Source organism: Nerophis lumbriciformis, linkage group LG12 (assembly GCF_033978685.3).
Source record: "Nerophis lumbriciformis linkage group LG12, RoL_Nlum_v2.1, whole genome shotgun sequence".
Lineage (NCBI taxonomy): Eukaryota > Metazoa > Chordata > Actinopteri > Syngnathiformes > Syngnathidae > Nerophis > Nerophis lumbriciformis.
In genome coordinates this window covers 5,000,218-5,072,306 of record NC_084559.2, presented here as the reverse complement: position 1 = coordinate 5,072,306, position 72,089 = coordinate 5,000,218, and the positions used below count along the sequence as shown (strand labels likewise).

General features: G+C 38.7%; 1 protein-coding gene across 1 annotated transcript; it reads left to right on the top strand.

Moving 5' to 3' along the window:
* The first annotated feature begins 26,379 nt into the window (after window positions 1–26,379).
* On the top strand, window positions 26,380–34,234 carry LOC133623037 (zinc finger protein 703-like). Its single transcript, XM_061985953.2, has 2 exons — window positions 26,380–26,949; window positions 32,433–34,234. The coding sequence occupies exons 1-2, from the start codon at window positions 26,692–26,694 to the stop codon at window positions 33,888–33,890; spliced, it is 1,716 nt and encodes a 571-aa protein (XP_061841937.1). The 5' UTR covers window positions 26,380–26,691; the 3' UTR covers window positions 33,891–34,234.
* The last annotated feature ends 37,855 nt before the right edge of the window (window positions 34,235–72,089 follow it).

The window sequence follows — 72,089 nt, the reverse complement described above, 5'->3', positions numbered from 1 at the left end:
CTGTTATACAGCATTATTCACATGTGAATAACATAAATACAGTCTATTATACAGCATTATTCACATGTGAATAACATAAATACAGTCTATTATACAGCATTATTCACATGTGAATAACATAAATACAGTCTGTGGAGGTTGCCCTCTAGTGGGCAACATTCTCACCAAATAACCACCATTACATGTTATGTAGACCACGAGGAAGTGTTTAAATAAATACAATTTATTTATAAAATATGACTCCTTTAATGCGCCCTATAATCTGGTGTGCCTTATATATGAAAAAATGTAAAATAGACCATTCATCGGCAGTGCGCCTTATATAGTAATTTTCTTTGTTACCAATAACACTGCAGAGGTTTCTCTCCCGTGGGTCCTCCGGACTACCAAGCATCGACATGACAGCCCGGTTTCAGGGTTTCACACCGTTTTTATTTTTGCAACAAAGTACGGCCTGTGCTTTTCAGCAATTTGTCTTTTTTCGTGACTGTCTCTCTCTCGCTCTCGCTCCAGCTCCACCACCTCGCTCCTACCCCGGCTGCTGCCTTTTAACAGAGCGACAGGTGATTAGATACCCAGGCCCACCTGGGCCATCTACGCACCTGTCGCTGATCTCAAAGCCGGTCCTGGCACACCCCGCTTTGCTGCAGGTCCGCGGGCCACGTCCCCCCTCCACAAACACAAACCTATTTTGTGGATATTTTGTTCAGATAGTTTAACATATATCGACCTACATGGGTTTGCCCCTGCTGCATCCTCCAAATATTCTGTAAACTGGTACAATTTTGGACACCTTTTTGCATTTCATTCTCCTTTCCTCCCTCAGGTCCCACATATCAAGCGCCACTTGAATAAATAAAACATGAAGAGCAGCTGTAATTATGAGCACCAGGCTGCAGGTAACACAACATGTGTGTGTACGCGTGTCTCGCAGTTTTCCAGAGGATTCATCTCTCCAGCTGAGGCGGTAGCTAAGGTCAGCAAGGGATGTATTTCATAAGTGTCAGCTTGGCTTGTAGCCTCCATTAAAATACATGGTCATACAACAAACAGCTGTATGTGACTAATAATGTGTGTTTGTGTCACAGGGGAGCGCTTTGATATATTACCTCGCCTTCATATCGCCGTTTGAGCCACTGAATTACTGTCATGCGCTTTGTCATCACAAGGACCCAGCTGAGAAAAACCTGTTGGCCGCTCTATGTGGAACGGATTATCAATGACAGCCAATTCATAAAACATTTTTGTATGGAATGTTGATTTATGAAAATAAAGCCGAAGTTCATTTAACACATGTCATGTTTTTTCACAAAAAACCTTAATGTGTTTTTCATTCATCCTGCAGGGCCGTTTTATGTATTGCCTTCGTCAGGTTCACTATGTGCAAGAGTTTCCCGTTTTTCAGGCGTTCATGCACCTGCAGAAGATAACAAGCATTTTTTTATTTTTTTTTTACTTAATTAATCCAACAAAATAATACACAACAATACAATTATGCACAGTAAGAGACAAGCTGTTATGGTTTAACAGAGGGAGATGATGGCAACAGACACCAGAGGGTGGCAATGTTCAATGATTTATTATATATATATATATATATATATATATATATATGTATATATATATATATATATATATATATATATATATATATATATATATATATATATATATATATATATATATATATATATATATATCAGTGACGTGCAGTCACTAGAGGCAGGTGAGGCGAAGCCTCACCTGCCATCATGGAAAGAAAAAAAATTTAAAAAGAAAAAAAAATTTATTAAATTGTCAAATGTATCCAGTGATTATACTATACAGTTATTTTCCATTTAACTTCACCAGTTTTAGATTATTTTTATTCAAAATCGCTGAATTTTCACATTTGCCGTTCAAATACTGAGAAGAGACGGTGCGGTGAACAGCAGCCAGTCGAGGCACGTCACTCAGTGCCTCAACATGGACGGACTCGGCTAACTGCTGGCCTGCTGTGCAGTGAGACCGTATTGCTATATTAACTATATTACACATTTCCATAGTTTAGTTAGCTGAGGTATATAATGTACAGTGTATTTTGTCAACAACTGTATGTGTGTAAAGTATTTCTTGTGCCGAGCGATCATAAAACGGCTGCAAAAGACGCACTGGCTGAGGCTCCAGTAATCCCGCCTCCTGCACCCCCGCCGTAGAATTGTTATATCAACTAAAGCCCACACTTAAACTTTCCACGTGCAAGATTTAATCTATTTAAAAAAGTTATTTCATAAGAAACCAAAAAGTGCAAAAACAATAATGTTGGTGTTGGAGGAGTTGTGAATGAATGCAGGGACACAACATTAGGTACACCTGTAGACTGCAGGTGTATCTAATTCACAACTCCTCCAACACGAACATTACTGTTTTTGCACTTTTTGGCTTCTTATTAAATAACTTGTGTAACCTATTTTTATGGGCTTTCCTCTTTGTGATGTTAAGTTCCTGTTATGCGCTGTTATACAGTATATGCCTTGAGCTTTTATTTTGAAGGCGCTAAGAGCGGAAGTGATGACACGTTGGAGTGGAGCGGAAGTTTTTGAAAGAAGGTAAATAAAGTGGTCCTCGTGTAAACTGGAGCCTCCATGTTTGTTTTTTTGTAGTTTCATACAGTATAGGCGACATTTTAAACCCTCGGTTACACTTTTTTAAATAGATTCAATCTTGCACGTGGAAAGTTGAAGTGAGGGCTTTAGTTGATATAACACTCCCATCAGGGGGTTCATTAATCCAGCACAACAGCGGCACATTTATAAGTAAAGGTAAGACCATAATAACGTTTTTTTATTAAATGTGCTTTTTTGTGTGCTACAGTTTGTATGTGTAAAGTTAAAGTTAAGTTAAAGTACCAATGATTGTCACACACACACTAGGTGTGGTGAAATTTGTCCTCTGCATTTGACCCATCCCCTTGTTCACCCCCTGGGAGGTGAGGGGAGCAGTGGGCAGCAGCGGCGCCGCGCCCGGGAATCATTTTTGGTGATTCAACCCCCAATTCCAACCCTTGATGCTGAGTGCCAAGCAGGGAAGAATGCTGGTATGAGCTTTTAAACATAACCCGTTAACTGCTGCCAATCAAATGGTGAATAAGATACTCTTTAGGGTTCATATGTTTGTAAATCTGACTGTGATGAAGTCAGTGCCTCACCAGCCATCAACCTCACCGCACATCACTGATATATATATATATAAACAAAACTATATATAAACTAAGGAAATGGAGTGTGAACTAGATCCAAAAGTGTATGTGGTGTGTGTGTTACCAAATGTTGTCGAGAGCGAATGAACACGGAAGTCCGTGGGGCAGGCAGATGATCCAGGGCAGGAGAGAAGAGGCAAGATCCGTTTCCAAGCGGGAGGTCGAGATTCCAAAAGGGCAGTCCGGGAACCAAGGGAACAAAAAGGTGACGAGACGCACAGCTCGCCAACACAGGAACAAGGGCGGACGTGTACGCCAACAGAAGACTATATTCCGGCGCCGCATGGCAGCTTGTGCAGGCTTATGAAGGCAGCTTGATCATCACAGGCAGGTGCGCTGATTGCCGGTGAATGATTGCAGCTGGCGGCTGGATGTGCGCGGTCGTGGGCGTGTCTAGATCTACTATGGACTGGACTATCACTATTATGTTAGATCCACTAGGGGAGACCTCTCCAAGGTTTTTTCATAGTCATTCTCATTGACATCCCACTGGGTTGTGAGTTTTTCCTTGCCCTTATGTGGGATCTGAACCGAGGATGATTGATTGATTGATTGATTGATTGATTGATTGATTGATTGATTGCTTTGCTCAGCTCTCATCGTCATCATCATAGTCCCAGGTCCTGTTTGTCAGGAAGTGTGCAGATTCTATCCCCTCCAATATGGCTTGTTGTTCATCTGACTGCAAATGATGACGTCATACACACCTGACGCAACAACGACAACAACAAGCATGACCTGACGTGCTTCGTGGTTCTTTCAACCAGACAGATTGTAAACGCTTCTGTGACAGTCTCTCACTGTCGTCCGGGTTCCATGGACCACCAAGAACAGACATGACTGGAGCAGTTTCGTGACTTTGTTTTTATTTTGCAATAAACACTCAGTGCAAGCTCCTCTTCTCTCAAACCGCTCGTTCTTCCGGTTGCTTTTTGGCCGCCCTCGTCTTCGTCTGCGTCTCGCTCTTCCTCTCGTTGGCTCGTCATATACCCACGGCTCTCCAGCTCCTTCTGCCCCGTCGTTCTCGGCTGCCGCTCTTTTATTCAGTGAGAGGCGATTATACAATTGTGCCCAGCCGGGCGATCCACGCACCTGACGTTCATTACGGCGTTGATCCCAGCGCGCCCCGCCTCGCCGCTGGCCCGCCGACCACGGAGTCAGCCCCGGCGTGCCCCGCCTCGCTGTTGGTCTGCTGGCCACGCCTCCCCACAGCTTCTATCAAAACAACCCCTCTGCCATCAGGCAAATGAAAAAAAAAACCATCTTTTGAAGTCTTCTTCACAACAATCGCAGCTTGTTGGGAAAATCTGATTCGAGGCCAACCCCCGTCTGGCAGAAATCACCACATCTCCCCTCCTCCTCGTCCTCGCTCTGTTCTCCAGATAACTTCTGCATGTGGCAGGACAATGGCAGCTTTTGTTCACGGCGTATGAGCAATGTGAGTGCCAGTGTGTTTCAGGTGCACACAACATGGGGGGAAGGATCCGGAAGAATCAAAGTTCCATTCTTTGAACGTGGAGGGGAAGCGATTATCCTGGTGTGATTATATTGCAGACAGATAGATGACAAGGGAAGGCAGGCTAGATAAGAGTGTCGGCTTGTGAGAAGTGACAAGCTGACAAGAAAGACAATCTCCTTACCAAAGAGGCCAGATAAGGTTGTCAGGTGTAACTCTGACTCTGACATATATTTTACACTTCTAGAATGTTCCATTCCACCGAACTGCTGCCATTAGCTTGTTGTCACGAGCGAAAATGTGTTTCTAATTAGGTATTGGCTCATCTCAGGCAACTTTATTTGATTTTTTTTACAAGTTTCCTAAGGCAAAAATGACTCATTTGAGTAACAGGACTGGTTCCAGAGCGCGGCGCACGCTGCTGCTCACTGCTCCCCTCACCTCCCAGGGGGTGAACATGGGGATGGGTCAAATGCAGAGGCCAAATTTTACCACACCCAGTGTTTGGTTGAGCTTACCGACCTCGAAGCAATTTTATTTGGTACATGGTGTGATGATAAGTGTGAGACCAGTAGATAGCAGTCAAACATAAGAGATAAGTGTAGGCTGCACCGCTTGATGTGCATCAACATAGGAGTATTATTATGGTGTAAGTACTAGGTAAGACGTATTATCTGGTGTTTTGTTTCGCAACGTTATACAAAAGCAATTTTTCTTACCTTCTGGTACCTGCTGATCTGTATTTGGGATCTGCATAAATCCTGAAAAATTGCGCGCCTCCGCCTTTGTAGTCCGTGCCGACACTGTTGTCGATAAGCTTCTTCTTTTTCTCTATCTTCTTGTTATGGGACATTCATCTTCTGCTGTTGCCATTTCTAATATAAATATATATATATATATATATATATATATATATATATATATATATATATATATATATATATATATATATATATATATATATATATGTATGTGTGGGAAAAAAAAATCACAAGACTATTTCATCTCTACAGGCCTGTTTCATGAGGGGGGGTTCCCTCACTCATCAGGAGAATCTCCTGATGAGTGAGGGATATATATATATATATATATATATATATATATATATATATATTTTTTTTTTTTTTTTAATATATATATATATATATATATATATATATACATATATATATATATATATATATATATATATATATATAGTCGAGACTCCTGTGGTTTATCCGTTATACAGTGCTCAATACCGTTTCCCAAAGGAAGCCTGCGAAACAGGCTTGTAGGGATGATATAGCTTCTTGTGTTTTTTCCTGACCTAACATATATATATATATATATATATATATATATATATATATATATATATATATACATATATATATATATATATATATATATATATATATATATATGTATATTTATATATATATGTATATTTATATATGTATATGTATATATATATATATATATATATATATGTATATGTATATATATATATATATATTTATATATATATATATTTATGTATATATATATATATATATTTATATATATATATATATATATATATATATATATGTATATATATATATATATATATATATATATATATATATATATATATATATATATATATATATATATATATAATCTGATTGACAAACACTTTCCCAAAGACAACACCCTAAGAAAAGTATTCAACAAGAACAACATTAAATTGAGCTACAGCTGCATGAACAATATACGACAAATCATCTCAAACCACAACAAAACAATTGCAAATGAGCCGTCGACCCCCAGACAGAGCGACTCCAAAACCAACAAAGGATGTAACTGTCGAAAGAAACCTGATTGCCCTCTCAACGGGAGGTGCTTACAAACATCAGTTGTCTACCAATCTAAAGTAATACGCAAGGACATTAACACATCCGACACATATGTAGGATTAACCGAGGGAGAATTCAAAACCAGATGGAACAATCACAAGGCTTCTTTCAGGAACAAAAACCTGCGAAATACCACAGAACTCAGCAAACACATTTGGGACCTCAAAGACAATAATGTTGAATATTCAATAACATGGCAAATTCTTGCATCCAGCACACCTTACAATAGTGGTAATAAAAGATGCAACCTATGCTTGAAAGAGAAACTGTTTATTATTTACCGTCCAGACCTGTCATCCCTCAACAAGCGCAGCGAAATTGTAACAACATGCCGCCACAGACGGAAACACCTCCTAGGTAACACATGAGCCAATCACCACGCCCCTAAGCCAGCCTGTACCCACCCACTCTGTGCCCTATATAAACCATGGTATGCGAATGCTCTCATTAAAATCTCCTGATGATTGAGGGTACCCCCCCTCATGAAACAGGCCTGTAGAGATGAAATAGTCTTGTGATTTTTTTCCCACACATACATATATTGCGCTCTACTACGGTATCGAGCACTATTTTTTGGATAACCTTATTAAGACATATATATATACATATATATATATATATATATATATATATATATATTATATATATATATATATATATATATATATATATATATATATATATATATATATATATATATATACATATATATATATATATATATATATATATATATATATATATATATATACATATATATATTTATATTTATATATATGTGAATATATATATATATATATATATATATATATATATATATATATATATATATATATATGTATATATATATGTCAAGGTTTCTGTGGTTTATCCGTTATATAGTGCTCAATACCTGCGAAACAGGCTTGTAGGGATGATATAGCCTATTGTGTTTTTTCCTGACCTAACATATATATATATATATATATATATATATATATATATATATATATATATATATATATATACAGTATTTATATATATATATATATACAGTATTTATATATATATATATATACATATATACAGGTAAAAGCCAGTAAATTAGAATATTTTGAAAAACTTGATTTATTTCAGTAATTGCATTCAAAAGGTGTAACTTGTACATTATATTTATTCATTGCACACAGACTGATGCATTCAAATGTTTATTTCATTTAATTTTGATGATTTGAAGTGGCAACAAATGAAAATCCAAAATTCCGTGTGTCACAAAATTAGAATATTACTTAAGGCTAATACAAAAAAGGGATTTTTAGAAATGTTGGCCAACTGAAAAGTATAAAAATGAAAAATATGAGCATGTACAATACTCAATACTTGGTTGGAGCTCCTTTTGCCTCAATTACTGCGTTAATGCGGCGTGGCATGGAGTCGATGAGTTTCTGGCACTGCTCAGGTGTTATGAGAGCTCAGGTTGCTCTGATAGTGGCCTTCAACTCTTCTGCGTTTTTGGGTCTGGCATTCTGCATCTTCCTTTTCACAATACCCCACAGATTTTCTATGGGGCTAAGGTCAGGGGAGTTGGCGGGCCAATTTAGAACAGAAATACCATTGTCCGTAAACCAGGCACGGGTAGATTTTGCGCTGTGTGCAGGCGCCAAGTCCTGTTGGAACTTGAAATCTCCATCTCCATAGAGCAGGTCAGCAGCAGGAAGCATGAAGTGCTCTAAAACTTGCTGGTAGACGGCTGCGTTGACCCTGGATCTCAGGAAACAGAGTGGACCGACACCAGCAGATGACATGGCACCCCAAACCATCACTGATGGTGGAAACTTTACACTAGACTTCAGGCAACGTGGATCCTGTGCCTCTCCTGTCTTCCTCCAGACTCTGGGACCTCGATTTCCAAAGGAAATGCAAACCAAACCAACCCAAACCTGGGCTCTCATAACACCTGAGCAGTGCCAGAAACTCATCGACTCCATGCCACGCCGCATTAACGCAGTAATTGAGGCAAAAGGATCTCCAACCAAGTATTGAGTATTGTACATGCTCATATTTTTCATTTTCATACTTTTCAGTTGGCCAACATTTCTAAAAATCCCTTTTTTGTATTAGCCTTAAGTAATATTCTAATTTTGTGACACACGGAATTTTGGATTTTCATTTGTTGCCACTTCAAATCATCAAAATTAGATGAAATAAACATTTGAATGCATCAGTCTGTGTGCAATGAATAAATATAATGTACAAGTTACACCTTTTGAATGCAATTACTGAAATAAATCAAGTTTTTCAAAATATTCTAATTTACTGGCTTTTACCTGTATATATATATATATAGCAGTCACATGTTTCAACTTTTTTCCCCACAGAATTGTTTTAATTGCATCTTTGTTGGCCTGCCATGAGGCGGCAACTTGCCCAGGGTGTATACAGCTGGGGTAGGCTCCAGCTCCCCCCGCAACCCTTCGGCGTAATGACCCGTATATCCAAAAAGGTAACATTTCAGTGGCCTGCACAAGCTGGGACTTCATGTTCTGTACAAGAGTCAGTCTGTGCAAGCACAGAAAAACAGAAGAGGAAGTGTGAATGCTTTAAGAACACTTTGTGGATATTGTTAGGAAATCCTTCTTTCGACTATCTTCTCCGGAATGTTGCCTGTAAGGCTCCTTTTAAGTGTTTGGGTCTAAATGCCATGTCTGCTACACCCCATGAAACTGTCTTAATCCACTTTTTCCCCTTGGTTTTATTGCTGCCGGGGAAACACGAGGTCCACAACAGGCCCCTGCCTCAAGCCTCTATTCCCATTCCACACACCCCATAAGTCAGTCACAGATAATTAAATAGGAGTTATTTACACTCCTTTTCCCTTCTCGGCCTCCCTGGCACTTTTATCATTTTTGCTTTGTACAGCGCTGCATTCAGACGGACTCCGACAGCGTCTGGCGGACACCATTGAATGCCTGTAAAAGCGTAATAGCTTGAAAAGAAAAAGGAACAAAAATTGGACTATTATGAGATTGTGTCACTGAACGATCACACAGACGATCTACACACAACACTACGCACGGTGTTTCCGTGTCATCAAACACAACGCAAAGACACAGTTTTTCCCCGAGGCGGGCTTTCAGGATTGGGCTGCATAATGTCCGTCAGTACGTTTACATGCACTGAGAAGAGACCACAAGTGATTGCAATAAATAATATTGAATGAAAAGCAATACAATATCCACAGTTGATATATTCTGTATTATCAGAACCACATAATATATTAGTGTCCATACTCTGTTTATTGTTATCTACAGCCATGGTCAAAAGTTGACATACACTCGTAAAAAACATAATGTCATGGCTGTCTTGAGTAGGAATGATGTTCGAAACCGGTTCTCCCGGTTGTTCGATAAGAAAAGAACCGTTCGATAAGAAAAAGAACCGATTCCATGGACTCGAATCCCTTTTTGAGAACCGGTTCCCGTTATCAAGGCCGTTATAGTAAAGAAAAAGAGTTGGTTCTTTATTCGAATCCCTGGGAACGAATCCCGTCCCACAAGAAATGCCCTGTGGGACATCACAGGAAATGACGTAGCTCAGTCACTAGACTGAGCTACGTCGTTTCCTGTAAAGTCACACAAGCAGCAAAAATAATGGACCGGAAAAAACGCCTCAAGGCATGGCTATTCACCTATAGTGATCACAGAGACAGGTTGTTTTTGTGTTACTGTATATATTTGTTTTTCTGAAAAATCCCACTTAATATACTTTGGGTAACAACAGTCAATATTTATTTTTTTATTTTTTTAGGGGGGTAATAGTAAATATTTATTTTTTTATTTTATTATATGTTTTTCTTATAAAATAAAAGTGAGCTTTTGTTAAACCAAATATTGTGTTTTTTTCCATATACAACAAACTATCTGGACTCGATAATTGAATCGATAAAGAATCGGTTCAATCCGAGGATTTGATAATGGGCTCGAATGCGATAATTTCTTATCAAACATCATCCCTCGTCTTGAGTTTCCAATAATTTCTACAACTCTTATTTTTTTGTGATAGAGTGATTGGAGCACATACTTGTTGGTCACAAAAAAACATATTATGTTAGATCCACTATGGACTAGTCTCTCACACTATTATGTTAGATCCACTATGGACTACACTCTCACACTATTATGTTAGATCCACTATGGACTGGACTCTCACTATTATGTTAGATCCACTATGGACTGGACTCTCACAATATTATGTTAGATCCACTATGGACTAGACTCTCACACTATTATGTTAGATCCACTATGGCCTAGACTCTCACACTATTATGTTAGATCCACTATGGACTGAACTCTCACTATTATGTTAGATCCACTATGGACTGGACTCTCACTATTATGTTAGATCCACTATGGACTGGACTCTCATTATTATGTTAGATCCACTATGAACTGGACTCTCACACTATTATGTTAGATCCACTATGGACTGGACTCTCACACTATTATGTTAGATCCACTATGGACTGAACTCTCACTATTATGTTAGATCCACTATGGACTGGACTCTCACTATTATGTTAGTTCCACTATGGACGGAACTCTCACTATTATGTTAGATCCACTATGGACTAGACTCTCACACTATTATGTTAGATCCACTATGGACTGGACTCTCACACTATTATGTTAGATCCACTATGGACTGGACTCTCACACTATTATGTTAGATCCACTATGGACTAGACTCTCACAATATTATGTTAGATCCACTATGGACTAGACTCTCACACTATTATGTTAGATCCACTATGGACTGGACTCTCACAATATTATGTTAGATCCACTATGGACTGGACTCTCACTATTATGTTGGATCCACTATGGACTGGACTCTCACTATTATGTTAGATCCACTATGGACTGGACTCTCACACTTTTATGTTAGATCCACTATGGACTAGACTCTCACACTATTATGTTAGATCCACTATGGACTGGACTCTCACACTATTATGTTAGATCCACTATGGACTGGACTTTCACACTATTATGTTAGATCCACTATGGACTAGACTCTCACACTATTATGTTAGATCCACTATGGACTGGACTCTCACTATTTGTTAGATCCACTATGGACTTGACTCTCACTATTATGTTAGATCCACTATGGAATGGACTCTCACTATTATGTTAGATCCACTATGGACTGGACTCTCACACTATTATGTTAGATCCACTATGGACTACACTCTCACACTATTATGTTAGATCCACTATGGACTGGACTCTCACTACTATGTTAGATCCACTATGGACTGGACTCTCACACTATTATGTTAGATCCACTATGGACGGGATTCTCACTATTATGTTAGATCCACTATGGACTGGACTCTCACACTATTATGTTAGATCCACTATGGACTGGACTCTCACACTATTATGTTAGATCCACTATGGACTGGACTCTCACAATATTATGTTAGATCCACTATGGACTGGACTCTCACTATTATGTTAGATCCACTATGAACTGGACTCTCACTATTATGTTAGATCCACTATGGACTGGACTCTCACACTATTATGTTAGATCCACTATGGACTGAACTCTCACTATTATGTTAGATCCACTATGGACTGGACTCTCACTATTATGTTAGATCCACTACGGACTGGACTCTCACTATTATGTTAGATCCACTATGGACTGGACTCTCACTATTATGTTAGATCCACTATGGACTGGACTCTCACAATATTATGTTAGATCCACTATGGACTGGACTCTCACTATTATGTTAGATCCACTATGGACTGGACTCTCACGCTATTATGTTAGATCCACTACGGACTGGACTCTCACACTATTATGTTAGATCCACTATGGACTGGACTCTCACACTATTATGTTAGATCCACTATGGACTGGACTCCCATTATTATATTAGATCCACTATGGACTGGACTTTCACTATTATGTTAGATCCACTATGGACTGGACTCTCACAATATTATGTTAGATCCACTATGGACTGGACTCTCACTTTTACGTTAGATCCACTATGGACTGGACTCTCACTATTATGTTAGATCCACTGTGGACTGGACTCCCACTATTATGTTACATCCACTATGGACTGGACTCTCACACTATTATGTTAGATCCACTATGGACTGGACTCTCACAATATTATGTTAGATCCACTATGGACTGGACTCTCACTTTTACGTTAGATCCACTATGGACTGGACTCTCACTATTATGTTAGATCCACTATGGACTGGACTCTCACACTATTATGTTAGATCCACTATGGACTGGACTCTCACTATTATGTTAGATCCACTATGGACTGGACTCTCACTATTATGTTAGATCCACTATGGACTGGACTCTCACTATTATGTTAGATCCACTATGGACTGGACTCTCACTATTATGTTGGATCCACTATGGACTGGACTGTCACACTATTATGCTCGATCCACTCAACGTCTATTGCACTGGTCGACCCATCTGCGGACCCCTCCAAGGTTTCTCATTGTAATCCCATTCGGTTTAGTTTTTTCTTGCCCTGATGTGGGATTTGAGCCTTGGATGTCGTTGTGGATTGTGCAGCCCTTTGAGACACTTGTGATTTAAGGCTATATAAGTAAACTTTGATTGATCGATTGATTGATTGACCAATGCTGGAATGAGTCTGCAGAGAAGTACTAGAACTTGTACTAGGACTATGGCTGTAATCCCATTAATATGTGCGTGAGTGGAGTCAGGCAAACAGCAGCCTTTCAACACCAGGATGAATTAGGGCCCACCACAGAGCTATGGCGTCCATTACAAGCCTCAGCGGCTCTATAAATCTCAGGATCACAGGGACACGGAGGGTCCGGCCCTCCTCGCTCCCCCATGAGCCTTAATCAGTCTCATCCTGGGGGTTTTGTCGCTCGCTGCCCCGACAAAAACACATTGCTTTGATACGGCCTAAGAAAGGCATGGAAATGCCCCGAGGGACGGCGAGGACCCGAGCATGCTGAGAGTCCCCTTTAACGGAAAAGCTGTCCCCTTGAAAAGATCCACAACAGGAAGCAGTCATCCGTCATCAACACGCCAAAACAGCTGTTAGCAGCCCACATGAAAGAAGTCGCTCCCTGTTGTTTGAGCCCTCCCCTTGTTTCATTCTCCCACTCTCTTTGTCTGCCGTTTCCACCGTCCCCTCCTCTTTGCTCCACTTTTAAACGCCCCCCCCAGACCCCTCACCCCCAGCCCCACCCGCACCGCGGCCACTCACCCTTTTAACAAGGCGGTGCCCACGTGAGTAGGGGAAAGCTCCGACGGTCTCTCCTTGTAAAAACGCTTTGTTTGAAATTCTCGACAAGCTTTCAGCGTAAATCTCAGCTCGACAAAGCGGCTCGGCGGTTTACGTGCGTCACCTGTCTCGGCCATGGGGCGGCGACGGCCTAAATCCGGCGTGCGTGTTCTGCGCTCCCTTTTCCTTGGATCTCCGCAGGGCCGGCGAGGCGCGAGTGGCAACGTGCGGGTGATGAATGAACGCTAAGCCGGATGATGACAGGTCAAACAGTGACGCCGCTGAGCGACACGCCGCCTCTCCTCTCAGCTGCGGATCAACCGTCACTCAGCCTCTGTAATAACGTATTCACTTTCTGAAGAGCAGACTGTCAGACGTCAAACAAGTTTATCAACACTCAAAAGCGGAGTGATGATTTGTAATGGAAGGAGATGTTCCAACAAGAATACGACTCTGGTAACTAACTCCTTGTTTGTGCTCTACAGTGACTGAAGCGAGGCCATTGAGTTCACTGAACAAACATACCAACATACCACAGCATTGAACAGTCTATGTTTTACAGTCAAACACTGTCATTTTTATTTATTCCGGCAGACAGACATATATAGCAACACTTGGTCACTCTTTGTAATTTGACAGACATGCAACGGCACCCACCGAAAAGGGATACAAGAAAAAAAGCAAGAATGCTTAAATGGGAACATTATCACCGGACCTATGTAAGCGTCAATATATACCTTGTAGAGATGCGCGGATAGGCAATTATTTCATCCGCAACCGCATCACAAAAGTCGTCAACCATCCGCATCCACCCGAACCAACATTTTATCAAAACCACACCCACCCGCACCCGCCTGTTGTTATATATCTAATATAGACGATGCAAGCATATTAGTGAGGTTAGAAAGCTTTTGCCTGTTAAAGAAAGGAGACTGATCCAATGCAGCAGAGACATTCAATGCGTGCCACGCATTAATATATCTTGGCCACGCATTAGTGGCTAAGATATATTAACGCGTGATAATATTATTTATCATGATTATAATATTATTGTAATTTCCATTAAGAAAGTGTTGACTATTGTTGCCAATGCCCTCAGATCAGGAGTGTGTTCCTCACACTTTGTGTGCGCAGGTGCAGCAAGCAGAACGAGGCTTTTAAGAAGTTAAAAAAATGTTTTAGAAAGACTAGGCCTATATTTTCTTTAGGTAAAAAAAATGTTCTGAATTTATTTCAATGAATATTAACTTGTTAACGTTATAATGCTCAAATAGGGACGAGGGCGGGGTGCACAGTGAAGCAGTGAACAATTTCGCGACAAAGATGAACCTTTATTGATTGATCTGATATCAGACAATCTCCATTGTCAACGACAGGCAGGAAAATAAAGATAAACACATAGCCTATGTTGTAGGCATAGGCTCATACGTTTTTAAGTTGAAATAAAAAAATAAATAAAAAATGTGCCTCATAAGCCATTAGGCTGTCAATCACGCGCACAAACTTAAATTATACAATAACATATGTATGTCATCTCTATTTAAACAAAAATAAATTAAATAAATAATAATAACAAATTACCTGCAACTTATTGGCCAAGACAAATAGCTGAAGGGGGGAAATCAAACCCATCAGACTGCACTTTATCATCAAACTTGAATTATAATGAAAATAGACGGTCGCGACAAACAAAGCAGGCTAAATAGCCTTACATTGTCGCCAATCGGAGATGCGCTTCACTTGAAAGCGAGGCCAAATAATTAACACACAGTAGTATATCTCGAATAGAAAAAAACACAATAAACAGCGCAATTGCCTTAATTCCTTTGCATTGTAGTGCGCCCAAACAACACGTAACCATCAAAATTATTCAGCTGACCGAACTCAATATAGGTTAGACATGGGCTTATTTGGTATAGCCTATAGGTAACGTAGACTAATTCGTTTAACATATCCAACCGTATGTCTACTTACTTTTTTTTTTGTTAGCACTATGCAGGAATAAAATGGCATCTACAGTGCCAGGATTCATGCGAGAGCGCCTGGCCTCTAAAATGCGCCCTGCTGCGCTGAAGGAGCGCTCACTTGCGCCACTGTTGCTGGGACGCGGTGCCTGATTAATAATTGACTGTTTCAAAGAGTGCTGCTCGTTTTTCGTATGTGGGTAACAACATTTAACTATGTATATATATTTCCGAATAGGTTCAACCGCCAACCGCCCACATCTATTTAAAATCTATTTTTACCCGCCCGACCCGCGGTTTATCCGCGGACTCCGCGGTTGTGTCCGCAAACCGCGCATCTCTAATACCTTGATGTTGCAGAAAAAAGACCATATTTTTTTTAACCGATTTCCGAACTCTAAATGGGTGAATTTTGGCGAATTAAACACCTTTCTATTATTCGCTCTCGGGGCGATGACGTCACGTTGTGACATCACATTGGGAAGCAATCCGCCATTTTCTCAAACACCAAGTCAAATCAGCTCTGTTATTTTCCGTTTTTTCGACTGTTTCCCGTACCTTGACTCAGGCACTTTGAAGCTTTTTTTAGGGATATTGCGTAATGGGTAAAATTTTGAAAAAAACTTCGAAAAATAAAATAAGCCACTGGGAACTGATTTTTAATGGTTTTAACCCTTCTGAAATTGTGATAATGTTCCCCTTTAACCATGTCCTGCCCCTAATTTACAATCAACTTATATGTTGGTTATATAGTCCAAGATATAATGGATACATGACAATCTTTCGTCTTCTGAAGCCTTGTCTGGTGTGTTATGTCCCTTATTCCACAGGGAGTTATTTTGCACCTGTGTCCCACAGTTGAGATAGTCCAAATAACTAGTCATATTTTTGATAGTTTACCAACAATACATTTTTTTCCACAAGGTTGAACACTCTTAGGCTAGAAGACAGTTTAATTGTCCCACAGTTTCACCTGAGTTCATGTGGACCATCTCTGAGTGAAAACAGACCCTTAGTGAGGCCGTAAACATAACTTGAAGGCTACTGTATTGGATTATATCATGTAGTTTAAGAAAATGACTCATTATGAACAGATCATTGGTATGAGCTCTAGTTGGGGCATAATGTATAATTCTAACTGCCTTTTTCTGGAGCTTAAATAGCGGTTCAATCGTGTCCCTGTCGGTGTGCCCCCAAACTTTGGCACAATACTGTATAAAAGAGCTAAGTAAATCGTTCTAAGTGAATTTTGATTTAGTAATTTCTGCATTTCCCACAAAATGGAGACATCCTTAGGCAATTTAGACTGTACACATGTGGTTTCCAAGTCAGTAGACCGTCTATCTTAACCCCCAAGACCTTGTGTTCATTTGCTCTGTTTATAGACGTCCCGCTAACTTCTATGTGTATGTTTTTTTCCCAGTCCCCTTCTCCCGAAGAGGATATAGTTTATTTTTGAGAGATTTAGTGATAGTTTATTTATTAAAGGGGAACATTATCACAATTTCAGAAGGGTTAAAACCATTAAAAATCAGTTCCCAGTGGCTTATTTTATTTTTCGAAGTTTTTTTCAAAATTTTACCCATCACGCAATATCCCTGAAAAAAGCTTCAAAGTGCCTGATTTTAACCATCGTTATATACACCCGTCCATTTTCCTGTGACGTCACATAGTGATGCCAACACAAACAAACATGGCGCATAGAGCAGCAAGCTCTAGCGACATTAGCTCGGATTCAGACTCGGATTTTAGCGGCTTAAGCGATTCAACAGTTTACGCATGTATTAAAACGGATGGTTGTAGTGTGGAGGCAGGTAGCGAAAACGAAATTGAAGAAAAAACTGAACCTATTGAGCCATATCGGTTTGAACCGTATGCAAGCGAAACCGACGAAAACGACACGACAGCCAGCGACACGGGAGAAAGCGAGGACGAATTCGGCGATCGCCTTCTAACCAACGATTGGTATGTGTTTGTTTGGCATTAAAGGAAACTAACAACTATGAACTAGGTTTACAGCATATGAAATACATTTGGCAACAACATGCACTTTGAGAGTGCAGACAGCCCAATTTTCATCAATTAATATATTCTGTAGACATACCCTCATCCGCGCTCTTTTCCTGAAAGCTGATCTGTTCAGTTTTGGAGTTGATGTCAGCAGTCCAGGGAAGCTAGGGTCGATATTCTTCTCTTGATCATCTTCGGTGGCATAAGGGACGGTGTGAGCCAAGACATCCAGGGGGTTTAGCTCGCTCGTCTGCGGGAACAAACTGCCGCCATTGCTTGCCGTGCTACCGAGGTCCTTTGTCCCTGAATTGCTCACACACTCCGGCAGATTCAATGGGGGTCTGGCGGCAGATTTCTTTGACTTTATCGTTGGAAATGCATCTGCTTTGAGTGTCGCAGGATATCCACACATTCTTGCCATCTCTGTCGTAGCATAGCTTTCGTCGGTAAAGTGTGCGGAACAAACGTCCAATTTCTTGCCACTTTCGCATCTTTGGGCCACTGGTGCAACTTGAATCCGTCCCTGTTCGTGTTGTTACACCCTCCGACAACACACCGACGAGGCATGATGTCTCCAAGGTACGGAAAACAGTCGAAAAAACGGAAAATAACAGAGCTGATTTGACTCGGTGTTTGAGAAAATGGCGGATTGCTTCCCGATGTGACGTCACGTTGTGACGTCATCGCTCCGAGAGCGAATAATAGAAAGGCGTTTAATTCGCCAAAATTCACCCATTTTGTCATGTCTGTGTAATCATGTTTTGTTTTAGTCATGTTTTGTTTTGTTTAGTTATTGGACATTTTAGTTTCTGGCTTTTCACTCCCTTGTCTTGTCTCATGCTTACCCATTAGTTTCACCTGTTCCACGTTTGGACTCATTATGCACTCTTGTTTGTCACCATAACAACCCATTAGTTTTCACCTGTCATGTCACGCACCTGTTTTGAGTCACGCACCTGTTGTTAATCATGTCTGTGTTATTTAAGCTTTTCATTTTCTGTTGTTCGTCCTGGTGTCATATCTTTTCTAACCCTGCTATCCTCTCGTATCAAGCCCTGTTCACGGTCTCATGCCACAGTAAGTGTTTTTTTATTTCATGTTCACAGTTTCTGCCTTTGTGCAAGTTTTGTTTTCATTTGCCAAGTTTTTTTTTACCTCCGCCGTTGTGCGCGCTTTTCGTTTGTTCCTTTTTGATAGTAATAAATAAATCATGTACCCACCTTCAAGCCATGTCCGATCCCAATTCACTTGCATCTTGGGAAAACAAAAACTCCATAGTCCAAGTCTTGACACATTTAGAGTTCGGAAATCGGTTAAAAAAATATATGTTTTTTTTACTGCAACATCAAGGTATATATTGATGCTTACATAGGTCTGGTGATAATGTTCCCCTTTAAAAAGCACAAATTAATTTTTGACAATACACTGGCACTGACAGTTCATTACAACTTGGGTTGTACGGTATACCAGTACTAATGTAGTACTGCGATACTAATGAATCATTTACTAAAAAAGTACCGGTTCAGCGCATTAGAGGGGTCATATTATTATTAATTTTTTTCTAAATATAAAAGACTTCCTTGTGGTCTACATAACATGTAATGGTGGTTCTTTGGTCAAAATGTTGCATAGATGATGTTTTACAGATCATCTGCAAGTCGTTTTCTGACAGTCGCTTCAGGATGCGCCGTTTTGTGGGCGGTCTTATTTACGGGGCTCACCTTCGACAGCGTCTTCTCCCTGTCATCTTTGTTGTAGCGGTGTAGCGTGCAAGGACGGGAGTGGAAGAAGTGTCAAAAGATGGCGCTAACTGTTTTAATGACATTCAGACTTTACTTCAATCAATAACGGAGCAGCATCTCCTCATCCGGAAACAACAACAACACCGGAAATGTGTCCCGTGAAAAACCGTCCGACCGGCACTCTCTCATAACTAAAGTTCATTGGGTGAATAATGTAAACTCACTACACCGGTATGTTTTAGCGCTTTCATAGCGAGTTTATATATAAATTTATATAAAAGTAAGAACTTTATATTACTTTGTATTAGAAATGGCAACAGTGGAGGATGAATGTGCCATAACAAGAAGGTAGAGAAAAACAAGAAGCTTATCGACTATGGCATCACCACGGACTACAAAGGCGGAAGGCCGCAATTTTTCAGGATTTATGCAGATCCCAAATACAGATCAGCAGGTACCAGAAGGTAAGAAAAGTTGCTCTTGCATAATAATGCGAAACAAAACGCCAGATATTATGTCTTACCCATACTTGCCAACCCTGCCGGATTTTCCGGGAGACTCCCGAAATTCAGCGCCTCTCCCGAAAACCTCCCGGGACAAATTTTCTCCCGAAAATCTCTCGAAATTCAGGTGGAGCTGGAGGCCACGCCCCCTCCAGCTCCATGCGGACCTGAGTCCGCTTTCCCACAATATAAAGAACGTCTACAGTAAAACAGTCCGTCTGCCGTAAACAGCAATGTTGTGACACTCTTAAACAGGACAATACTGCCATCTAGTGCATTTGATGAAAGCACTTTTGTGCGTGCCACACAGCAATGCATAATCATAGAGGGTGTTCAGCATGGTTAGAAAGATAGTGACAGAGAATAGAACAAGGATGGACAATTCAACCCTTAACTCAACAATGAGTAGATGAGTGTTATGTGTGTGTATATGTGTAAATAAATGAACACTGAAATTCAAGTATTTCTTTTATTTATATATATATATATATATATATATATATATATATATATATATATATATATATATATATATATATATATATATATATATATATATATAGCTAGAATTCACTGAATGTCAATTATTTCTGTTATATGTATATATATATATATATATATATATATATATATATATATATATATATATATATATATATATATATATATATATATATATATCCATCCATCCATCCATCCATCCATTTACTACCGCTTATTCCCTTCGGGAATTGTATATATATATATACATATATATATATATATATATATATATATATATATATATATATGAAATACTTGACTTGGTGAATTCTAGCTGTAAATATACTCCTCCCCTCTTAACCACGCCCCCAACCACGCCCCCGCCTCAACCACGCCCCCCGCACCCACCCCCCACCCGAAATTGGAGGTCTCAAGGTTGGCAAGTATGGTCTTACCTTATACACACACCATAATAATACTCCTATGTTAAAACACGGTACAATCCATCAAGCGGTGCGGCTTCATAGTTTACCAAAGTCGTACTAAAACATTTTGATGGATTTTTGAGCGCCGTGTGTAATGTTCTATATTTTCAATGGAACATATAAAATGTTGGTGTTGTTTACTTGAGTCATATTGCCATCATAGTGCAGTCTACACGTATCTCTTATGTTTGACTGCCATCTACTGGTCACACTTATCACTACGCTATGTACCAAATAAAATTGCTTCAAAACCAGAATTATTCCATACATGACTTTAAACCATAACCAACCATGCATCACTATAGCTCTTGTCTCAAAGTAGGTGTACTATCACCACCTGTCACATCACACCGTGACTTATTTGGAGTTTTTTGCAGTTTTCCTGTGTGTCGTGTTTTAGTTCTTGTCTTGCGCTCCTATTTAAGTGGTGTTTCCTGTTTTGTTGGTGTTTTCCTGTAGTGAATTATATTTATATAGTGCTTTTCTATCATTTCAATTATATACATGCGTACATACATACATTGATCGATTGCTCCACAGTAAGTCTTTGCTGTCGTCCAGCATACTGTTTTTGTTTACTCTGTAGCGAGTTATGTTTTAGTTTGATTGATTAGTTTAGTTTGATTGTCATGTCATGTTCAGATGTACATTGTGGACGCCGTCTTAGCTCCACAGTAAGTCTTTGCTGTCGTCCAGCATTCTGTTTTTGTTTACTTTGTAGCGAGTTAGGTTTTAGTTTGATTGATTAGTTTAGTACGATTGTCATGTCATGTTAGGATGTACTTTGTGGACGCCGTCTTGGCTCCACAGTAAGTCTTTGCGTCGTCCAGCATTCTGCTTTTGTTTACTTTGCAGCGAGTTAGGTTTAATTTTGATTGATTAGTTTAGTTTGATTGTCATGTCATGTTCGGATGTACATTGTGGACCCCGTCTCGGCTACACAGTAAGTCTTTGCTGTCGTCCAGCATTCTGTTTTTGTTTACTCCGTAGAGAGTTAGGTTTTAGTTTAATTGATTAGTTTAGTTTGTTTGTCATGTCATGTTCGCATGTACTTTGTGGACGCCGTCTTGGCTCCACAGTAAGTCTTTGCTGTCGTCCAACATTCTGTTTGTATTTACTTTGTAGCGAGTTAGGTTTTAGTTTGATTGATTAGTTTAGTTTGATCGACATGTCATGTTCGGATGTACTTTGTGGACGCCGTCTTGGCTCCACAGTAAGTCTTTGCTGTCGTCCAACATTCTCTTTGTGTTTACTTTGTAGCAAGTTAGGTTTTAGTTTGATTGATTAGTTTAGTTTGATCGACATGTCATGTTCGGATGTACTTTGTGGACGCCGTCTTGGCTCCACAGTAAGTCTTTGCTGTTGTCCAGCATTCTGTTTTTGTTGACTTTGTAGCGAGTTAGGTTTTAGTTTCGTTCTGCAAAGCCATCCCTAAGCTTCAATGCCTTTTCTTAGGGGCACTCACCTTGTGTGCTTACGGACTGTATCCCTGCAGACTGTATATTGATCTATATTGATATATCAATCAATCAATCAATGTTTATTTATATAGCCCTAAATCACAAGTGTCTCAAAGGGCTGCAAATATATGTATATGCGTATATATAATATAAGAGCCACAAATATTAATAACAGAAAGAAACAACCCTTTTGTGTGAATGAGTGTAAATGAGTGTAGATGGGGGAGGGAGGTTTTTTGGGTTGGTGTACTAATTGTAAGGGAGGGAACTCAATCAATAAAGTACTATCTTGTGTTTTTTATGTTGATTTAATAAATTAGAAAAAATAAAAAAAATTGTTTTTCTTGTGCGGCCCGGTACCAATCGATCAATAAAGTACTATCTTGTGTTTTTTATGTTGATTTAATAAATTAGAAAAAATAAAAAATGTATTCTTGTGCGGCCCGGTACCAATTGATCAATAAAGTACTATCTTGTGTTTTTTATGTTGATTTAATAAATCAGAAAAAATAAAAAATAAAAAAAATGTTTTTCTTGTGCGGCCCGGTACCAATCGATCAATAAAGTACTATCTTGTGTTTTTTATGTTGATTTTATAAATTAGAAAAAATTAAAAATTAAAAAATTGTTTTTCTTGTGCGGCCCGGTACCAATCGATCAATAAAGTACTATCTTGTGCTTTATATGTTGATTTAACAAATTAGAAAAAATAAAAAATAAAAAATAAAGATTTTTTTGTGCGGCCCGGTACCAATCGATCAATAAAGTACTATCTTGTGTTTTTTATGTTGATTTAATAAATTAGAAAAAATAAAAAATAAAAAATAAAAAATGTGTTCTTGTGCGGCCCGGTACCAATCGATCAGTAAAGTACTATCTTGTGTTTTTATGTTGATTTAATAAATCAGAAAAAATAAAAAATAAAACAATTGTTTTTCTTGTGCGGCCCGGTACCAATCGATCAATAAAGTACTATCTTGTGTTTTTTATGTTGATTTAATAAATTAGAAATAATAAAAAAGAAATAAAAATGTATTCTTGTGCGGCCCGGTACCAATCGATCAATAAAGTACTATCTTGTGTTTTTTATGTTGATTTAATAAATTATAAAAAAAATTAAAATTAAAAAATTGTTTTTCTTGTGCGGCCCGGTACCAATCGATCAATAAAGTACTATCTTGTGTTTTTTATGTTGATTTAATAAATTAGAAAAAATTAAAAATTAAAAAAAATGTATTCTTGTGCGGCCCGGTACCAATCGATCAATAAAGTACTATCTTGTGTTTTTTATGTTGATTTAATAAATTAGAAAAAATTAAAAATGAAAAAAAATTTATTCTTGTGCGGCCCGGTACCAATCGATCAATAAAGTACTATCTTGTGTTTTTTATGTTGATTTAATTAATCAGAAAAAAGAAAAAATAAAACAATTGTTTTTCTTCTCCGGCCCGGTACCAATCGATCAATAAAGTACTATCTTGTGTTTTTTATGTTGATTTAATGAATTAGAAAAAAAATGAAAATAAATAAAAATGTATTCTTGTGCGGCCCGGTACCAATCGATCAATAAAGTACTATCTTGTGTTTTTTATGTTGATTTAATAAATTAGAAAAAATTAAAAATTAAAAAATTGTTTTTCTTGTGCGGCCCGGTACCAATCGATCAATAAAGTACTATCTTGTGTTTTTTATGTTGATTTAATAAATTAGAAATAATAAAAAATAAATAAAAATGTATTCTTGTGCGGCCCGGTACCAATCGATCATTAAAGTACTATTTTGTGTTTTTTATGTTGATTTAATAAATTAGAAAAAATAAAAAAAATTGTTTTTCTTGTGCGGCCCGGTACCAATCGATCAATAAAGTACTATCTTGTGTTTTTTTATGTTGATTTAATAAATTAGAAAAAAAAAAAAAAAAAATGTTTTTCTTGTGCGGCCCGGTACCAATCGATCAATAAAGTACTATCTTGTGTTTTTTATGTTGATTTAATAAATTGGGAAAAAAAAAAAAAAATGTATTCTTGTGCGGCCCGGTACCAATCGATCAATAAAGTACTATCTTGTGTTTTTTATGTTGATTTAATAAATTGGAAAAAAAAATAAAAAATGTATTCTTGTGCGGCCCGGTACCAATCGATCAATAAAGTACTATCTTGTGTTTTTTATGTTGATTTAATAAATCAGAAAAAAAAAAAAAAAAAAAAATTGTTTTTCTTGTGCGGCCCGGTACCAATCGATCAATAAAGTACTATCTTGTGTTTTTTATGTTGATTTAATAAATTAGAAAAAAATAAAAATAAATAAAAATTTATTCTTGTGCGGCCCGGTACCAATCGATCAATAAAGTACTATCTTGTGTTTTTTATGTTGATTTAATAAATTAGAAAAAATTAAAAATTAAAAAATTGTTTTTCTTGTGCGGCCCGGTACCAATCGATCAATAAAGTACTATCTTGTGTTTTTTATGTTGATTTAATAAATTAGAAATAACAAAAAATAAATAAAAATGTATTCTTGTGCGGCCCGGTACCAATCGATCAATAAAGTACTATCTTGTGTTTTTTATGTTGATTTAATAAATTAGAAAAAAAAATAAAAAATGTATTCTTGTGCGGCCCGGTACCAATCGATCAATAAAGTACTATCTTGTGTTTTTTATGTTGATTTAATAAATTGGAAAAAATAAAAATAAATAAAAATGTTTTTCTTGTGCGGCCCGGTACCAATCGATCAATAAAGTACTATCTTGTGTTTTTTATGTTGATTTAATAAATTAGAAAAAATTAAAAATTTAAAAAAATTTATTCTTGTGCGGCCCGGTACCAATCGATCAATAAAGTACTATCTTGTGTTTTTTATGTTGATTTAATAAATTAGAAATAATAAAAAATAAATAAAAATGTATTCTTGTGCGGCCCGGTACCAATCGATCAATAAAGTACTATCTTGTGTTTTTTATGTTGATTTAATAAATTAGAAAAAAAAATAAAAAATGTATTCTTGTGCGGCCCGGTACCAATCGATCAATAAAGTACTATCTTGTGTTTTTTATGTTGATTTAATAAATTGGAAAAAATAAAAATAAATAAAAATGTTTTTCTTGTGCGGCCCGGTACCAATCGATCAATAAAGTACTATCTTGTGTTTTTTATGTTGATTTAATAAATTAGAAAAAATTAAAAATTTAAAAAAATGTATTCTTGTGCGGCCCGGTACCAATCGATCAATAAAGTACTATCTTGTGTTTTTTATGTTGATTTAATAAATTAGAAAAATAAAATAAAATAAAAATTTTTATTCTTGTGCGGCCCGGTACCAATCGATCAATAAAGTACTATCTTGTGTGTTTTATGTTGATTTAATAAAATTTGAAAAAATAAAAAATAAATGTTTTTTGTGCGGCCCGGTCGGTACCAATCGATCAATAAAGTACTACCTTTTGTTTTTTATGTTGATTTAATAAATTAGAAAACAAAAAACATAAAAAACAAAAATGTATTCTTGTGCGGCCCGGTACCAAACCATCAATAAAGTACTATCTTGTGTTTTTTATGTTGATTTTATAAATTAGAAAAAATAAAAAATAAAAATAAAAATTTTCTTCTGCGGCCCGGTACCAATCGATCCACGGACCGGTACCGGGTCGCTACCCGGTGGTTGGGAACCACTGCTGTATAGTACAGAGATTACTGTGTGAATGATGAGATCACACATACATAAGGAAGAGGCCATGAGGTTAACCACGCCTCCTCCTGTGGCCGCGCCCCCTTTTTGTGCGATACCCCTCTTCTGATTGGACGAGAGCTGCTCCCTGAGAAAGAGCCTCCCCGCCCATCCCGCAGCCGAGCAAGACGTGAGGGAGAGCGGACATCCGCAGCAGTTCGGACGGAGAAGCGCACACCGGAGCACGTCGTCGTTCTTTCCTTTTTCGGGAATATTCTTCTTTATAGACATGGTGGCTTTTCTTTTTTAACCCCGGATCCAGGATTATGTTAAAATTATCACCTTGTTAAAGGATGCCGCGCATTTCCCTATAAATATTACGTGGTTCCGCATTGCGCACCAGCCATATTTTGGATTAACGTACATTTCCTTTTTTTTTTCTTTTTTTTCTTCTTATAAATAATTTGTTTGTATATTCCACAAGTTCTTCCTTCCGCACTTCTGGATCCCCCGATGAGAGATCTCACCGGCGGCTTCAGGTTTTTACGCAGCGAGTCCCCGGATCGTGACGCCCGCGGCGGTGTCCCCGGTCCCCGCCGAACCGGAGCGCAGAGTCCGAGCCCCGAGTCTTGTTGTCCCTGCCCGTTCGAGCCGTCGCGCCAGGACAAAAGACTCCCGGTCAGGATTGTCAAGATGTTGACGGCGCACAGCGGCCATTTGCTCCACCCGGAGTACCTCCAACCTCTCCAGTCCGCTCCAGTCAGCATCGAGGTGAGACATTAATAAAAAATAAAAAAATAAAATAAAAAAAAGTTCGACCTTTTGTAAAAACCTCACCCAAATTTTTCAAAATAAAAACATATTATCTGTAAGACAGGTATGCATGCGTAATTAACTGCAAAGTGACTCATAATTAATAGTATTACATGTCATACCAATATCATTGTGTGAATGCTCCAAAACATTCACACCAAAATGCATCTATTTATTATTCTTATAGTGTGAATGCTCCAACTTTTTATCCTTCTTCTCCGGATTTTGCCGCGCGCTACGTACTTCCACATTTTTCACCCAACTTATTCGGGAATCGAATACCAAAAATCCCCGGATTTCCCAGAATTCCAGCTTTCCCGGGACATTTGGTAAATGGTAAATGGTAAATGGGTTGTACTTGCATAGCGCCTTTCTACCTTTTTAAGGAACTCAAAGCGCTTTGACACTAATTCCACATTCACCCGTTCACACACAGATTTTTCCCATTCAAAATGAATCGGGGCCACTTTTCCAAACTTCCGCTATTTCCGCATTTTTCAACCTATTCAGAAACCGTTCCTCCTTCAACACATTCCACCATTCTGGAAATTTAAACTATCATTTTTCCAATTAAAAAAAAAAATTCCAGGATTTTCCAGAATTCCTGCTTTCCCAAAGCCTTATTTGCACCCTTTTTGACATTTTAACTATCATTTTTCCAATTTAAAAAAAATTCCAGGATTTTCCAGAATTCCTGCTTTCCCAAAGCTTTATTTGCACACTTTTTGACATTTAAACTATAATTTTTCCAATCAAAAAAAAATTCCAGGATTTTCCAGAATTCCTGCTTTCCCAAAGCCTTATTTGCACACTTTTTGACATTTAAACTATAATTTTTCCAATTTAAAAAAAAATTCCAGGATTTTCCAGAATTCCTGCTTTCCCAAAGCCTTATTTGCACACTTTTTGACATTTAAACTATAATTTTTCCAATTTAAAAAAAATTCCAGGATTTTCCAGAATTCCTGCTTTTCCAAAGCCTTATTTGCACACTTTTTGACATTTAAACTATCATTTTTCCAATTTAAAAAAAAAAAAAGGATTTTCCAGAATTCCTGCTTTTCCAAAGCCTTATTTGCACCCTTTTTGACATTTAAACTATCATTTTTCCAATTTAAAAAAAATTCCAGGATTTTTCCAGAATTCCTGCTTTCCCAAAGCCTTATTTGCACCCTTTTTGACATTTAAACTATCATTTTTCCAATTTAAAAAAAAATCCAGGATTTTCCAGAATTCCTGCTTTCCCAAAGCCTTATTTGCACCCTTTTTGACATTTAAACTATCATTTTTCCAATTTAAAAAAAATTCCAGGATTTTCCAGAATTCCTGCTTTCCCAAAGCCTTATTTGCACCCTTTTTGACATTTAAACTATCATTTTTCCAATTTAAAAAAAAATCCAGGATTTTCCAGAATTCCTGCTTTCCCAAAGCCTTATTTGCACCCTTTTTGACATTTAAACTATCATTTTTCCAATTTAAAAAAAAATCCAGGATTTTCCAGAATTCCTGCTTTCCCAAAGCCTTATTTGCACCCTTTTTGACATTTAAACTATAATTTTTCCAATTTAAAAAAAATTCCAGGATTTTCCAGAATTCCTGCTTTCCCAAAGCCTTATTTGCACCCTTTTTGACATTTAAACTATCATTTTTCCAATTAAAAAAAAATTCCAGGATTTTCCAGAATTCCTGCGTTCCCAAAGCCTTATTTGCACCCTTTTTGACATTTAAACGATCATTTTTCCAATTTAAAAAAAATTCCAGGATTTTCCAGAATTCCTGCTTTCCCAAAGCCTTATTTGCACCCTTTTTGACATTTAAACTATCATTTTTCCAATTTAAAAAAATTTCCAGGATTTTCCAGAATTCCTGCTTTCCCAAAGCCTTATTTGCACCCTTTTTGACATTTAAACTATCATTTTTCCAATTTAAAAAAAATTCCAGGATTTTCCAGAATTCCTGCTTTCCCAAAGCCTTATTTGCACCCTTTTTTGACATTTAAACTATCATTTTTCCAATTTAAAAAAAATTCCAGGATTTTCCAGAATTCCTGCTTTCCCAAAGCCTTATTTGCACCCTTTTTGACATTTAAACTATCATTTTTCCAATTTAAAAAAAAATTCCAGGATTTTCCAGAATTCATGCTTTCCCAAAGCCTTATTTGCACCCTTTTTGACATTTAAACTATCATTTTTCCAATTTAAAAAAAATTCCAGGATTTTCCAGAATTCCTGCTTTCCCAAAGCCTCATTTGCACCCTTTTTGACATTTAAACTATCATTTTTCCAATTTAAAAAAAATTCCAGGATTTTCCAGAATTCCTGCTTTCCCAAAGCCTTATTTGCACCCTTTTTGACATTTAAACTATCATTTTTCCAATTAAAAAAAAAAAATCCAGGATTTTCCAGAATTCCTGCTTTTCCAAAGCCTTATTTGCACCCTTTTTGACATTTTTCAACGCATTTCAACCGTTCTACCGTCAAAACATTCCTCTTAATTACGGGAAAAAAAACAAAGTTGTTTTTTTTTAACTGGAACAATTCCCGGTTTTCCCGAAATTCCAGAATTCCGTAATACAATTTCTCAATTCAACATGTTACTACTTCAACATTTCTCGATCGATTTGAAAAATTCCAACACCAACCATTTCAACTCATTCAGACCATTCAAGTCTTTTACCATTCCCAAATTTTGGGGAATTTCCCATTGAAATCAATGGGAAATTCTTCAAAGTTCCCACAACTACCACCTTTTTCAACCGATTCAAACCATTCCTCCTTCAACACATTCCACCATTCTGGAAATTCAAACTATAATTTTAGTTCCAAAAAATTCCAGGATTTTCCAGAATTCCTGCTTTTCCAAAGCCCTATATCCACCCTTTTTTCTGGCGACTACTCCTTCCACATTTTTCAACGCATTTCAACCGTTCCACCGTGAAAACATTCCTCTTAATCAGGACAAAAAAGAAAGTTGTTTTTTGAACTGGAAAAATTCCCGGTTTTCCAGAAATTCTGTATTACCATTTCGCAATTAAATATGTTACTACTTCAACATTTCTCGACCGATTTGAAAAATTCCAACACCAACCATTTCAACTCATTCAGACCATTCAAGTCTTTTACCATTCCCAAATTTGGGGGAATTTCCCATTGAAATCAATGGGAAATTCTTCAAAGTTCCACAACTACCACCTTTTTCAACCGATTCAAACCATTCCACCTTCAAGACATTCACCATCTTGGAAATTTAAACTACCTTGTTTCCCATTTTTTTTAAATTCCAGAATTTTCCAGAATTCCTGCTTTTCCAAAGCCCCATTTCCACCCTTTTTTCTGGCGACTACTCCTTCCATATTTTTCAACGCATTTCAACCATTCCACCGTCAAAACATTCCTCTTAATCAGGACAAAAAAGGAAGTTGTTTTTTGAACTGGAAAAATTCCTGGTTTTCCTGAAATTCTGTAATACCCTTTCGCAATTCAATATGTTACTACTTCAACATTTCTCCAATGATTTGAAAAAATTCAACACCAACCATTTCAACTCATTCAGACCATTCAAGTCTTTTACCATTCCCAAATTTTGGGGAATTTCCCATTGAAATCAATGGGAAATTCTTAAAAGTTCCACAACTACCACCCTTTTCAACCGTTTCAAACCATTCCTCCTTCAACACATTCCACCATTCTGGAAATTCAAACTCTCATTTTTCCAAGTTCCAAAAAATTCCGGGATTTTCTAGAATTCCTGCTATTCCAAAGTCCTATTTCCACACTTTTTTCTGGCTCCTTCCACATTTTTCAACGCATTTCAACCGTGAAAACATTCCTCTTAATCAGGACAAAAAACAGGAAAAATTCCCGGTTTTCCCGAAATTCTGTAATACCATTTCTCAAGTCAACATGTTACTACTTCAACATTTCTCCACCGATTTGAAAAAAAATTAAAACACCAACCATTTCAACTCATTCGGACCATTCAAGTTTTTTCTTACCATTTTCAAAAACAATTCCCGCTTTTCCCGAAATTCCCATTTTTTTCTGAAATTCCCATCGAAATGAATGGAACATTCTTCAAACTTCCACAATTCCCGCATCCTTCAACCCATTCAAACCATTCCACCATTAACACATTCCACCATTCTGGAAATTCAAACTATCATTTTTCCAAGTTCCAAAAAATTCCGTGATTTTCCAGAATTCCTGCTTTTCCAAAGCCCCATTTTCACCCTTTTTTCTGGCGACTACTTCTTCCACATTTTTCAACACTCAACCGTTCCACTGTCAAAACATTCCTCTTAATCAGGACAAAAAACAAAGTTGTTTTTTGAACAGGAACAATTCCCGCTTTTCCCGAAAATCTGTAATACCATTTTTCAATTCAATATGTTACTACTTCAACATTTCCCCACCGATTTGAAAAATGTCAACACCAACCATTTAAACTTATTTGGATTATTAAATTTTTTTTTTACCATTTTCAAAAAAATTCCCGCTTTTCCCGAAATTCCATTTTTTTTTTTTTGAAATTCCCATTGAAATGAATGGGACATTCTTCAAACTTCCACAATTCCCACATTCTTCAATCCATTCCACCTTCAACACATTCCACCATTCTGGAAATTCAAACTACCTTTTTTCCAAGTTAAAAACAAATTCCCGATTTTACCGAAATTCCCTAATACCATTTACTCTTTCAACATTTCAATTCCAACACCAACCAATTCAGGTAATTCATGCTCCTAATCATTTCCATAAATTCCCGATTTTCCCGAAATTCCCTAATACCGTTTACTATTTCAACAATTTCATTCCAACACCAACCAATTCAGGTAATTCATGCTCCTAATCATTTCCAAAAATTCCCGATTTTGCCGAAATTCCCTAATACCATTTACTATTTCAACAATTCCATTCCAACACCAACCAATTCAGGTAATTCATGCTCCTAATCATTTTAAAAAAAAAACCGCTTTTCCCAAATTTCCAGGAAGTACCCATTGAAATGAATGGGACATTTTTTACAAGTTTTTCAACTTATTCAGACCATTCCAAAATTAACACATTCCACTCATCCCGGACATTCAACTTAACACTTTCCCAAGTTCCAAACTAAATTCCCATTTTCCTGGAAATTGAAACTCTTCAACATTCAAACCATTTCTACATTCACCCTACATCCCATTAGCTTTTCAGTTCAGCGTCAGCTCTCCAACATTCAAACTATTCTTACATTCATACTACATTCTTTCAGCATTTCACTTCAACTTCAGCATTGGAGCATTCCTTCAGGAATGGTCTCTTCTAGTTATATGTACATTATAGTTTTTTCCTTGTAACTTAACTCCCGTCTCCTGCCGTTATGTTCCCATGCATACTTTTGTACTGCTCACTATAGTTTAATGGTGCAATATAAAAAATATGGATTTTTCTTCTTTGCAGCTGGATGCCAAGAAGAGTCCTTTAGCTCTGCTGGCTCAGACCTGCTCTCAAATTGGCAAACCGGAGCCTGCCTCCTCTTCCAAGCTGGCCTCCCTCTCCTCAGGCAGTTTGGCAGACAAGGACTCTTCAAGCCGGTCCTCCAAGCCCGGAGAGCAGCACCAGTCCTCCGAGGACAAATCCAGCTTCAAACCTTACTCCAAGTCGTCGGGCGACGGCCGTAAAGAAGTTCAAGGATCGAAGGGGACTTCGGAAAAACCCTTCAGAGCGGCCAATGGGAGCTTAAATAATGGCAGCGGCTCTTGTTTGTCTTTTCCTCCCCATTCCAAATCACCGAGCTCCCCTGCGCCGCACGCACAGAACCAGCCTCACAGACAGAGCCATTCCCCCTCCACACAGCCGCTGCCACACTCTCAGGACAGCAAACCTGCCAGTTTAGAGCAAGCCTGTTCAGACATTAATGGTGCTGATAAAAAAGACTCGGATGCGACTAAGTCGAGCGTGGACGGCGCTCATTTGGCCAACTCCAGCCACATGCGAGCCAGCGCCAATTCCAGTAACGCCAGCTCTGCCAGCAGTCCGCGGCCTGAGAGCAAGGCCGACCCGCAGGCCTCGTCTCAGGCAAACCTGGTCTCCTCGCACATTGCCCCGGTCTCCCCTTTCAAACAAGGACATTCCGTCTTCCCATTGCCTCCGGCGTCTATGGGCTACCACGGTTCTATCGTGGGAGCCTACGCGGGTTACCCCTCGCAGTTTGCTTTGGATCATACCAAGACTAGTTTGGGGTTAGGACTTCCAAGTAAACACCCCAGTTCTAGTCCGCCATCGTTGATGCAGGGCTTGTGTCGGGACCCTTACTGTCTGACGTACCCCAACGCACATCACTTAGGAGGAAGTAACTGTTCCACCTGTGTCCATGACCCCTCCAGCCTTAAGTCGGGTTTCCCCCTAGTCTACCCATCACACCACCTGCACTCTTTGCACTCCAACGCCTTGTCTTCCAGCACCACCCCTTCCCTCTCACACCCCCTCTACACATATGGTTTCATGGTCCCCAATGAGTCCCTACCCCACGCATGCAACTGGGTGTCTGTGGGAGGCCCTTGCGACAAGAGGTTCTCCACGTCCGAGGAGCTGCTGGCCCACTTGCGTACCCACACAGCTCTGCCAGGGATGGTGGACAGCAAGCTCTTGTCAGCCTATCCTTCTTCCATTTCATCCACAGCCTCTTGCCATCTTCATCTGCCACCACACAGCAGCCCAGGCTCCCTGCCCAGCTCCTTCGCTCTCAGAGGATCCCCTGGTTTAGGCCTGGCTCGCTACCACCCCTACAGCAAATCCCACCTGCCTGGAGCCCCCGGGCTTCCCATGCCATCCCTACCCTCCTCATCAGCCTACTACTCCCCCTACGCGCTCTACAGCCAGAGACTGGGCTCAGCTTCAGCCCTTGGATACCAGTGATGTCATAAATAACGTCCGCAGACCGGCTTGAACTCTCCAGAGCGACCCCCCCTCCGAAGATAGATTCTAGAGAGCGGTTTCGTTTGGAATACCACCTGTTATATAGCCTCAAAACTGGGACTAGTGCTCCGAAGGCAAAAGTGATGGATTATAATACCACACGGAGTCAGAATAGATTTAAAGATATTAATCATACCAATAAGCAGAGCTTGAACATGATGGTTTTGTTTTTCACCCAGAACTGAAAGTCTGTATTTATTTTTCACACAAATGCTTGCAATTCAACTCTGGGGTGCATTTTTACCGTCCAAATACATAAAAAATACAAAAAACATTACCATAATGCCTACACTCTAAAAAATAAATGTCTTGCACCATAATGCTTTATCCTGGGGGGCATCTTTTTTTTGTCATCTTTTTTAAGGCTTTGGAGAAGTGCATGTCCACTTGAACATTGCTATTATTTTTATTTGTAAATATGCAAAGATGTAATATTTTTTCAAGCCGGGTAATAGTTCGGGTTCAAAATATAAAGTTGACAGGTCAAAACTGTTGATAAATGACTGTACTATCCAACCAACAGGGCAAAGTCTTATTTTATTAAATAAATGATGATTGCATTGAACTTGTTTTCTCTCATTCTTACTACACATGTCAATATTGCCTTCATTTCCCAACTTCACTGACGGCTCTAAATGTCACGACTGGGACTCTGGCGTGGTTTGTTCTCCCGTGGTGCAAATGAACATTTGGACCAGACATGGCGTGAAGGTGAAGACATTATTTATTTTACACTAACAAAGGAACAAAAAGCGCGCTCAAGGCGGAAGTACAAACTTGACTAACGAAACAAAAAGACTTGCACGTGGGCAAAAAACTATGGACGTGAACAAAAGTCGCTAACTGTGGCATGAATAGAAAAAAACTTACTTGACATGGCATGAAGTGCGCAGAGGTAAACAGTGAGAAGCTGAAAGTCAGGGTTATGATGTCGCCAGACAGCTTAAATAATAGTTTCATGATTAAAGACAGGTGCGTGAGTCGTGAGGGCATGGTGAAAACTAATGGGTTGCTATGGTGACAAACAAGAGTGCACAATGAGTCCAAACGTGGAACGGGTGAAACTAATGGGTAACTATGGAAACAAGACAAAGGAGTGAAAAGCCAGAAACTAAAGAGTCCAATAACAAAACAAAACATGACATGACTAAAACAAAACATGATTACACAGACATGACACTAAAAAGTTGTTATTTATATTCTACAAATAACTCATGTATGTATTTTTTTTTTTTAGGTCTATCCATCATTATGTTGTAATACAAGGGTGTCAAACTCATTTCAGCTCAGGGTCCACATAGAAATCTATTTCCAAGTGGGCCGGACTAGTAAAATCATGGCATGATAACTTAGAAATAAAGACAACTTCAGATTGTTTAAAAATAGAACGAGCACAACCTGAAAACATACAAATCATAATGTATTTGTTTTTGTTGACACTTACATGTCGCTGGTCATAGTATTGTCATGATCTGTGGTCTGGATCATGTTTTTGTTATATTCAGTTAGTTTTAAGACTCCATAGTTCCTGTTTTTGTGCACCCTTGTTTGTTTTAGTTTCCATGGCGACTTATTAATTTCACCTGCCTCTGGTGTTCGGGACACGCACTTGCTCTAATCAAGAGACCATTATTTAAAGGGGAACATTATCACCAGACCTATGTAAGCGTCAATATATACCTTGATGTTGCAGAAAAAAGACCATATATTTTTTTAACCGATTTCCGAACTCTAAATGGGTGAATTTTAGCGAATGACGTCACAACGTGGCGTCACATCGGGAAGCAATCCGCCATTTTCTCAAACACCGAGTCAAATCAGCTCTGTTATTTTCCGTTTATTCGACTGTTTTCCGTACCTTGGAGACATCATGCCTCGTCGGTGTGTTGTCGGAGGGTGTGACAACACGAACAGGGACGGATTCAAGTTGCACCAGTGGCCCAAAGATGCGAAAGTGGCAAGAAATTGGACGTTTGTTCCGCACACTTTACCGACGAAAGCTATGCTACGACAGAGATGGCAAGAATGTGTGGATATCCTGCGACACTCAAAGCAGATGCATTTCCAACGATAAAGTCAAAGAAATCTGCCGCCAGAACCCCATTGAATCTGCCGGAGTGTGTGAGCAATTCAGGGACAAAGGACCTCGGTAGGACGGCAAGCAATGGCGGCAGTTTGTTCCCACAGACGAGCGAGCTAAACCCCCTATCTACCCTAGCTTCCCTGGCCTGCTGACATCAACTCCAAAACTGGACAGATCAGCTTTCAGGAAAAGAGAGCGGATGAGGGTATGTCTACAGAATATATTAATTGATGAAAACTGGGGCTGTCTGCACTCTCAAAGTGCATGTTGTTGCCAAATGTATTTCATATGCTGTAAACCTAGTTCATAGTTGTTAGTTTCCTTTAATGCCAAACAAACACATACCAATCGTTGGTTAGAAGGCGATCGCCGAATTCGTCCTCGCTTTCTCCTGTGTCGCTGGCTGTCGTGTCGTTTTTGTCGGTTTCGCTTGCATACGGTTCAAACCGATATGGCTCAATAGCTTCAGTTTCTTCTTCAATTTCGTTTTCGCTACCTGCCTCCACACTACAACCATCCGTTTCAATACATTCGTAATCTGTTGAATCACTTAAGCCGCTGAAATCTGAGTCTGAATCCGAGCTAATGTCGCTATAGCTTGCTGTTCTTTCCGCCATGTTTGTTTGTGTTGGCATCACTATGTGACGTCACAGGAAAATGGACGGGTGTTTATAACGATGGTTAAAATCAGGCACTTTGAAGCTTTTTTTAGGGATATTGCGTGATGGGTAAAACTTTGAAAAAAAACTTCGAAAAATATAATAAGCCACTGGGAACTGATTTTTAATGGTTTTAACCATTCTGAAATTGTGATAATGTTCCCCTTTAAGCCTGTCTTTGCCAGTCAGTCGGCCTGGCGTCATTGCTGGTTTCATGCGATACCATAGTTCATGTTGCTCGTTTTCATGACCGATTCCATAGTTAATGCTATTTGTTTCATGCCACAGTTTAGTGAGGTTTTCATGTCTGTTGTTTCATGTCCTAAGTTTTTTGCCTTAGCTTCCGCGTGCGATAGGCACTTGCCTTCGGGTTGTTTTCTGTTTTGTACTTAGTTGAGTGTTAGTTGAATAATTAAATATGTTCCTACCTGCAAGCCTTGTCCGGAACAGTCCGATTGCATCAACAAACCTTGCAGTAAGCTGCGACTCCCCGTTATGACAAGTATTCTATCTTCATTTGTCGTGATTTATAATTTCTAAATAAATGATGTGATAATGTTCATCAGTCAAATAGGTGAGTCTGGCAGAGTTTTAAAAAGCTCTTATTGGTGTAACATTTTAATCTATCAGAAGATATAATAAATAGTAATATCAAAATCCAGTTACAGGATGTTATTTATGTAATTTACTAATTTTCCTCAACTGATGTACGAGCATCATGTGGTTTATTCTGTACATACCGTATTTTTCAGAGTATAAGTCGCTCCGGAGTATAAGTCGCACCGGCCGAAAATGCATAATAAAGAAGGAAAAAAACATATATAAGTCGCATTTTTGGGGGAAATTTATTTGATAAAACCCAACACCAAGAATAGACATTTGAAAGAAAATTTAAAAGAATTAAAGAAGAGTGACCAACAGGCTGAATAAGTGTACGTTATATGAGGCATAAATAACCAACTGAGAACGTGCCTGGTAGAGATGCGCGGTTTGCGGGCATAACCGCGTAGTCCGCGGATTATCCGCGGAGTCCGCGGATTATCCGCGGATCGGGCGGATGAAATAAAAAAAAATTAGATTTTATCCGCGGGTCGGGTCGGGTCGGGTCGGGCGGTTGAAATAAAAAAAAATTATATTTTAAATAGATTCAGGCGGGAAATATATATACATAGTTAAATGTTGTTACCCACATACGAAAAACGAGCAGGCACCTGCTGCATATGCCACAACAGAAGAAAAAAAAAAGAAGAGATGGACACTTTTACGGAGCGGAGAAGGGACGCCTCGCCGGGGTCCGGGACCGAGGCCCCTTCCCCCGAGAGGGCCCCACCGGGAGCCGTAGCTGAGGCGATCCGCGAGAAGGGCCCGACGCACTTCCAGGGTCACCACCGCGCCCACCGCACCGACACCCCGCCTCGTCCGCCTTCGCCGCGGCCGGCGTCACACGCAACAGGTAAACAGCTTACCTGCCCGCCACCCCCGTTGCCGGGGGCGCGTAACAGGGGTCACTCCGCGCGCAGTGCGCTCACGAAAGGGGTGGGGCTCACGTACCCTGGTTGATATAGACAGCAGGACGGTGGCCATGGAAGTCGGAACCCGCTAAGGAGTGTGTAACAACCCACCTGCCGAATCAACTAGCCCTGAAAATGGATGGCGCTGGAGCGTCGGGCCCATACCCGGCCGTCGCCGGCAGCGAGACGCGCTTGGAGGTGCGCTCAGCGCGGCTCCCATATGATTGCGCACTGGTGTGCGTCTGGGCCGTGACAGCGTGGCACGCGAATGTCTGTGCTGCATTGGATCAGTCTCCTTTCTTTAACAGGCAAAAGCTTTATAACCTCACTAATGCCTTGCATCGTCTATATTAGATATATAACAATGGGCGGGTGCGGGTGGGTGCGGTTCTGATCAAATGTTACATCGGGTGGATGGCGGATGGTTGACGACTTTCTGATGCGGTTGCGGATGAAATAATTGCCTATCCGCGCATCTCTAGTGCCTGGTATGTTAACGTAACATATTATGGTAAGAGTCATTCAAATAACTATAACATATAGAACATGCTATATGTTTACCAAACAATCTGTCACTCCTAATCGCTAAATGCCATGAAATCTTATACGTCTAGTCTCTTACGTGAATGAGATGAATAATATTAGTAATGTGTTAATAATTTCACACATAAGTCGCTCCTGAGTATAAGTCGCACCCCCGGCCAAACTATGAAAAAAACTACGACTTATAGTCTGAAAAATACGGTACGTAGCATCATTTACAACAAAACTTGCAAACTTTGACTCATTTCATGAATCACACATGAAGTTGGAAGGGGATCCAAGTTATTTCAGCATATTAATGTGTCCCCAGGACGTCTGAAGTCATGTGCACTCCTGCATGCAAGGGATGCAAAGAATTGCTATTTGCGACATCCACACTGCAAAAACTGAAATCTAAGTAAGATGAAATATCTCAAATAAGGGTGATATTTGCTTATTTTCTGTCTGATAAGATCATTCTTCTCACTAAGCAGATTTTATGTTAGAGTGTTTTACTTGTTTTAAGTGTTTTGGTCCTAAATGATTTCAGTAAGATATTGTTGCTGAGATTTGATGACCTATATTGAGTAAAACATGCTTGAAACTAGAATATCAACTGTTGCAAAGCTGTGTCATCAACACTCACAAGTATAAAACTACTTTTTTAAAGTAATAATTTCTTATTTCAAGCATGAAATAAAAAAATCATGACTTTGACACAATTGTGTCTCATATTTAAAACAGATGACAGCCAAATGGACTTTGCTGTTTTATTTTCAATGAAACAATAGAAAATACGTACTCATATAGTAGTACAGTTGGCACAGTACAGTAAACTGACAGTTAATATTTAAACATTTAACATTTCAAACAATTTTGAACAGAAATAGTTCATGCACATTCAGATGAATTCTTCAAAATTACAATAAAAAAAAATTTGTCCGAGGGCCGGGCTGTATATATGCTCACTAATTGACTGAAAGAGCACGCACTTGGCGCGATGATGTCATGTTATCCATGGAAAAATGCATTTTTAGACAATACGATTTGCCTGAGCGGCTGGGAGACCCCGAGAGCAACAAGCGGTTGCCTTGTTGCCTTTCCATTAAGAACAATAAACTAGTTTTTAGTATAAGTTTGCTGGTTTCAAGAAATTTAATGCCGAGCGCATATCATTATGTCAAGATAATGGCACTAGCATTTACTTCATTTAAGAATATTTTTCAACATATTGAGCAAAAAGTTCTCTTTTTTTTTTTTTCTACCAAGAAAATTGCACTTGTTATTAGTGAGAATATACTTATTTTAAGGTATTTTTGGGTTCATTGAGGTTAGATAATTTTACTTGTTTTGGAAAGTACTTTTTACAAATAATAATAGATTTTATTTGTAAATAGCACTTTACATTGAGTAAACAACCTCAAAGTCCATCCATCATCCATCCATCTTCTTCCGCTTATCCGAGGTCGGGTCGCGGGGGCAGCAGCCTAAGCAGGGAAGCCCAGACTTCCCTCTCCCCAGCCACTTCGTCCAGCTCTTCCTGTGGGACCCCGAGGCGTTCCTAGTCCAGCCGGGAGACATAGTCTTCCCAACGTGTCCTGGGTCTTCCCCGCGGCCTCCTACCGGTCGGACGTGCCCTAAACACCTCCCTAGGGAGGCGTTCGGGTGGCATCCTGACCAGATGCCCGAACCACCTCATCTGGCTCCTCTCAATGTGGAGGAGCAGCGGCTTTACTTTGAGCTCCCCCCGGATGACAGAGCTTCTCACCCTATCTCTAAGGGAGAGCCCCGCCACCCGGCGGAGGAAACTAATTTCGGCCGCTTGTACCCGTGATCTTGTCCTTTCGGTCATAACCCAAAGCTCATGACCATAGGTGAGGATGGGAACGTAGATCGACTTAAAAAAAATTCCGGTAAATTGAGAGCTTTGCCTTCCGGCTCAGCTCCTTCTTCACCACAACGGATCGATACAGCGTCCGCATTACTGAAGACGCCGCACCGATCCGCCTGTCGATCTCACGATCCACTCTTCCCTCACTCGTGAACAAGACTCAAAGTACTACAGTGTATTACAAAAATTAAAATTAAAATTAAAATTAAAAAAATAAATAAAAATAAAAACTAGAACAGACAAATAGCTAGAACTAGTATGCATGTATCTAAAAAAAGTTTTAAAAAAAAAAAAGAAGGGTTTTTAAGCCTTTTTTATAAGCATCCACAGTCTGTGGTGCCCTCAGGTGGTCAGGGAGAGCGCTATACAAGTATTTTATTTATTTATTTATTTTTTTTATATTAAAAATGTTTATCTAGCTATCTATCCATCTATCTATTAGTCCTGTAAGATGGTCTCCCAGGACTCCTCCGTCACCGACATTGCGTTTCTTGACACCGCCGTAGCTTTTAATTGCCGATTCCTGTTTGCGAGGCCCGAAAAAGTGCCTTCTCAGCGGAATGGCGCTGCTCGCGGGGGTCACTGGGACTTGAGTAATGACTCGAGGGGAGGTGTTGACCCAGGATCTCCTCTCGCTCTGACGGATCGGCCTGCAACACAAAGGCCATAGCTGACAAAGGGATGCAGTTAATAGGGAAATATTCATCAAAATCCTGCCCCCCCCCCCGGGGAAGGTGCAACCTCAAACCTGTCACTGTCATCATTTTCTTTTCTTTTGCTAACACCGGCAATCTTAGTGAGATACTAATTGAACCGGAAGGAGTGGGTCCATGTTCTATTAGAGCACGGGCGCTGATAATGTGTCTGTGTCTGCGCTCTATTTGGCCGACACGCCGTCTGTGGCGCCGTGCAAAGAGTCTCCAAGGTGGCTATTGACCCCGACTCTCAGACTCCTCCACTCTCGCGCTTCATTAGCACTCCAGACAGGGGAAAGGCAAGCACAGGTGTCACTTGACAGGACCATTAACAAAATGGATGACCTTCCCAAAACCGCATCCAGCCCCATGCTTGGCCAGTAAGGTCACGGCAACCCTGCCATCACCACTCTCGGCGCCTCTTTGGAAGACAAGCTTGATTTTTTTCCTATTTAGAAAGTGGAGCAGCCCATTCCAGGGTGACAGAAGAGCCCATCTGCACTCTCCCCTGCACTGGCAATAAAATAAAAGCTCAAACATATTAACTTGTTAGTGCTTGTAAGCCTTTTTTAAGTCCTCTTCCCACTCATTCTGGTTTGTGTCGCCCCCTGTAGTTGTTCTGCTGCAATGCACATGAATTGTGTCACAGTAGTAATGCGTAAAAATGTACTCTGTTACATTTACTTAAGTAACTTTTTGGATACATTGTGCACCTATAGGTCAGGGGTCGGCAACCCAAAACGTTGAAAGAGCCATTATTGGACCAAAAATACAAAAAAAAAAATCTGCCTGGAGTCGCAAATTAAAAGTCTTATATAAGTGTTATAATGAAGACAACACATGATGTAAGTGTCTATATTAGCCTACTATCAAAATGACTTTATAAGTCTTATATAAGTGTTATAATGAAGACAACACATGATGTAAGTGTCTATATTAGTTATGTTAGCCTACTATCAAAATTACTTCAAAAGTCTTATATAAGTGTTATAATGAAGGCAACACATGATGTAAGTGTCTATATTAGGTATATTAGCCTGCTATCAAAATGACTTTAAAAGTCTTATATAAGTGTTATAATGAAGACAACACATGATGTAAGTGTCTATATTAGCTATATTAGTCTACTATCAAAATGACTATTAAAGTCTTATATAAGTGTTATAATGAAGACAACACATGGTGTAAGTGTCTATATTAGCTATATTAGTCTACTATCAAAATGACTATAAAAGTCTTATATAAGTGTTACAATGAAGGCAACACATGATGTAAGTGTCTATATTAGCTATATTAGCCTACTATCAAAATTACTTCAAAAGTCTTATATAAGTGTTATAATGAAGACAACACATGATGTACAGTAAGTGTCTATATTAGTTATATTAGCCTACTATCAAAATGTTTTTAAAAGTATTTTATATATATATATATATATATATATATATATATATATATATATATATATATATATATATATATATACATGATGTAAGTGTCTATATTAGTTGTATTAGCCTACTATCAAAATGACTTTAAAAGTATTATATAAGTGTTATAATGAAGACAACGCATGATGTAAGTGTCTATATTAGCCTACTATCAAAATGGCTTTATAAGTCTTATATAAGTGTTATGATGAAGACAACGCATGATGTAAGTGTCTATATTAGCTATATTAGCCTACTATCAAAATTACTTTAAAAGTGTTATTATGAAGACAACACATGATGTAAGTGTCTATATTAGCTTTATTAGCCTACTATCAAAATTACTTTAAAAGTATTTTATATATATATACATTATGCAAGTGTCTATATTACCTATAATAGCCTACTATCAAAATTACTTTAAAAGTCTTATATAAGTGTTATAATGAAGACAACACATGATGTAAGTGTCTATATTAGTTATATTAGCCTACTATCAAAATGATTTTAAAAATCTTATATAAGTGTTATAATGAAGACAACGCATGATGTAAGTGTCTATATTAGTTATATTAGCCTACTATCAAAAGTACTTTAAAAAGTCTTATATAAGTGTTATAATGAAGACAACACATGATGTAAGTGTCTATATTAGCTATATTAGCCTACTATCAAAATTACTTGAAAAGTATTTTATATATATACATGATGTAAGTGTCTATATTAGTTGTATTAGCCTACTATCAAAATGACGTTAAAATCATTTTATAGATATACATGATGTAAGTGTCTATATTAGTTGTATTAGCCTACTATCAAAATGACTTTAAAATCATTTTATAGATATACATGATGTAAGTGTCTATATTAGCTATATTAGCCTACTATCAAAATTACTTTAAAAGTGTTATTATGAAGACAACACATGATGTAAGTGTCTATATTAGCTTTATTAGCCTACTATCAAAATTACTTTAAAAGTATTTTATATATATATACATTATGCAAGTGTCTATATTACCTATAATAGCCTACTATCAAAATTACTTTAAAAGTCTTATATAAGTGTTATAATGAAGACAACACATGATGTAAGTGTCTATATTAGTTATATTAGCCTACTATCAAAATGATTTTAAAAATCTTATATAAGTGTTATAATGAAGACAACGCATGATGTAAGTGTCTATATTAGTTATATTAGCCTACTATCAAAAGTACTTTAAAAAGTCCTATATAAGTGTTATAATGAAGACAACACATGATGTAAGTGTCTATATTAGTTATATTAGCCTACTATCAAAATGACTTTAAAATCATTTTATAGATATACATGATGTAAGTGTCTATATTAGCTATATTAGCCTACTATCAAAATGACTTTAAAAGTCTTATAAAAGTGTCATAATGAAGACAACACATGATGTAAGTGTCTATATTAACTATATTAGCCTACTATCGAAATGACTTTAAAAGTCTTATATAAGTGTTATAATGAAGACAACACATGATGTAAGTGTCTATATTAGCTCTATTAACCTTCTATCAAAATGACTTTAAAAGTATTTTATATATATACATGATGTAAGTGTCTATATTAGTTGTATTAGCCTACTATCAAAATGACTTTATAAGTCTTATATAAGTGTTATAATGAAGACAACACATGATGCAGAGTAAGTGTCTATATTGGCTATATTAGCCTACTATCAAAATGACTATACAAGTCTTATATAATTGTTATAATGAAGACAAGGCATGATGTAAGTGTCTATATTAGTTATGTTAGCCTACTATCAAAATGACTTTAAAAGTCTTGTGTAAGTGTTATAATGAAGACAACGCATGATGTAAGTGTCTATATTAGCTATATTAGCCTACTATCAAAATGACTTTAAAAGTCTTATATAATTGTTATAATGAAGACAACGCATGATGTAAGTGTCTATATTAGCTATATTAGCCTACTATCAAAATGACTTTACAAGTATTTTATAGAAATACATGATGTAAGTGTCTATATTAGTTGTATTAGCCTACTATCAGAATGACGTTAAAAGTTCTATATAAGTGTTATATTGAAGACAACACATGATGTAAGTGTCTATATTAGTTATATTAGCCTACTATCAAAATGATTTTAAAAGTCTTATATAAGTGTTATAATGAAGACAACACACGATGTAAGTGTCTATATTAGCTATATTAGCCTACTATCAAAATGACTTTAAAAGTCCTATATAAGAGTTATTTTTTTGTCATAAAAAAATACAATCATGTGTGCTTACGGACTGTATCCCTTGCAGACTGTATTGATATATATTGATATATAATGTAGGAACCAGAATATTAATAACAGAAAGAAACAATCCTTTTATGCGAATGAGTGGGGAGGGAGTTTTTTTGGGTGTGTGCACTAATTGTAAGTGTATCTTTTGTTTTTTATGTTGATTATTTGATAGTAGGCTAATATAGCAAATATAGACACTTACATCATGTGTTGTCTTCATTATAACACTTTTAAAGTCATTTTGATAGAAGGCTAATATAGCTAATATAGACACTTACCTCATGCGTTGTCTTCATTATAACACTTATATAAGACTTATAAAGTCATTTTGATAGTAGGCTAATGTAACTAATATAGACACTTACATCATGCGTTGTCTTCATTATAACACTTATATAAGACTTTTAAAATCATTTTGATAGTAGGCTAATATAACTAATATAGACACTTACATCATGTGTTGTCTTCATTTTAACATTTATATAAGACTTTTAAAGTAATTTTGATAGTAGGCTATTATAAGTAATATAGACACTTGCATAATGTATATATATATATATAAAAGACTTTTAAAGTAATTTTGATAGTAGGCTAATAAAGCTAATATAGACACTTACATCATGTGTTGTCTTCATTATAACACTTTTAAAGTCATTTGGATAGTAAGCTAATATAGCTAATATAGACACTTACATCATGTGTTGTCTTCATTATAACACTTATATAAGACTTTTAAAGTCATTTTGATAGTAGGCTAATATAACTAATATAGACACTTACATCATGTGTTGCCTTCAATATAACACTTATATAGAACTTCTAACGTCATTCTGATAGTAGGCTAATACAACTAATATAGACACTTACATCATGTATATCTATAAAATACTTTTAAAGTCATTTTGACAGTAGGCTAATATAGCTAATATAGACACTTACATCATGTGTTGTCTTCATTATAACAATTATATAAGACTTTTAAAGTCATTTTGATAGTCGGCTGATATAGCTAATATAGACACTTACATCATGCGTTGTCTTCATCATAACACTTATATAAGACTTATAAAGTCATTTTGATAGTAGGCTAATATAGACACTTACATCATGCGTTGTCTTCATTATAACACTTATATAATACTTTTAAAGTCATTTTGATAGTAGGCTAATACAACTAATATAGACACTTACATCATGTATATATATATATATATATATATATATATATATATATATATATATATATATATATATATATATATATATATATAAAATACTTTTAAAACCATTTTGATAGTAGGCTAATATAACTAATATAGACACTTACATCATGTGTTGCCTTCATTATAACACTTATATTAGACTTTTAAAGTCATTTTGACTGTATACATCGGTATCGGTTGATATCGGAATCGGTAATTAAGAGTTGGACAATATCGGAATATCGGATATCGGCAAAAAAGCCATTATCGGACATCTCTATAAAAAAAATAGAGGAAAACGTCGATACGTTGATAAATCACCCGTTTTTCTTTACGTCTCTGGCCAAAGTCACGTGTAAATGTGCAAGCAATGGCTTGTTTCGGTTACGTCGACAACCGCTTATGTCGACATCAGTCAGCCAGTCTGAGGGGTGTAATCATTATTTGGAATAATGACATGAAACTGGACAAGTCAGACAGCCTCCCAGAGGTTGGGAATCACATTTTTATGGAGGTTTTTTTCTAATGAATGTCACAAATTGCAGGTGCAGTCGACGACAGCCGGTTTACAGACGGAAGGTTTATCAGTCTAACCCATACTTGCCAACCTTGAGACCTCCGATTTCGGGAGGTGGGGGGTGGGGGCGTGGTCGGGGGTGGGGCAGGGCGTGGTTGGGGGCGTGGTTACGAGGGGAGGAGTATATTGACAGCTAGAATTCACCAAGTCAAGTATTTCATACATATATATATATATATATATATATATATATATATATATATATATATATATATATATATATATATATACATCCTGAAAATATGCAAACAAAACTGTGTTTAGATAATTGATACTTCAAACTTGCATAAATAAATCTTAAGGAATATAACATAACTTGGCTTCTGAGAGCTTCAAAATGTAATGAATAAAATGCTAAAGTTGTTGATAAACAAGCAAATTATTTTAATAATTAAAAATGGTCATTTTAAATGAATTATTATGATAAATTAAAATTAATTATTTCAAACATGTTTATTTTAATGTATAATTCTAATGCCTGGATGCAATAAGGAGTCAGAAAAAATACAAATAAAAATACAATAAATGTTGATGTTTTTAGCAAAATATAGTAAAAATTTATTTAGTTTTTTTTATTTATTTTTTATTAATAAATATATTTATTTTTAGGTAAGATAAACATAATAATACAATTTATCTCTAGTCTGGATGATTTAGTTCTTGTCACCCTGTTGTCATACCGTAGTGAAAAAAGGCTGTCCTCACTCAGGTCCGCATGGAGCTGGAGGGGGCGTGGCCTCCAGCTCCGGCTGAAAATCGGGAGATTTTCGGGAGAATATTTGTCCCGGGAGGTTTTCGGGAGAGGTGCTGAATTTCGGGAGTCTCCCGGAAAATTCGGGAGGGAACCCGTGGCTCTAGAGCCGCATGTGGCTCTTTAGCGCCGCCCTAGTGGCTCTCTGGAGCTTTTTCAAAAATGTATGAAAAATGCAAAAAGATGAGAGGAAAAAAAAAAGTTTTTGTTTTAATACGGTTTCTGTAGGAGGACAAACATGACACAAACCTCCCTATTTGTTATAAAGCACACTGTTTATATTAAACATGCTTCACTGATTCGAGTATTTGGCGAGCGCCGTTTTGTCCTACTAATTTTGGCGGTCCTTGAACTCACCGCAGTTTGTTTACATGTATAACTTTCTCCGACTTTCTAGGACGTGTTTTATGCCACTTCTTTTTCTGTCTTATTTTGTCCACCAAACTTTTAACGTTGTGCGTGAATGCACAAAGGTGAGTTTTGTTGATGTTATTGACTTGTGTGGAGTGCTAATCAGACATATTTGGTCACTGCATGACTGCAAGCTAATCGATGCTAACATGCTATTTAGGCTAGCTATATGTACATATTGCATAATTATGCCTCATTTGTAGCTATATTTGAGCTCATTTAGTTTCCTTTAAGTCCTCTTAATTCAATTTATATCTCATGACACACTATCTGTTTGTAATATGGCTTTTAATTTGTTGCGGCTCCAGACAGATTTGTTTTTGTATTTTTGGTCCAATATGGCTCTTTCAACATTTTGGGTTGCCGACCCCTGGTCTAACCTGAAGATGAATTAGGTGGATTTAATTTCAGTTTGAGTATTCTCCTTATTCCCTTGCTCATCAGTGTCAGCCATCTCTCTCTCTCTCTCCTACACACTGTCTTGCAGCTGAGTCAACACCCACACACTCCATTTATGTTGCCTACGTGTGCTTGTGGAAGTGTGCGTACTCGGCCTCAATCATCTGTCCGCAGTGGTTAAGTAGGAGGACGGAGCCTTTCGGGTGTATTTAAAAACATAAGAAACAAAAAAAAACAAAAAACATGTTCTTAGATGGGAAATGATGAAACAATGTTTTTGACAGTTTTTGTTAACCTTTGTGTAATGTTCATATTGTTGTTACTCAGCCAGCGTTTGTGGGTCTGATGGACCCGTTGCATGTTGTGGCTTTGAATGCCTCACAATCAAACACTTTTATGTTAAAATACTGAACAGATGTTTACCTTATCCCAATAAACATCTGTTCAGTGGACCACTCGCCTGTGCTTCGGTTGGGGACATCTCTGCGCTGCTGACCCGTCTGCGCTCGGGATGGTCTCCTGCTGGCCCCACTATGGACTGGACTCTCACTATTATGTTAGATCCACTATGGACTGGACTCTCACACTATTATGTTAGATCCACTATGGACTGGACTCTCACTATTATGTTAGATCCACTATGGACTGGACTCTCACACTATTATGTTAGATCCACTATGGACTGGACTCTCACACTATTATGTTAGATCCACTATGGACTGGACTCTCACTATTATGTTAGATCCACTATGGACTGGACTCTCACACTATTATGTTAGATCCACTATGGACTGGACTCTCACTATTATGTTAGATCCACTATGGACTGGACTCTCACTATTATGTTAGATCCACTATGGACTGGACTCTCACTATTATGTTAGATCCACTATGGACTGGACTCTCACTATTATGTTAGATCCACTATGGACTGGACTTTCACACTATTATGTTAGATCCACTATGGACTGGACTCTCACTATTATGTTAGATCCACTATGGACTGGACTCTCACTATTATGTTAGATCCACTATGGACTGGACTCTCACACTATTATGTTAGATCCACTATGGACTGGACTCTCACTATTATGTTAGATCCACTATAGACTGGACTCTCACTATTATGTTAGATCCACTATGGTCTGGACTCTCACACTATTATGTTAGATCCACTATGGACTGGACTCTCACTATTATGTTAGATCCACTATGGACTGGACTCTCACTATTATGTTAGATCCACTATGGACTGGACTCTCACACTATTATGTTAGATCCACTATGGACTGGACTCTCACTATTATGTTAGATCCACTATGGACTGGACTCTCACACTATTATGTTAGATCCACTATGGACTAGACTCTCACACTATTATGTTAGATCCACTATGGACTGGACTCTCACTATTATGTTAGATCCACTATGGACTGGACTCTCACACTATTATGTTAGATCCACTATGGACTGGACTCTCACTATTATGTTAGATCCACTATGGACTGGACTCTCACTATTATGTTAGATCCACTATGGACTGGACTTTCACACTATTATGTTAGATCCACTATGGACTGGACTCTCACTATTATGTTAGATCCACTATGGACTGGACTCTCACTATTATGTTAGATCCACTATGGACTGGACTCTCACACTATTATGTTAGATCCACTATGGACTGGACTCTCACTATTATGTTAGATCCACTATAGACTGGACTCTCACTATTATGTTAGATCCACTATGGTCTGGACTCTCACACTATTATGTTAGATCCACTATGGACTGGACTCTCACTATTATGTTAGATCCACTATGGACTGGACTCTCACTATTATGTTAGATCCACTATGGACTGGACTCTCACACTATTATGTTAGATCCACTATGGACTGGACTCTCACTATTATGTTAGATCCACTATGGACTGGACTCTCACACTATTATGTTAGATCCACTATGGACTAGACTCTCACACTATTATGTTAGATCCACTATGGACTGGACTCTCACTATTATGTTAGATCCACTATGGACTGGACTCTCACACTATTATGTTAGATCCACTATGGACTGGACTCTCACTATTATGTTAGATCCACTATGGACTGGACTCTCACTATTATGTTAGATCCACTATGGACTGGACTCTCACACTATTATGTTAGATCCACTATGGACTGGACTCTCACTATTATGTTAGATCCACTATGGACTGGACTTTCACACTATTATGTTAGATCCACTATGGACTGGACTCTCACACTATTATGTTAGATCCACTATGGACTGGACTCTCACTATTATGTTAGATCCACTATGGACTGGACTCTCACACTATTATGTTAGATCCACTATGGACTGGACTTTCACACTATTATGTTAGATCCACTATGGACTGGACTCTCACTATTATGTTAGATCCACTATGGACTGGACTCTCACACTATTATGTTAGATCCACTATGGACTGGACTCTCACTATTATGTTAGATCCACTATGGACTGGACTCTCACTATTATGTTAGATCCACTATGGACTGGACTCTCACTATTATGTTAGATCCACTATGGACTGGACTCTCACACTATTATGTTAGATCCACTATGGACTGGACTCTCACTATTATGTTAGATCCACTATGGACTGGACTCTCACTATTATGTTAGATCCACTATGGACTGGACTCTCACACTATTATGTTAGATCCACTATGGACTGGACTCTCACTATTATGTTAGATCCACTATGGACTGGACTCTCACTATTATGTTAGATCCACTATGGACTGGACTCTCACTATTATGTTAGATCCACTATGGACTGGACTCTCACTATTATGTTAGATCCACTATGGACTGGACTCTCACACTATTATGTTAGATCCACTATGGACTGGACTCTCACTATTATGTTAGATCCACTATGGACTGGACTCTCACTATTATGTTAGATCCACTATGGACTGGACTCTCACACTATTATGTTAGATCCACTATGGACTGGACTCTCACTATTATGTTAGATCCACTATGGACTGGACTCTCACACACTATTATGTTAGATCCACTATGGACTGGACTCTCACTATTATGTTAGATCCACTATGGACTGGACTCTCACTATTATGTTAGATCCACTATGGACTGGACTCTCACTATTATGTTAGATCCACTATGGACTGGACTCCCACACTATTATGTTAGATCCACTATGGACTGGACTCTCACTATTATGTTAGATCCACTATGGACTGGACTCTCACTATTATGTTAGATCCACTATGGACTGGACTCTCACACTATTATGTTAGATCCACTATGGACTGGACTTTTCACACTATTATGTTAGATCCACTATGGACTGGACTCTCACACTATTATGTTAGATCCACTATGGACTGGACTCTCACTATTATGTTAGATCCACTATGGACTGGACTCTCACACTATTATGTTAGATCCACTATGGACTGGACTCTCACTATTATGTTAGATCCACTATGGACTGGACTTTCACACTATTATGTTAGATCCACTACGGACTGGACTCTCACACTATTATGTTAGATCCACTATGGACTGGACTCTCACTATTATGTTAGATCCACTATGGACTGGACTCTCACACTATTATGTTAGATCCACTATGGACTGGACTTTTCACACTATTATGTTAGATCCACTATGGACTGGACTCTCACACTATTATGTTAGATCCACTATGGACTGGACTCTCACTATTATGTTAGATCCACTATGGACTGGACTCTCACTATTATGTTAGATCCACTATGGACTGGACTCTCACACTATTATGTTAGATCCACTATGGACTGGACTCTCACTATTATGTTAGATCCACTATAGACTGGACTCTCACTATTATGTTAGATCCACTATGGTCTGGACTCTCACACTATTATGTTAGATCCACTATGGACTGGACTCTCACTATTATGTTAGATCCACTATGGACTGGACTCTCACACTATTATGTTAGATCCACTATGGACTGGACTCTCACTATTATGTTAGATCCACTATAGACTGGACTCTCACTATTATGTTAGATCCACTATGGTCTGGACTCTCACACTATTATGTTAGATCCACTATGGACTGGACTCTCACTATTATGTTAGATCCACTATGGACTGGACTCTCACTATTATGTTAGATCCACTATGGACTGGACTCTCACTATTATGTTAGATCCACTATGGACTGGACTCTCACACTATTATGTTAGATCCACTATGGACTGGACTCTCACTATTATGTTAGATCCACTATGGACTGGACTCTCACTATTATGTTAGATCCACTATGGACTGGACTCTCACTATTATGTTAGATCCACTATGGACTGGACTCTCACTATTATGTTAGATCCACTATGGACTGGACTCTCACACTATTATGTTAGATCCACTATGAACTGGACTCTCACTATTATGTTAGATCCACTATGGACTGGACTCTCACTATTATGTTAGATCCACTATGGACTGGACTCTCACACTATTATGTTAGATCCACTATGGACTGGACTCTCACTATTATGTTAGATCCACTATGGACTGGACTCTCACACTATTATGTTAGATCCACTATGGACTGGACTCTCACTATTATGTTAGATCCACTATGGACTGGACTCTCACTATTATGTTAGATCCACTATGGACTGGACTCTCACTATTATGTTAGATCCACTATGGACTGGACTCTCACACTATTATGTTAGATCCACTATGGACTGGACTCTCACTATTATGTTAGATCCACTATGGACTGGACTCTCACTATTATGTTAGATCCACTATGGACTGGACTCTCACACTATTATGTTAGATCCACTATGGACTGGACTTTTCACACTATTATGTTAGATCCACTATGGACTGGACTCTCACACTATTATGTTAGATCCACTATGGACTGGACTCTCACTATTATGTTAGATCCACTATGGACTGGACTCTCACACTATTATGTTAGATCCACTATGGACTGGACTCTCACTATTATGTTAGATCCACTATGGACTGGACTTTCACACTATTATGTTAGATCCACTACAGACTGGACTCTCACACTATTATGTTTGATCCACTATGGACTGGACTCTCACTATTATGTTAGATCCACTATGGACTGGACTCTCACTATTATGTTAGATCCACTATGGACTGGACTCTCACACTATTATGTTAGATCCACTATGGACTGGACTCTCACTATTATGTTAGATCCACTATGGACTGGACTTTCACACTATTATGTTAGATCCACTACGGACTGGACTCTCACACTATTATGTTTGATCCACTATGGACTGGACTCTCACTATTATGTTAGATCCACTATGGACTGGACTCTCACACTATTATGTTAGATCCACTATGGACTGGACTTTTCACACTATTATGTTAGATCCACTATGGACTGGACTCTCACACTATTATGTTAGATCCACTATGGACTGGACTCTCACTATTATGTTAGATCCACTATGGACTGGACTCTCACTATTATGTTAGATCCACTATGGACTGGACTCTCACACTATTATGTTAGATCCACTATGGACTGGACTCTCACTATTATGTTAGATCCACTATAGACTGGACTCTCACTATTATGTTAGATCCACTATGGACTGGACTCTCACTATTATGTTAGATCCACTATGGACTGGACTCTCACTATTATGTTAGATCCACTATGGACTGGACTCTCACACTATTATGTTAGATCCACTATGGACTGGACTCTCACTATTATGTTAGATCCACTATGGACTGGACTCTCACTATTATGTTAGATCCACTATGGACTGGACTCTCACTATTATGTTAGATCCACTATGGACTGGACTCTCACACTATTATGTTAGATCCACTATGGACTGGACTCTCACTATTATGTTAGATCCACTATGGACTGGACTCTCACACTATTATGTTAGATCCACTATGGACTGGACTCTCACTATTATGTTAGATCCACTATAGACTGGACTCTCACTATTATGTTAGATCCACTATGGACTGGACTCTCACACTATTATGTTAGATCCACTATGGACTGGACTCTCACACTATTATGTTAGATCCACTATGGACTGGACTCTCACTATTATGTTAGATCCACTATGGACTGGACTCTCACTATTATGTTAGATCCACTATGGACTGGACTTTCACACTATTATGTTAGATCCACTATGGACTGGACTCTCACTATTATGTTAGATCCACTATGGACTGGACTCTCACTATTATGTTAGATCCACTATGGACTGGACTCTCACACTATTATGTTAGATCCACTATGGACTGGACTCTCACACTATTATGTTAGATCCACTATGGACTGGACTCTCACACTATTATGTTAGATCCACGAAAAGGATTTGCAAATCATTGTATTCCGTTTTTATTTACCATTTACACAACGTGCCAAATTCATTGCTTTTGGGTTTTGTACTTACAAGACACTTTTTCGCACAGTGTTACCTTTAAGCAATGAGGAGTTGGCTGGGGACGGGCTTTATTGACAATGATATCCTACTGTACGAATGGTTCCGTCGGGACTGAAACAGGAAAAATAAATAAATAAATTCCTATAGCTATTAAAGGGGAACATTATCACCAGACCTATGTAAGCGTCAATATATACCTTGATGTTGCAGAAAAAAGACCATATATTTTTTTAACCGATTTCCGAACTCTAAATGGGTGAATTTTGGCGAATTAAACGCCTTTCTAATATTCGCTCTCGGAGCGATGACGTCACAACGTTTTCATTTTCTCACTTTTGTCGGTGTGTTGTCGGAGGGTGTAACAACACGAACAGGGACGGATTCAAGTTGCACCAGTGGCCCAAAGATGCGAAAGTGGAAAGAAATTGGACGAAATGTGTTCAAAATACGAGGGTGTGGGGAAAGCCGACGAAATGGTCAGTCGTTTGTTCCGCACACTTTACCGACGAAAGCTATGCTACGACAGAGATGGCAAGAATGTGTGGATATCCTGCGACACTCAAAGCAGATGCTGACATCAACTCCAAAACTGGACGGATCAGCTTTCAGGAAAAGAGAGCCGATGAGGGTATGTCTACAGAATATATTAATTGATGAAAACTTTATTCATTACTCGCGGTTTTACGTAAATTATTATACATAAACTGTGTTTACCAATAATTTAGCTTAAAAACATTTATTTTTTTCAATCATTCGAGTACATTCGGGTAGTCTTGTGTAATGCAGTATTTTGTGTCTATTTAGGTATGGTTAACCTGAGTGCTGAAATCGTGGAAAATATATGTTCTTAGCGTGCCTGAAATGGGCTGTCTGCACTCTCAAAGTGCATGTTGTTGCCAAATGTATTTCATATGCTGTAAACCTAGTTCATAGTTGTTAGTTTCCTTTAATGCCAAACAAACACATACCAATCGTTGGTTGGAAGGCGATCGCCGAATTCGTCCTCGCTTTCTCTCGTGTCGCTGGCTGTCGTGTCGTTTTCGTCGGTTTCGCTTGCATACGGTTCAAACCGATATGGCTCAATAGCTTCAGTTTCTTCTTCAATTTCGTTTTCGCTACCTGCCTCCACACTACAACCATCCGTTTCAATACATGCGTAATCTGTTGAATCGCTTAAGCCGCTAAAATCCGAGTCTGAATCCGAGCTAATGTCGCTATACCTTGCTGTTTGTTTGTATTGGCATCACTGTGTGACGTCACAGGAAAATGGACGGGTGTATATAACGATGGTTAAAATCAGGCCCTTTGAAGCTTTTTTTAGGGATATTGCGTGATGGGTAAAATTTTGAAAAAAACTTCGAAAAATAAAATAAGCCACTGGGAACTGATTTTTAATGGTTTTAACCCTTCTGAAATTGTGATAATGTTCCCCCTTTAAGCAATGTGCCATTGGCCTACCTATGTTTCAATGAACCAAACATTTTTAATATCTGACTTTTTAAGTTTATTATGTAGGTTTTTTTTTACCGTTAACAAGCCAATGATCAAATTAACTAAAAACAACACCAATTGTGTTGGCACGAAGGGAGAGCTAACAAATCCACGGTACACTTAATTGACCTCTGCCTGGTAGAAAAAAGTGAGTAGTAGCTCAGCAGCCCCAGTAACAGATTGATGGTAGGAATCAAAGATGTAACTGTGACAGATGGTGATGGAGAGGACTAATATTTTCCTCACTGTGTGATGCAGAGACTCGCCGAGTGCCACTGTGAGGTCCCGAGCAGCCAGCTGACAGAGCTAGTGATTAATGACGACAGGGTGTGGAGCTGCTCTTCAATTAGACGCCAGCTCTTACTCAGCTCACCACTGCTGCTGACAGCCAGGACAGAGAGACACTCACACACACACACACACACACACACACACACACACACACACACACACACACACACACACACACACACACACACACACACACACACACACACATTCTTGTATTTCTTACCTTCTTGAGACCTCTGAAAAATGCCTACCTCTTTAGGCCCACCCATCCTAGATATATAAAGAAGTGTATTTACAACATTAATAATATACACATATTATGCAAATATAAGCTTGTTGTGAAAAATTATTTGGAATTTCACAAGAAAAACGTAGAATTTTGGCAGTATTATAATACAAGTCGTCATTTTACTCAACGCAAGTTAAAAATTTCCAAGAAAAACTGAACATTTGTGCAATATTATGATAAAAGTTGGAGTTTTACTCAATAGTGTAAATAATGTATATAACTAGATGAACCATCTGTGGCTGTGAGGTGAACACTAGTAAGGTTGTAAATACTGTATAGAGTAGGCTAACCCATGTGGTTCCTCTGGATGTGAACACAAGTTGTAGTTACTGTTGTGACTGAAACAGACAGTGATTCATTTGGATGAATGGGATATGTAGGGTCAAATTTTTACTCGACAAAAGTCACAATTTTATAAGAAAACTTTCAAATGTTGGCAATGTTATAATAATAATCGGAATTTTACTTGGCAAAATTATGACAAAAGTCATAATTTTACTCACAAAATATCACTATGTTACAAGAACAACAAAAAAATGGCAATATTTTGATAAAAGTCAGATTTTTATATGACACCATTTTGCATTAAAAAGTATTAATTTTACATAAAAATTTAATCATTTTACGAGAAAATGTTGCAATATTATAGAAACAGAAAGAATATGAGAAATTGTTCCCTATTTTATAAGGAAAAAGTCGCCACATTGTGAGAAAAAGACTGCTTTTATTAAAAAAAAATTAAAAAAATTGTAATCATTATTTACTTCAAGTTATTACAGTATGTCTCTATATACATATGTATTTGATTTTTTTTTTTTTATTAATTTTGGCCAAAGGGGGTGCATTTCAATTTCTTACACACACTTGTTATTTCATATGTTGGCCAGAGGGGGAGCACTTCAAATGTTTACACACACTTGTTATTTCGTATGTTGACCAAAGGGTGAGCATTTTTAAAACCGACACACAGTCAATTTGAAAAATCCCTCCTTTTTTGGGACCACCCTCATTTTGATAGATTTCACCACCAGGGGTGCAAATGAGACATTCTTATACTTTTCCTTGTTGATGTCTCAAGAAGGGTATAAATACAAGAACACATACACACACACACAAACAAACACACACACATTCTTGCATTTCTTACCTTCTTGAGACCTAGGGTTAACCCTACCTCTTTAGAACCACCCTCTCTAGATATATAAAATATTTTTATTTGCAACATTAATAATATATACATACTATGCAAATGTGAAACGTTTGTTGTGAAAAATTTAGTTGGAATTTCACAAGAAAAATGTAGAATTTTGACAGTATTATAATAAAAGTCGTTGTTTTACTCAATGCTAGTCTAAATTTTACAAGAAAAACTGAACATTTGTGCAATATTATGATAAAAGTTGGAATTTTACTCAATAACAGTCGCAATTTTTCAAGAAAAAGCTGAGCATTTTGTCAATTTTATGAAAAGGGTCGTATTTTTACTCGACAAAAGTCACAATTTTATAAGAAAACTTTAAAAAGTTGGCAATGTTATAATAATACTCGGAATTTTACTTGGCAAAAATATGACAAACGTCATAATTTTACTCCACAAATGTCACTATTTTACAAAAACAACAAAAAAAATGGCAATATTGTGATACAAGTCAGATTTTATATGACAAAGGTCACCATTTTGCATTAAAAAAGGAATAATTTTACATAAAAAACGTAATAATTTTACGAGAAAATATTGCAGTATTACAGAAACACAAAGAATATGAGAAATTGTTTCCAATTTTATAAGAAAAAAGTCGACACATTGTAAGAAAAAGACTGCTTTTATTAAAAAAATTAAAAAATAAAACATTTTGTAATTGGTTTTTAATCATTATTTACTTCAAGTTATTACAGTATGTCTCTATATACATATTTATGTGATTTTTTTAAAATAAATTTTGGCCAAAGGGGGCGCATTTCAATTTCTTACACACACTTGTTATTACATATGTTGGCCAGAGGGGGATTGATTGATTGATTGATTGATTGAGACTTTTATTAGTAAATTGCACAGTACAGTACATATTCAGTACAATTGACCACTAAATGGTAACACCCCAATAAGTTTTTCAACTTGTTTAAGTCGGGGTCCACGGGTAGCACTTCACCGATGTCGCTTTTACACACACTTGTTATTTCGTATGTTGACCAGAGGGGGAGCACTTTTAAAACCGACACACAGTCCATTTGAAAAATCCCTCCTTTTTTGGGACCACCCTCATTTTGATAGATTTCACCACCAGGGGTACAAATGAGACATTCTCTATTAGATGCAATGGTTTTCCTTATTGGGACCATGATTTATGTCATCACTTGTTCACACCTCCTCATATGGAAGCTACTTTTCCTTGTTGATGTCTCAAGAAGGGTAGAAATACAAGAACACACACACACACGTACACACATTCTTGTATTTCTTACCTTCTTGAGACCTCCGAATAATACCTACCTCTTTAGGACCACCCTTTCTAGATATATGTATAAATATTTGTATTTGCAACATTAATAATATATACATACTATGCAAATGTAAAAATGCTTGTTGTGAAAAATTTAGTTGGAATTTCACAAGAAAAATGTAGAATTTTGGCAGTATTATAATAAAAGTCGTCATTTTACTCAACGCTAGTCAAAATTTTACAAGAAAAACTGAACATGTGTGCAATATTATGATAAAAGTTGGAATTTTACTCAATAACAGTCGCAATTTTACAAGAAAAAGCTGAGCATTTTGTCAATTTTATGAAAAGGGTCGTATTTATACTCGACAAAAGTCACAATTTTATAAGAAAACTTTAAAAAGTTGGCAATGTTATAATAATACTCGGCATTTTACTTGGCAAAATTATGACAAAAGTCATAATTTTACTCCAAAAATGTCACTATTTTACAAGAACAACAAAAAAATGGCAATATTGTGATAAAAGTCAGATTTTATATGACAAAGGTCACCATTTTGCATTTAAAAAGTAATCATTTTACATAAAAAAAGTAATAATTTTAAGAGAAAATATTGCAGTATTACAGAAACAGAAAGAATATGAGAAATTGTTTCCAATTTTATAAGAAAAAAGTCGACACATTGTGAGAAAAAGACTGCTTTTATTAAAAAAATTAAAAAATAAAACATTTTGTAATTGGTTTTTAATCATTATTTACTTCAACTTATTACAGTATGTCTCTATATACATATTTATGTGATTTTTTTTAAATTAATTTTGGCCAAAGGGGGCGCATTTCAATTTCTTACACACACTTGTTATTACATATGTTGGCCAGAGGGGGATTGATTGATTGATTGATTGATTGATTGATTGATTGATTGATTGAGACTTTTATTAGTAGATTGCACAGTACAGTACATATTCCGTACAATTGACCACTAAATGGTAACACCCCAATAAGTTTTTCAACTTGTTTAAGTCGGGGTCCACGGGGAGCACTTCACCGATGTCGCTTTTACACACACTTGTTATTTCGTATGTTGACCAGAGGGGGAGCACTTTTAAAACCGACACATTCCATTTGAAAAATCCCTCCTTTTTGGGACCACCCTCATTTTGACAGATTTCACCACCAGGGGTGCAAATGAGACATTCTCTATTAGATGCAATGTTATTGGGACCATGATTTATGTCCTACCTTGTTCACACCTCTTCATATAGAAGCTACTTTTCCTTGTTGATGTCTCAAGAAGGGTATAAATACAAGAACACACACACACACACACAAACACAACTCTGGGTTTTTTTTCTGTCTCTGTCTATGAAACAAAACGTTAACCTCAACTCCATGACTACCACCTCTGTGTTTAACATCAGGATGCAGTACAGAGCTTTTGGCATCCAACAGTGACCGCAGTGTTAAAGCAGGCCAGATGGCGCAAACACATCCCTCGTCAGGGCCTGTCACACAAACACAACGTCTGCTCTATGTCTCTGTGTAACCCTGCGAATGACTCTTTCAACTGTCTCCGTAGTCCCCTCACTGCTGGTTGCGAATCTATTAGGAGCCACGCTGAGCCAACCTGACTGCAACGTCTTCAATATTTTTACTGGAATTACAGTAGCTCACGGTTTTGGAGATGACACCCTTTTAAAGGCGTGCACCAACCAACACCTCAAGTTCCCTGGGTGTAAAAATAGCTAAGATACAGGAAAATCTATGTGTTCAAAAAGTAGCTAAGCTACCGCCGAGCTACTGGGAAATGTGGTTAAGCTATGAAGGTTAGCTACATGTTGCTTGTAACTGCCCATCACTGCCAACAATTCACATAGACACTAAGACGTTTGTGGCTGCACCAGGAGCAAGTCTTCCCATCAAGCTCCTGCTGTCCCTTACCATCCCCTCTTGTCAATGGTTGCAAGTTTCTCTGGACTTTGTCACAGGTCTACCCATCTCCAGGGTTTGTTCTGTCATCCTCACCATTCAATCAATCAATGGTTATTTATACAGCCCTAAATCACAAGTGTCTCAAAGGGCTGCACAAGTCACAACGACATCCTAGGTACAGAGCCCACATAAGGGCAAGGAAAAACTCACCCCAGTGGGACGTCAATATGAATGACTATGAGAAACCTTGGAGAAAACCGCATATGTGGGTAACCCCTCCCACCTCTAGGGGAGACCGAAAGCAATGGATGTCGAATGGGTCTGACATAATATTGTGAAAGTCCAGTCCATAGTGGATTTAACATAATAGTGAAAGTCCACACACACCGATTGTGTTCATAACTTTTATGGACAGAATTTCTAGGCGCAGTCAAGGCGTTGAGGGGATCTGGTTTGGTGGCTGCAGGATTAGGTCTCTGCTTTTTGCAGATGATGTGGTCCTGATGGCTTCATCTGGCCAGGATCTTCAGCTCTCACTGGATCGGTTCGCAGCCGAGTGTGAAGCGACTGGGATGAGAATCAGCACCTCCATGTCCGAGTCCATGGTTCTCGCCCGGAAAAGGGTGGAGTGCCATTTCCGGGTTGGGGAGGAGATCTTGCCCCAAGTGGAGGAGTTCAAGTACCTCGGGGTCTTGTTCACGAGTGAGGGAAGAGTGGATCGGGAGATCGACAGGCGGATCGGTGCGGCTTCTTCAGTAATGCGGACGCTGTATCGATCCGTTGTGGTGAAGAAGGAGCTGAGCCGGAAGGCAAAGCTCTCAATTTACCGGTCGATCTACGTTCCCATCCTCACCTATGGTCATGAGCTTTGGGTTATGACCGAAAGGACAAGATCACGGGTACAAGCGGCCAAAATGAGTTTCCTCCGCCGGGTGGCGGGGCTCTCCCTTAGAAATAGGGTGAGAAGCTCTGCCATCCGGGGGGAGCTCAAAGTAAAGCCGCTGCTCCTCCACATCGAGAGGAGCCAGATGAGGTGGTTCGGGCATCTGGTCAGGATGCCACCCAAACGCCTCCCTAGGGAGGTGTTTAGGGCACGTCCGACCGGTAGGAGGCCACGGGGAAGACCCAGGACACGTTGGGAAGACTATGTCTCCCGGCTGGCCTGGGAACGCCTCGGGGTCCCACAAGAAGAGCTGGACGAAGTGGCTGGGGAGAGGGAAGTCTGGGCTTTCCTGCCTAGGCTGCTTCCCCCGCGACCCGACCTCGGATAAGCGGAAGAAGATGGATGGATGATGGATGGATGGTGAAAGTCCAGTCCATAGTGGATCTAACATATTAGTGAAAGTCCAGTCCATAGTGGGGCCAACAGGAAACCATCCCGAGCGGAGACGGGTCAGAAGCGCAGAGCTGTCCCCAACCGATGCACAGGTGAGCGGTCCACCCCGGGTCCCGACTCTGGACAGCCAGCACTTCATCCATGGCCACCAGACCTGTGTGTCCCCCCCCCTCCACAAGAGAGAGGGGGGCAGAGGAGAAAAGAAAAGAAACGGCAGATCAACTAGTCTAAAAAGGGGGGCTATTTAAAGGCTAGAGTATACAAATGAGTTTTAAGATGGGACTTAAATGCTTCTACTGAGGTAGCATCTCTAACTGTTACCGGGAGGGCATTCCATAGTACTGGAGCCCGAATAGAAATATAGCCCGCAGAGTTTTTTTGGGCTCTGGGAATCACTAATAAGGCGGAGTTCTTTGAACGCAGACTTCTTGCCGGGACATATGGTACAATACAATCGGCAAGATAGACTGGAGCTAGACCGTGTAGTATTTTATACGTAAGTAGTAAAACCTTAAAGTCACATCTTAAGAGCACAGGAAGCCAGTGCAGGTGAACCAGTATAGGCGTAATATTATCAAACTTTCTTGTTCTTGTCAAAAGACTTTTCACGCATTATGTTAGATCCACTAATTCTCCAAATTGTTGTGCGCTACAGTCAGTTTGTCATCAGGGTACCACGACAATCTAACGGACAGTGTGAGAGAGTCAACCAGGACTTAGGGGTAGCCTGGAAATGTGTTTGTCATCACCATCACATTGTGGTCCTCCTTGCTCCCATGGGCGGAGTATGCCCGAAACACTCTCATGTGCTTATTTATTGGTCTGTCTCATTTTCATGTGATGCATGGGTTCCAACCTACAATATTTTCCTCTGAGGAAGTCGAGTACAATGTTCCCTCCGTGACTGCTTTCATGCGCTGTCTGCGGCGTATTTAAAGTTAAAGTTAAAGTACCAATGATTGTCACACACACACTAGGTGTGGCAAAATTATTCTCTGCATTTGACCCATCACCCTTGATCACTCCCTGGGAGGTGAGGGGATTCAACCCCCAATTCCAACCCTTGATGCTGAGTGCCAAGCAGGGAGGTATTGGGTCCCATGTTTATAATCTTTGGTATGACTCGGCCGGGGTTTGAACTCACAACCTACCAATCTCAGGGCGGACACTCTAACCACTATACCCATGCGGCCCTGTCCCGCACAGCCAGACATAACCAAACCATGGCTAATCACCACTGCAGACCAGCCCCCGACTGCAGACCCGGCCAGAAGGTTTGTTTATCGTCCAAAGACATTATACTATCTAGAGAATCTAAGAAGTTGGCACCAAGATTTATTGGCCCATGTGAGATGAAGCTCCTGTCACGGCCCGACTCAATGTACCCAAGTCTTTGAAGCCCTAACCTGTCTACCATGTCTCCCGCCTGAAGCCCGTGGAGTTCAGTGACCTTAGCCCTACACCAGTGTCTCCTCCCGCACCTCAGCAGGTGGAGGTTCATCCTGCCATCACAGTCAAAACCATGGTACGGCACCCTCGAGATCCTGCGCCGGGACACGGTAGACAAAGGATGGAAGCGACAGGTCCTGAGACTGTAATTGGGTGTACCAGGCATGTGATTGACATCTGGCGGACAGAGGACCCATTCCCTTCTGTGCGTGTCACTCTCGCAGGCGGTTGTCCAAGCAGATTCAAAGCGAAATGAGTTCCTCCAGGGTCTGAGTCTCGTCTCGGGCAGGCAGCTCGTCCTGGATGCGGGAGCTAAGCCTAATGAGGAGTATTGCCCGCAATGCTCTCTTTACTCAGCCACACCCTGCCCCCAGGATCCGGAAGGAAATTGAGTGGTCCGCTACCTGTGGCGAGTAGCGAGGAGGCGACTGCCTGCCTCTCGTTCCCTTACTGGGTGATCAAAAACACTATGCAGCTCAGCACAAAACAGGGGTAGGCTGGAAACGAAGTTTGGGGTCTGCTCTCACACACTTCCATAGCCCAGCATGCTGGTCTACCAGCGAGTAGACTGAGGACATTCGCCACACGGGCAGAGTCTGTCGTGTATGTGCGAGGCTGTTATGCAAACACTAAGGAGCACTGATATAAAAAAAAAGTCTGCATTGTTTAAAGTCCCCCAGGTGTGGTATGCTGGGCCCTTTGGTAGGGAAACCCGGTGGCGAGGCAATGGAAGAGCAGGAAGTTCCAGCTGCAGGTTGACTTGACTCTAAGCCTGCGTTCGGGGGATAGGCAGATATGCATGCATGAATTTCCTGCACAAGCGTCGTAAGGTTCAACCAAATCTCTTCATGATGGCTAAATTGCTGGCCATGATCCCTGAGAACCAGCTGAAAAGAGTTGTCGCCTGCGGAGTCCATGAACGGCTCAGCGATTCTGTCACGCTGCTCTGTAACACAGTTGAGAGGAATCCAAGGATGCAGACAGACGGTGAGTAAAACAGTTTGTTACTTATGAAATGTACTCGCAAAATCCCTCTTCAAAGGAGGTAACAAAAGGCGAAGGTGCAAAAAGGAGAAAACAAAATGGGCACCGTGGAAAAAACAAAACTACTAGAGACAAAAAAAAAAATTACTCTGACCTAAATCAGAGTTGCAAGACGTGCCAAATACATAACAACAGCAAGATGATGTTAATTCAACAGGACAACAGTGTTTCTGCATTTAAAGGAGGTGTAGGTGGATGTCAACAATTGACACATGCATTCCAATGTCTGGGGGAAATAACATCGCCACACCTGTCGTCAGATTTACCAAGGGGGAAAAAAACGTTGTGGCATCCCTGAGACAGAAAAACAAGCTGAAAGAAACCAAAGTTTACATCAGTGGGCAGCTGACAAAACACAATGCTGACATCGTTAAAAAAGCAATTAAAGGCGAACTTGGAGGGCCGATTAGTACATCCATTTAAATGGAGAACCGGGGCAAACCATTTAATATTTTTTTTCCTCTCCAAAGACATTATTGAACTGGAAAAATAAGCAGCAATCGACAATACCAACTCTACAATAAATAAATTGTAGATGATGACAAATTAAATGATATAAAAGCAATACATTGCATTCATGGATTTACATTTTAGTTTAAACAAGATTAAACGACGTAAAACCTATTTACTTAATGCTGCATTTGGTACTGAAGATTGCAGTGACACTTTTGTGAATTTTAACCAATTTTTCTATTGTTTGTATTTTTTATTATGCGATCTTGTTTTATGCAATGTCTTTCTCGCATTGTTCTCCAGCACTTTGGTTCATTTACAGCTGATGTAAGGAGCTTTACAAATAAACTGTCATTGATTGATTGTTCATTGATTGATTGATTGATTGATTGATTGAATGACTGGACATCACTAATATGTTATTGCTTAATTTATATGCAGAAATGACCTAGAAATTGGGCCTTTTTACCTCGTTATTTATACATTTGTTTTTGTATTATTTTTATTTATTTAATGTATTGACTTATTCTAAATATTTATCATTAACAATGTATTCTTATTATATTATTATTGTTATTATTATTATTAAATTTCTACTTTTATTTGAATCCTTGTTCTAACATTTATTTCTTAATTTTCATTATTTTAATTTCCTTCTTTACACATTTGAACAAAATGAGTTGCTGAATTTTTGGATAATTAAATATCAGTATTCCTCATTGCTTGATTAAAATACATAATAGACATTATTTTTTAACTGTTAACAGTAAATTGTTAGCATGCAGCATGATGGTCACTGCATTAATATTAACTGCATAAATATTATAAAATAATTGTATATGCAATTATAATTGTGTATTATTATATTAATAATAGTATTTATAGATACTAGTTATTACACAAATAACTGATTGCATGAATATGAATGAATTATGAATTATATTTCAGTGGATAAACCCTACATTATTGTAACATGCAATGATTAACGGATACGGACACAGTAATCAATACGTCAGTGCAGTGGTTCAATGAATACACTTTGTTACACATAATAACAATAATAATAATATATTTTACTTATAAGGCGCCTTTCTGGGCATTCAAGGACACTGTACAAAATCAAAACAATTAAATCAATTGGATAAAAACAACAATGAATAAGCAGTCAGGAATAGGTATGTTTTGAGTCTTGATTTGAAGAGGGATATTGAGTAAGTTATGAAGGTCTGGTGGTAACATAATTGACCAGTTTTAGTGACTTTTTCCAGGTTAAAAAAGACTAAATCAGTGTTCAGGAATTTTCCTACAGTCCAAGTACTATCTGAGATGTGTTGTGAACAACATTAGTAGACATACTTGCCCAGCTCTCCGTTGACAGACTGATTATGTACAGTCAGGTGAAGTACAGTGCACTGCTCATAAGGCAGCTGGGCTGTGCATTCATCTGGTTTCTATTTGTTGTTGCGCAGAGAGATCGCAGCAAAGATGTCACAAGTCTTCGGAAATGAGCGTGCCCTGGCAGGAAATGAGGAGGAAGTTCTGATTGTCCTTGATTCGTGCTCTGACTCACAACTTTGTCTTCCAATTTCATCATGTAACCTCGTTATTCATTCTAGGTTATGTGTCGGCTTTGCTTTCCTCCAGGATAGAGAAGCTAAGATATCAATCATTACATCTGCTGAAATGGAGGACCCGGAACTTGATGTCTCAATGTTAGATCCTCACATTGATATCGGTTGTCCAGAAACTATTAAACGCAGTACCGTAAGGACGGTAAAACGTCCACATGTTTATGCTACACAAATTAATTGGGCCAACACATCAAGAGTGTTACTAAAACGGCCTTCTTTCATCTCCGTAATATCGCTAAAATTCGTTCCATTTTGTCCACTAGCGACGCTGAGATCATTATTCATGCGTTCGTTGCGTCTCGTCTTGATTACTGTAACGTATTATTTTCAGGCCTCCCTATGTCTAGCATTAAAATATTACAGTTGGTACAAAATGCGGCTGCTAGACTTTTGACAAGAACAAGAAAGTTTGATCATATTACGCCTATACTGTATATACCTTTATATACATATATACAAACCTATACTGGCTCACCTGCACTGGCTTCCTGTGCACTTAACATGTGACTTTAAGGTTTTACTATGTACGTATAAAATAATACACGGTCTAGCTCCATCCTATCTTGTCGATTGTATTGTACCATATGTCCCGGCAAGAAATCTGTGTTCAAAGAACTCCGGCTTATTAGTGATTCCCAGAGCCCCAAAAAAAGTCTGCGGGCTATAGAGCGTTTTCTATTGGGGCTCCAGTAGAAGCATTTAAGTCCCATCTTAAAACTCATTTGTATACTCTAGCCTATATATAGACCCCTTTTTAGACCAGTTGATCTGCCGTTTCTTTTCTTTTCTGCCCCCCTCTCCCTTGTGGAGTGGGGGGCACAGATCTGGTGGCCATGGATGAAGTGCTGGCTGTCCAGAGTCGGGACCCGGGGTGGACCGCTCGCCTGTGCATCGGTTGGGGACATCTCTGCACTGCTGGCCCGTCTCCGCTCGAGATGGTCTCCCGCTGGCCCCACTATGGACTGGACTCTCACTATTATGTTAGATCCACTATGGACTGGACTCTCACTATTATGTTAGATCCACTATGGACTGGACTTTCACTATTATGTTAGATCCACTATGGACTGGACTTTCACTATTATGTTAGATCCACTATGGACTGAACTCTCACTATTATGTTAGATCCACTATGGACTGGACTTTCACTATTATGTTAGATCCACTATGGGCTGGACTCTCACTATTATGTTAGATCCACTATGGTCTGGACTTTCACTATTATGTTAGATCCACTATGGACTGAACTTTCACTATTATGTTAGACCCTCTATGGACTGGACTCCCACTATTATGTTAGATCCACTATGAACTGGACTTTCACTATTATGTTAGATCCACTATGAACTGGACTTTCACTATTATGTTAGATCCACTATGAACTGGACTTTCACTATTATGTTAGATCCACTATGGACTGGACTTTCACTATTATGTTAGATCCACTATGGACTGGACTCTCACTATTATGTTAGATCCTCTATGGACTGGACTCCCACTATTATGTTAGATCCACTATGAACTGGACTTTCACTATTACGGTATGTTAGATCCACTATGGACTGGACTTTCACTATTATGTTAGATCCACTATGGACTGAACTTTCACTATTATGTTAGATCCACTATGGACTGGACTCTCACTATTATGTTAGATCCACTATGGACTGGACTGTCACTATTATGTTAGATCCACTATGGACTGGACTCTCACACTATTATGTTAGATCCACTATGGACTGGACTCCCACTATTATGTTAGATCCACTATGAACTGGACTTTCACTATTATGTTAGATCCACTATGGACTGAACTCTCACTATTATGTTAGATCCACTATGGACTGGACTCTCACTATTATGTTAGATTCTCTATGGACTGGACTCCCACTATTATGTTAGATGCACTATGAACTGGACTTTCCCTATTATGTTGGATCCACTATGTACTGAACTCTCACTATTATGTTAGATCCACTATGGACTGGACTTTCACAATATTAGGCTAGATCCACTTGACGTCCATTGCATCTGGTCTCCCCTAGAAGGGAGACCATCTGCGGTCCTCTCGAAGGTTTCTCATAGTCATTCATATTGACATCCCACTTGGTTGTGAGTTTTTCCTTGCCCTTATGTGGGCTCTGAACCGAGGATGTGGTCGTGGCTTGTGCAGCCCTTTGAGACACTTGTGATTTAGGGCTATATAAATAAACATTGATTGATTGATTGATTCAGACGCTCAAAAAGTGACTTGACGATGTGTCTGGAAACCAAAATGTATGTAAAATGTGAAATAAAGCACCACCCATACATTATGTAGACCACAAGGAGGGTTTTAATAAATGATAGTATGACCCCTTTAAGTTATGGCATGTTGTTAACAAGTGCATAACTATGAACAGGAACCACAAGACCAATAAAACAAAGTATTTTCCTTCAATGGCGTGTGTATAAAAACTCTCAAACAATTTTAGGTAGAAGAAATTGACTTTGGAGTTTGCTTATATTATTGGTTTTGCTCCTTCATAAAAGTGGACTCCTGTAGTCAATTCAAGCAATGGCTCACATTTTCCACATAACTCTACGATCATAACACCTGCTAAACATTAAAACTGTTATAGTTTAAGGATCATCGCCGTGTTTCATCGAGCTGGAGAGTGACACATACAGTCGTGGTCAAAAGTTATAAAGAACATCATGTCGTGGCTGTCTTGAGTTTCCCAATAATTTCTATAACTCTTGTTTTTTTGTGATAGAGTGATTGGAGCACATACTTGTTGGTCACAAAAAAACATTCATGAAGTTTGGTTCTTTTATGAATTTATTATGGGTCTACTGAAAATGTGAGCAAATGTGCTGGGTCAAAAGTATACATACAGCAATGTTAATATTTGCTTACATGTCCCTTGGCCAGTTTACCTGCAATAAGGCACTTTTGGTAGCCATCCACAAGCTTCTGGTGGAATTTTTGACCACTCCTCTTGACAAAATTGGTGCAATTCAGCTAAATGTGTTGGTTTTCTGAAGTGGACTTGTTTCTTCAGCATTGTCCACACTTTGGGAAGGCCATTCTAAATCCTTCATTCTAGCCTGATTTAGCCATTCCTTTACCACTTTTGATGTGTGTTTGGGGTAGAGATGTCCGATAATATCGGACTGCCGATAAATGCTCGGAAATGATCGGTATCTGTTTTAAAAAAAAAAGTAAAATTTATGACTGTGACAGTCTCTCGCTGTCGGGGTTCCATGGACCACCAAGGACTGACATGACTGCAAGCAGTTTGTGACTTTGTTTATTTTTCAATAGTACTCAGTCTCTGGTCGGGTCGCTTTTCAGCTCCTTCCTTTTCCCCTGCTCAGTTAAATGTGTTGGTTTTCTGACATGGACTTGTTTCTTCAGCATTGTCCACACGTTTAAGTCAAGACTTTGGGAAGGCCATTCTAAAACCTTCATTCTAGCCCGATTCAGCCATTCCTTTACCACTTTTGATGTGTGTTTGGGGTAGAGATGTCCGATAATATCGGACTGCCGATAAATGCTCGGAAATTATCGGTATTTGTTTTAAAAAAAAAAGTAAAATTTATGACTGTGACAGTCTCTCGCTGTCGGGGTTCCATGGACCACCAAGGACTGACATGACTGCAAGCAGTTTGTGACTTTGTTTATTTTTCAATAGTACTCAGTCTCTGGTCGGGTCGCTTTTCAGCTCCTTCCTTTTCCCCTGCTCGCTCTTCCGGTCGCTTTTCAGCCGGTCCCTCGCTTTCTGTTGATTTCACGCTGCATGTGCTCGCGTCTCTCCAGGTCCTTCTGCCCCGTCGTTCTCAGCTGCCGCCCTTTTACACACTGGGAGGGGATTACACAATTGTGCGCAGCCGGGCGATCCACGCACCTGATGTTTATTACGGCAACAATCCCGGCCAAGCCTCCTCACCGCCATCTTGGAATCGGCCTCGGCGTGCCCCGCCTCGCTGTCGGTCTGCCGGACACGCCTCCCCACAATGACTTTTTAAAACGCCGCCGTGTACACGGACGTAGGGAGAAGTACAGAGCGCCAATAAACCTTAAAGGCACTGCCTTTGCGTGCCGGCCCAGTCACATAATATATACGGCTTTTCACACACATACGTGAATACAACGCATACTTGATCAACAGCCATACAGGTCACACTGAGGGTGGTCGTATAAACAACTTTAACACTGTCACAAATGTGCGCCACACTGTGAACCCACACCAAACAAGAATGACAGACACATTTCAGGAGAACATCCGCACCGTAACACAACATAAACACAATAGAACAAATACCCAGAAGCCCTTGCAGCACTAACTCTTCCGGGGCGCTACAATATACACCCAAATCTATGCCACGCACAAACTCAAATAAAAAACTAACCTTATAACAATTTTCGACACACGGACACGACAGAGAAAACAGTTTTCGTCATCATTGTTCAAATATTGCAACGTCTGTCGAGACGCTTTGAGGACATGAATTCCATCCATCACTTTACTGAGCAAAACTCTTTATTGTCGGCCATAAACACATCACCAAAACATTAGTAAAAAAAAATGATATCTAGCAAAACTGGTCAAAAGCAACTTTGTTACATCAACAGCAGCCGCTCGCTCTTTCTCACTTGCGCCAACACATGCACATATGGCACTTAGCCAGTGATGCGTTTACAGCCACACAAAAAGTCGGACAACTCCAACACCACACATAAAGTGTCATTCCAGGTCGTTACACTATGATTTACCAATCAAATGTGTGCTTATTCTAGTGTCATTTATTAGGAATCTTAATTTATAGATATTAATCATGAAATGCTGTTAGTATATTAAATAAATACTAATAAAAATAT

Bases quoted from the DNA above. Each gene is read 5' to 3' on its own strand.
- LOC133623037 (XM_061985953.2), top strand. From the start codon at position 26,692: ATGAGAGATCTCACCGGCGGCTTCAGGTTTTTACGCAGCGAGTCCCCG. The intron at 26,950-32,432 runs GTGAGACATTAA...TCTTCTTTGCAG, and splicing joins CCGCTCCAGTCAGCATCGAG to CTGGATGCCAAGAAGAGTCC.